The sequence below is a fragment of the Xenopus tropicalis genome, chromosome 3 (assembly GCF_000004195.4).
Source record: "Xenopus tropicalis strain Nigerian chromosome 3, UCB_Xtro_10.0, whole genome shotgun sequence".
Lineage (NCBI taxonomy): Eukaryota > Metazoa > Chordata > Amphibia > Anura > Pipidae > Xenopus > Xenopus tropicalis.
In genome coordinates, this window is record NC_030679.2 from 4,376,281 (window position 1) to 4,447,858 (window position 71,578).

At 49.3% G+C, this 71,578-nt stretch overlaps 4 protein-coding genes across 5 annotated transcripts in view; 2 read left to right on the top strand and 2 right to left on the bottom strand.

The window, feature by feature from the left end:
- Positions 1-1,489: 1,489 nt before the first annotated feature.
- samm50 (SAMM50 sorting and assembly machinery component) lies at positions 1,490-12,353 on the bottom strand. Of its 2 annotated transcripts, NM_203807.1 has the most exons (15): positions 12,194-12,258; positions 11,690-11,797; positions 8,510-8,611; positions 8,339-8,426; positions 7,036-7,142; positions 6,722-6,852; positions 6,205-6,292; positions 4,878-5,006; positions 4,667-4,738; positions 4,383-4,469; positions 4,214-4,284; positions 4,049-4,116; positions 1,965-2,111; positions 1,751-1,892; positions 1,490-1,666 (listed from the first exon to the last, which is right to left on the bottom strand). In NM_203807.1, exons 1-15 carry the CDS (start codon positions 12,212-12,214, stop codon positions 1,621-1,623), a joined length of 1,407 nt encoding a protein of 468 aa, NP_989138.1. In that variant the 5' UTR covers positions 12,215-12,258; the 3' UTR covers positions 1,490-1,620. The 2 variants fall into 2 exon arrangements, with proteins under 2 accessions (NP_989138.1, XP_031753647.1); XM_031897787.1 differs by having other exon boundaries at positions 1,751-2,111; positions 12,194-12,353.
- A 2,914-nt stretch (positions 12,354-15,267) lies between these two features.
- On the bottom strand, positions 15,268-32,049 carry pnpla3 (patatin like phospholipase domain containing 3). The gene is given in 9 exon segments (NM_001015693.1): positions 15,268-16,728; positions 17,809-17,925; positions 18,871-19,003; positions 19,120-19,323; positions 20,894-20,954; positions 21,233-21,445; positions 23,434-23,499; positions 25,141-25,373; positions 31,854-32,049. Coding segments are annotated over 9 exon segments (1,497 nt in total). The 5' UTR covers positions 32,041-32,049; the 3' UTR covers positions 15,268-16,445.
- A 6,081-nt stretch (positions 32,050-38,130) lies between these two features.
- sult4a1 (sulfotransferase family 4A member 1) lies at positions 38,131-49,635 on the top strand. The gene is given in 7 exon segments (NM_001078854.1): positions 38,131-38,496; positions 44,245-44,375; positions 44,865-44,945; positions 45,544-45,670; positions 46,620-46,714; positions 46,817-46,955; positions 49,035-49,635. Coding segments are annotated over 7 exon segments (855 nt in total). The 5' UTR covers positions 38,131-38,327; the 3' UTR covers positions 49,148-49,635.
- Positions 49,636-54,084: 4,449 nt separating this feature from the next.
- Positions 54,085-71,578, top strand: part of efcab6 (EF-hand calcium binding domain 6) — a 76,672-nt gene continuing 59,178 nt past the window's right edge. The window contains exons 1-6 of the mRNA XM_031898098.1: positions 54,085-54,113; positions 54,279-54,381; positions 63,362-63,497; positions 64,205-64,425; positions 65,649-65,749; positions 68,288-68,354. Coding sequence (XP_031753958.1) covers positions 54,085-54,113; positions 54,279-54,381; positions 63,362-63,497; positions 64,205-64,425; positions 65,649-65,749; positions 68,288-68,354 — 657 coding nt within the window. The remainder of the gene's footprint in view (positions 54,114-54,278; positions 54,382-63,361; positions 63,498-64,204; positions 64,426-65,648; positions 65,750-68,287; positions 68,355-71,578) is intronic.

A 71,578-nucleotide genomic window follows, 5' to 3' on the forward strand; every position in this document is an offset into this window, starting at 1 on the left:
CCCTGCCCCAGTGAGCTTACAATCTAAGGTCCCTATCCCATTCCCATCAGTCCCTGCCCCAGTGAGCTTACAATCTAAGGTCCCTATCCCATTCGGATACACATACTGGTTTCTTGTTAAAATAATGTTCAGACCTACATCTCCCAGCATCCTCTCTCGTACCAGAGACCCAAATCTCTGAAGCCCATAACAAGGAGATGCACTTACCTTCTGATTCCCGGCCGGGTACTCTGGGAAGTATCTTGTGCAGATAACGGGACAGGTCTGACCCTCAACAGGACTTTCATCTCATAAGGATTGAACCCCCATATACTACACTTTCAGGTGGGGAAACTAGAGGAAGCAGAACCTATCACTGCTGGGGGGGCTATTATATTTATCTTGGCTCATAACTAGGGGGGCACGTCTGATACTGAATAATGTTAACAGGGGCCCTAGTAAGAAATTAAATTGAATGTAGCAGCGACTGACACCTACAGTGTGACTTGTGGTTATTCCATAGAATGACTGACTCACCCGGGGGCAGAGAGGCCCATTTCTACTGAACAGGAACCCATACTGTACTGTCTGAGGGAAACACTATGGCACCCCCTACCCATATGTATAAATACAAATATACAGAGAAGGAATGTTCTGGGCACACAATAAGCTGTACCCCCATACTGTACTGTCTAAGGGAAACACTATGGCACCCCCTACCCATATGTATAAATACAAATATACAGAGAGGGAATGTTCTGGGCACACAATAAGCTGTACCCCCATACTGTACTGTCTAAGGGAAACACTATGGGCACCTCCTACCCATATGTATAAATACAAATATACAGAGAGGGAATGTTCTGGGCACACAATAAGCTGTACCCCCATACTGTACTGTCTAAGGGAAACACTATGGCACCTCCTACCCATATGTATAAATACAAATATACAGAGAGGGAATGTTCTGGGCACACAATAAGCTGTACCCCCATACTGTACTGTCTAAGGGAAACACTATGGCACCTCCTACCCATATGTATAAATACAAATATACAGAGAGGGAATGTTCTGGGCACACAATAAGCTGTACCCCCATACTGTACTGTCTAAGGGAAACACTATGGCACCTCCTACCCATATGTATAAATACAAATATACAGAGAGGGAATGTTCTGGGCACACAATAAGCTGTACCCCCATACTGTACTGTCTAAGGGAAACACTATGGCACCCCCTACCCATATGTATAAATACAAATATACAGAGAGGGAATGTTCTGGGCACACAATAAGCTGTACCCCCATACTGTACTGTCTAAGGGAAACACTATGGCACCCCCTACCCATATGTATAAATACAAATATACAGAGAAGGAATGTTCTGGGCACACAATAAGCTGTACCCCCATACTGTACTGTCTAAGGGAAACACTATGGCACCCCCTACCCATATGTATAAATACAAATACAGACCCCGTGTGTTTCTCGGTTTAATAAAAACGCCCCTGAACAATACAACAAAACATTTTATTCCGGTGCCTGTGAGACCGAGTGCAGTTTAATTACACAAAGATCATTTGGAAGAAATAAAAACGGTGTTTTGGTAGCGCTGTGGTTCATCCCTGGCGTATTCGTTGGTTTAAAGGAATCGGATTCCCGCGCCGAACTGCACCCCGTCGCAGATTCTGAAATCAAATGACCAATGGGATTAGAGACTTATCGGCAGGAAACTTGGGCGCCCAGGGGGGGGGGGCTTATATGGGACTGACCTGTCTCCGCTCTGGACACCCATAGGGATACAATAGTTCAGTTCCAGTCGTGCAATATTCCCCAGGCGCAGGACTATCCCCGCTCCATAGGACCAGCGGATACATTCGGCCAATCGGCGCAGATGGGCCCTGGGGCCCTCCCCTGTGGGAATAAAAGAAATGCTGAATCCGTTACGGACGCGGTCGGATCGAGATGAACAGAAGCCGCAGTTACCGTAGTTCAGGTTGCACAGGTTCCCGGCGTTGAGGAAGAAGTGGGTTCTGAAAAGGTCCCCGAATCCCCCGCGACCCGGTCGGAAGGGCAGAGGGGTGTATAAGTGCATCCCCCCGGCCCAGTAAGCTTCCCCGCCCAAATAGTCACCTGGGGGGAACGTAAAAACAAAAATATTACTAACTCCCCCCCACACATCCAGGAGATGCCCCCACTGATGGGAATGGGATAGGGACCTTAGATTGTAAGCTCACTGGGGCAGGGACTGATGGGAATGGGATAGGGACCTTAGATTGTAAGCTCACTGGGGCAGGGGCTGATGGGAATGTGATAGGGACCTTAGATTGTAAGCTCACTGGGGCAGGGACTGATGGGAATGGGATAGGGACCTTAGATTGTAAGCTCACTGGGGCAGGGGCTGATGGGAATGGGATAGGGACCTTAGATTGTAAGCTCACTGGGGCAGGGACTGATGGGAATGGGATAGGGACCTTAGATTGTAAGCTCACTGGGGCAGGGGCTGATGGGAATGGGATAGGGACCTTAGATTGTAAGCTCACTGGGGCAGGGGCTGATGGGAATGGGATACGGACCTTAGATTGTAAGCTCACTGGGGCAGGGGCTGATGGGAATGGGATAGGGACCTTAGATTGTAAGCTCACTGGGACAGGGACTGATGGGAATGGGATAGGGACCTTAGATTGTAAGCTCACTGGGACAGGGACTGATGGGAATGGGATAGGGACCTTAGATTGTAAGCTCACTGGGGCAGGGGCTGATGGGAATGGGATAGGGACCTTAGATTGTAAGCTCACTGGGGCAGGGACTGATGGGAATGGGATAGGGACCTTAGATTGTAAGCTCACTGGGGCAGGGGCTGATGGGAATGGGATAGGGGCCTTAGATTGTAAGCTCACTGGGGCAGGGGCTGATGGGAATGGGATAGGGACCTTAGATTGTAAGCTCACTGGGGCAGGGGCTGATGGGAATGGGATACGGACCTTAGATTGTAAGCTCACTGGGGCAGGGGCTGATGGGAATGGGATAGGGGCCTTAGATTGTAAGCTCACTGGGGCAGGGGCTGATGGGAATGGGATAGGGACCTTAGATTGTAAGCTCACTGGGGCAGGGGCTGATGGGAATGGGATACGGACCTTAGATTGTAAGCTCACTGGGGCAGGGACTGATGGGAATGGGATAGGGGCCTTAGATTGTAAGCTCACTGGGGCAGGGGCTGATGGGAATGGGATAGGGGCCTTAGATTGTAATCTCACTGGGGCAGGGGCTGATGGGAATGGGATATGGACCTTAGATTGTAAGCTCACTAGGGCAGGGACTGATGGGAATGGGATAGGGGCCTTAGATTGTAAGCTCACTGGGGCAGGGGCTGATGGGAATGGGATAGGGGCCTTAGATTGTAATCTCACTGGGGCAGGGGCTGATGGGAATGGGATAGGGACCTTAGATTGTAAGCTCACTGGGGCAGGGGCTGATGGGATAGGGACCTTAGATTGTAAGCTCACTGGGGCAGGGGCTGATGGGAATGGGATAGGGACCTTAGATTGTAAGCTCACTGGGGCAGGGACTGATGGGAATGGGATAGGGACCTTAGATTGTAAGCTCACTGGGGCAGGGACTGATGGGAATGGGATAGGGACCTTAGATTGTAAGCTCACTGGGGCAGGGACTGATGGGAATGGGATAGGGACCTTAGATTGTAAGCTCACTGGGGCAGGGACTGATGGGAATGTGATAGGGACCTTAGATTGTAAGCTCACTGGGGCAGGGGCTGATGGGAATGTGATAGGGACCTTAGATTGTAAGCTCACTGGGGCAGGGGCTGATGGGAATGTGATAGGGACCTTAGATTGTAAGCTCACTGGGGCAGGGGCTGATGGGAATGTGATAGGGACCTTAGATTGTAAGCTCACTGGGGCACCACCATGCACAGAACTTTCTCCTTGCAGCCATGATCGGGGGGGAGATGCCCCACCGCTGCAGTTGGTGGAGGGAGCGGCCCAGTCTGACCCTGGGTATATATATATATAATATCCTTTATCCCCCACCCATTAACCCCATATTGTCACCTTCGCTCTGGGGGCCGATGCTGTACATGCTGAATCCTCGCACACTTGTGGGTCCACCCAGATAAAACCTGCAGCGCAGACATAAATCAGCATCTCATGAAGAACTACAGCTCCCACAATCCTCCCTGATACACGCAGTGTCAAAACAGGTTTCCTATTACTCACCGGTCTGCGATACTGGACGGCTTGTCTCCGATGGGCACCAGCATTCCCCCCCATAGAGATGTTGAGAGAACCTGTTAAATATCAGAGCGTTAAACCCAAAAGGGAGCACAGGGTGAATTTCCCCTTTAATCTCAGTTCCGACTCAGTACAACAGGGGAGTAATACTCACGGAGTCCCAGGCGAGCTGCTTGTTCAGCTGCAACTCAAAGTCTTCCTTCAGAAAGCTGACGTCCCCCCCTGTGTATCCGGCCAGTTCCTGGGGGGCCACAAAGCGCAGGTTAAATTCCTTGCAGGTAAAGACTCGGCCAGCAGGTGTCGCTCTAACACCCCCCGCATTAAAACGAAATGAATGAGAGCGATGGTAATGACCCCCATTCAATAGGATAAGAGACATGACATGTAATTGGAGGCAGGATCAGTTGCTAAGGAAATGGTGACTTAGCAACCTCGTACCTGGTTGATTTTCAATAAGGCGCCTCGTTTCGGCAGGATGGACGTATTGCGAGAATCGATCACCATCGTGTGCTGTTGGGAAACACAGATGCGCCACTTTATTGCGTGACTTTCGCTGGGTCAGTTTCCCAATGTGCCTTATATATAAATGTCATTACTAACTGCTGGTTCTGACTCCTGAAACAATGCAGCGAAATAAATAAATAGTTACTGATAATGAAGACTTGAGGGTGTGGCCGCTCTCTTCTCGAATGGCGAAGGACGCGGTTCTGGCCAAACAGCCGAGCTCTCGCCAAACTCCCTCCCATTTCAGGGTGTGGCTGGTTTTCCAGATGGGGAACTGCAACGTAAGGGACATTCAATGGTTCAGCCAATCACGGAGTTTAGTTTGGGCTGGGCTACGGATAGGGTAGGGTAGGGTTAGGGTAGGGTTATTAGGGTTAGGGTAGGGTTATTAGGGTTAGGGTAGGGTTATTAGGGTAGGGTTAGGGTATTAGGGTTGGGTAGGGTTAGGGTATTAGGGTTGGGTATTAGGGTTGGGTATTAGGGTTGGGTATTAGGGTTGGGTATTAGGGTTGGGTATTAGGGTTGGGTATTAGGGTTGGGTATTAGGGTTAGGGTTATTAGGGTTAGGGTTATTAGGGTTGGGTAGGGTTAGGGTAGGGTTATTAGGGTTGGGTATTAGGGTTGGGTAGGGTTAGGGTTAGGGTAGGGGTATTAGGGTTGGGTAGGGTTAGGGTTTAGAGTATTAGGGTTGGGTAGGGTTAGGGTTAGGGTAGGGGTATTAGGGTTGGGTAGGGTTAGGGTTAGAGTATTAGGGTTGGGTAGGGTTAGGGTTAGGGTAGGGGTATTAGGGTTGGGTAGGGTTAGGGTTAGAGTATTAGGGTTGGGAAGGGTTAGGGTATGAGGGTTAGAGTATGAGGGTTTAGGTAGGGGTAGGGTATGAGGGTTAGGGTTATTGGGGTTTAGGTAGGGTATTAGGGTTAGAGTATTAGGGTTGGGTAGGGTTAGGGTTAGGGTAGGGGTATTAGGGTTAGGGTAGGGTTATAGTAGGGTTAGGGCTATTAGGGTTATAGTAGGGTTAGGGCTATTAGGGTTATAGTAGGGTTAGGGCTATTAGGGTTATAGTAGGGTTAGGGCTATTAGGGTTATAGTAGGGTTAGGGCTATTAGGGTTATAGTAGGGTTAGGGCTATTAGGGTTATAGTAGGGTTAGGGTAGGGTTATAGTAGGGTTAGGGTAGGGTTATAGTAGGGTTAGGGCTATTAGGGTTATAGTAGGGTTAGGGCTATTAGGGTTATAGTAGGGTTAGGGCTATTACGGTTATAGTAGGGTTAGGGCTATTAGGGTTATAGTAGGGTTAGGGCTATTAGGGTTATAGTAGGGTTAGGGCTATTAGGGTTATAGTAGGGTTAGGGCTATTAGGGTTATAGTAGGGTTAGGGCTATTAAGGTTATAGTAGGGTTAGGGCTATTAGGGTTATAGTAGGGTTAGGGCTATTAGGGTTATAGTAGGGTTAGGTTTTTGAATGTTTCATACATTGATTTCGGCCGATACCCCCCGGTCCGTCTCGCGCAGTGAGCTCCATGGAAACTGGCCGGTTACTTTGTACAAGTTGACAGAAAAGCTGCAGAACAAAATAAAGAGACTAAAGCCTGATACTGAGTCGGAACAATAGATTTTCCTTGCTGCCGCCCCGCACCCTGAATATTTACAAAATGCCACTTGGTCATCAGGGTCAGTGACCCCCAGGGACCCACAGCAGGTTGGATGTCAGGTTACAGTTGTAATGTTATTAATGTTTTACTATTCATCTTCTATCCATTCTGCCATTTAATTTATTGCCCAGTTGCTAGGGTCGGTGATACCCTAGCAACCAGAAAGCAGTGGCTTGCCATCCTACCCAGCTGCTTCATCATAGTTTTCTCTCAGAAGAGAGAGCTTTCTCTTACATGAAGAAACCCAAGTGAACTGAGCGCCCCCTACAGACCCAATCTATAAGTGTAATGCCCAATTCTAATAAAATAAAATTTTCCCTAAATCCATCACTTCTCACTTTCTTTCAAAGTTCCCGACTTGGGGTTTAAAGAAGGACAGGCCGTAGGATGTCTCCTTGGTTCCGTAGGAAAATTGGAAGGTCATTTTCTCTGCGCGGCCGAACAGGTTGGGGAGTTTCAGCCCAAGAACCTAGAAGGGAAGAAAGTTACGTTACCCAGCAGCACCCAACGTAGCAACCGAAGTAGCACCCAATGCAGCACCCAAGCTCTGTATGGGATTCCCTGCTGCATTAATTAGCTCCCTCTTTCCCTGGTGGGAATAAATGGGATTGATCTGCCCAAGTATTCCCATAACTCGGAGAGTTACACTTACCATACTGCCTTCATTGTTCCCAACCATAGTATTGTAACTGCCTGTGAGTCTCCTTAACTCTGTCACCTCAAACGTCACATCCAGTCCATTGGGCAAAGCATCTTCCCCTGAAAGGCATTAGGTTTCATCAGGTCCCATTAAGCCATAAAGCAGGGCAGGACTGCTGCTTACAATGGGGGGATCAGATAGGATCTGTGCCACTGTGACAGAATGCTCTGTTATACAGATAGCTAGAATCTCAGCCATAAAGCAGGGCAGGACTGCTGCTTACAATGGGGGGGGATCAGATAGGATCTGTGCCACTGTGACAGAATGCTCTGTTATAACAGATAGCTAGAATCTCAGCCATAAAGCAGGGCAGGACTGCTGCTTACAATGGGGGGATCAGATAGGATCTGTGCCACTGTGACAGAATGCTCTGTTATACAGATAGCCTAGAATCTCAGCCATAAAGCAGGGCAGGACTGCTGCTTACAATGGGGGGGGGGGGATCAGATAGGATCTGTACCACTGTGACAGAATGCTCTGTTATACAGATAGCTAGAATCTCAGCCATAAAGCAGGGCAGGACCTGCTGCTTACAATGGGGGGGAATCAGATAGGATCTGTGCCACTGTGAACAGAATGCTCTGTTATACAGATAGCTAGAATCTCAGCCATAAAGCAGGGCAGGACTGCTGCTTACAATGGGGGGATCAGATAGGATCTGTGCCACTGTGACAGAATGCTCTGTTATACAGATAGCTAGAAATCTCAGCCATAAAGCAGGGCAGGACTGCTGCTTACAATGGGGGGGGGGGATCAGATAGGATCTGCTGCCACTGTGACAGAATGCTCTGTTATACAGATAGCTAGAATCTCAGGCCATAAAGCAGGGCAGGACTGCTGCTTACAATGGGGGGGATCAAGATAGGATCTGTGCCACTGTGACAGAATGCTCTGTTATACAGATAGCTAGAATCCTCAGCCATAAAGCAGGGCAGGACTGCTGCTTACAATGGGGGGGATAGGATCTGTTGCCACTGTGACAGAATGCTCTGTTATACAGATAGCTAGAATCTCAGCCATAAAGCAGGGCAGGACTGCTGCTTACAATGGGGGGATCAGATAGGATCTGTGCCACTGTGACAGAATGCTCTGTTATACAGATAGCTAGAATCTCAGCCATAAAGCAGGGCAGGACTGCTGCTTACAATGGGGGGGATAGGATCTGTGCCACTGTGACAGAATGCTCTGTTATACAGATAGCTAGAATCTCAGCCATAAAGCAGGGCAGGACTGCTGCTTACAGACTAGAACTTACCTTCACAGGTATCGATCAAGACTTCCACATTTCTAAATACCCCCAGACGGAGCAGTTTCTCTCGGGCCTCATGAGACTTTCTCATAACCTGGGACAAAACAAATTGCCATGTATATAATTACAGTGTATATCTGAGATATTCTGGTGATATTGTTATAGTTCTTTACTCACTTCAATGAGGTTTTTGGCCTTAAATACTTGGCCGATTTCATGCGCGATGAGATCATCTTTCGTCCTGCCGAGACCCTCGAAATGCACTCGCTGTACCACCACCTGCACAGAACCCAATCACACCAATGGGCAAAGGGGGAGTATCATAGAGCAACTTGTGCCCGGTAACACATAGCAACCAATCAGCAGTTGGGTTTCACTCTAATAGTACAGTTACAAAAATGAAAGACAATATCTAATTGGAGTAAGGCAAACATTAGTCATATTGGGAATGGGATAGGAACCTTAGATTGTAAGCTCACTGGGGCAGGGGCTGATGGGAATGGGATAGGGACCTTAGATTGTAAGCTCACTGGGGCAGGGGCTGATGGGAATGGGATAGGGACCTTAGATTGTAAGCTCACTGGGGCAGGGGCTTATGGGAATGGGATAGGGACCTTAGATTGTAAGTTCACTGGGGCAGGGACTGATGGGAATGGGATAGGGCCCTTAGATTGTAAGCTCACTGGGGCAGGGACTGATGGGAATGGGATAGGGACCTTAGATTGTAAGCTCACTGGGGCAGGGACTGATGGGAATGGGATAGGGACCTTAGATTGTAAGCTCACTGGGGCAGGGGCTGATGGGAATGTGATAGGGACCTTAGATTGTAAGCTCACTGGGGCAAAGACTGATGGGAATGGGATAGGGACCTTAGATTGTAAGCTCACTGGGGCAGGGACTGATGGGATGGGATAGGACCTTAGATTGTAAGCTCACTGGGGCAGGGGCTGATGGGAATGGGATAGGGACCTTAGATTGTAAACTCACTGGGGCAGGGACTGATGGGAATGGGATAGGGACCTTAGATTAGAAGCTCACTGGGGCAGGGACTGATGGGAATGGGATAGGGACCTTAGATTGTAAGCTCACTGGGGCAGGGGCTGATGGGAATGGGATAGGGACCTTAGATTGTAAGCTCACTGGGCAGGGGCTGATGGGAATGGGATAGGGACCTTAGATTGTAAGCTCACTGGGGCAGGGACTGATGGGAATGGGATAGGGACCTTAGATTGTAAGCTCACTGGGGCAGGGGCTGATGGGAATGGGATAGGGACCTTAGATTGTAAGCTCCACTGGGGCAGGGGCTGATGGGAATGTGATAGGGACCTTAGATTGTAAGCTCACTGGGGCAGGGGCTGATGGGAATGGGATAGGGACCTTAGATTGTAAGCTCACTGGGGCAGGGGCTGATGGGAATGGGATAGGGACCTTAGATTGTAAGCTCACTGGGGCAGGGACTGATGGGAATGGGATAGGGACCTTAGATTGTAAGCTCACTGGGCAGGGGCTGATGGGAATGGGATAGGGACCTTAGATTGTAAGCTCCACTGGGGCAGGGGCTGATGGGAATGTGATAGGGACCTTAGATTGTAAGCTCACTGGGGCAGGGGCTGATGGGAATGGGATAGGGACCTTAGATTGTAAGCTCACTGGGGCAGGGGCTGATGGGAATGGGATAGGGACCTTAGATTGTAAGCTCACTGGGGCAGGGCTGATGGGAATGGATAGGGACATTAGATTGTAAGCTCACTGGGGCAGGGGCTGATGGGAATGGGATAGGGACCTTAGATTGTAAGCTCACTGGGGCAGGGACTGATGGGAATGGGATAGGGACCTTAGATTGTAAGCTCACTGGGGCAGGGACTGATGGAAATGGGATAGGGACCTTAGATTGTAAGCTCACTGGGGCAGGGACTGATGGGAATGGGATAGGGACCTTAGATTGTAAGCTCACTGGGACAGGGACTGATGGGAATGGGATAGGGACCTTAGATTGTAAGCTCACTGGGGCAGGGACTGATGGGAATGAGATAGGGACCTTAGATTGTAAGCTCACTGGGACAGGGACTGATGGGAATGGGATAGGGACCTTAGATTGTAAGCTCACTGGGGCAGGGCTGATGGGAATGGGATAGGGACCTTAGATTGTAAGCTCACTGGGGCAGGGACTGATGGGAATGAGATAGGGACCTTAGATTGTAAGCTCACTGGGGCAGGGGCTGATGGGAATGGGATAGGGACCTTAGATTGTAAGCTCACTGGGGGAGGGACTGATGGGAATGGGATAGGGACCTTAGATTGTAAGCTCACTGGGGCAGGGGCTGATGGGAATGAGATAGGGACCTTAGATTGTAAGCTCACTGGGGCAGGGGCTGATGGGAATGGGATAGGGACCTTAGATTGTAAGCTCACTGGGGCAGGGGCTGATGGGAATGGGATAGGGACCTTAGATTGTAAGCTCACTGGGGCAGGGACTGATGGGAATGAGATAGGGACCTTAGATTGTAAGCTCACTGGGGCAGGGGCTGATGGGAATGGGATAGGGACCTTAGATTGTAAGCTCACTGGGGGAGGGACTGATGGGAATGGGATAGGGACCTTAGATTGTAAGCTCACTGGGGCAGGGGCTGATGGGAATGGGATAGGGACCTTAGATTGTAAGCTCACTGGGGCAGGGGCTGATGGGAATGGGATAGGGACCTTAGATTGTAAGCTCACTGGGGCAGGGACTGATGGGAATGGGATAGGGACCTTAGATTGTAAGCTCACTGGGACAGGGACTGATGGGAATGGGATAGGGACCTTAGATTGTAAGCTCACTGGGGCAGGGGCTGATGGGAATGGGATAGGGACCTTAGATTGTAAGCTCACTGGGGCAGGGACTGATGGGAATGGGATAGGGACCTTAGATTGTAAGCTCACTGGGACAGGGACTGATGGGAATGGGATAGGGACCTTAGATTGTAAGCTCACTGGGGCAGGGCTGATGGGAATGGGATAGGGACCTTAGATTGTAAGCTCACTGGGACAGGGACTGATGGGAATGGGATAGGGACCTTAGATTGTAAGCTCACTGGGACAGGGACTGATGGGAATGGGATAGGGACCTTAGATTGTAAGCTCACTGGGGCAGGGACTGATGGGAATGGGATAGGGACCTTAGATTGTAAGCTCACTGGGGCAGGGGCTGATGGGAATGGGATAGGGACCTTAGATTGTAAGCTCACTGGGGCAGGGGCTGATGGGAATGGGATAGGGACCTTAGATTGTAAGCTCACTGGGGCAGGGGCTGATGGGAATGGGATAGGGACATTAGATTGTAAGCTCACTGGGACCATGGGGGGGGGGGGCACGTACATCTTTATTCTCTAGTATCTCCTGTTTCTTCTGAGGTTCCACTTCCACCAGATCAGCATCATCGTGGGATCCGAAGTCCGGTCCGTTCATGGGAAGGGGATCCAGACTCTAAGGGGGGGGGGGGGGAGAGCAGTAAGTGGATTATAAGTACATACTGTATATGGTGTAACCCTCCCGTCGGCCTTCAATTCCATAATATCTACATCACACGGGGGGGGGGGGTTGTTTATACAGAATCAGCCCCATCACTTCCCCCCTCCATTACAGACAATATTCTCCCATAACTGGCAGAGCTTTTACTACATTTCCCAGCATCCCCAGCAGCTTCAATTTGAATCATAATGCCCCCAGCTGCTACCGGACTATCCCAAAGCTCAGGCTTTCCGTTAGCAACCGAAGGGCCGCCACTTGGGCACCCCCACATACACCCCCTGCCCGGCCTCTGACAAGGTCACTGAACCCGGCCCGGCATCCCCGCCCCACCCCCGCTACTCCGGCCATTACCCGGGCATGTACGGTGCCCATGTCGGCGCTACGTGTGAGTGCGGCCCGCCTGCAGCAACCCCAGGGCTCCCTCCGCCAACCAATCTGTCAGGGCGCTGTCAAAGGGTCATGGGCGCCGCCATGACAGTGGGAAAGCCAACCCCGGACGCCTATTGGAGGAGCGCTGAGTAAAGCCACGCCTGCTAAACCCCTATTGGTTTATAGCTTAGTGACGCGTATTGGGTTTAGCTAACCACCGCGCAGGGATTTTAACCTCCTAAGCGCTGATTGGTTGTGTGTTGCAATATCCCCCGCCCCCACTCGCTAATACACTGCTGTATAAAAAGCTAATGCTGCTGGTAATATCGCGATGTTTGGCTTCTGGGAGTTGTTGGAACAATTGGTGGAAGTTTCTCATTTCCGTCATCTCTGTGTCATTTTTTCCCAACTTGAAACTCTGTTTCCCTCACTACAACGGGTTTTTTTGTTTGTTTTTTTTAACCTTTCCAGTAGATCTATGCCCAGTAGGCAACTAATGCCATCTTGTGTAGGGGCAGCTTTATATGAGTGTTTAACCCCAGCTTGTTAGGAACATTTCTCTAGATCAGGGCACAGTGATGGAAAGGAGGGCAGATTCACATTAATACAGGTTATGGGGTGTGAAGAACACACAAAGGGTGTCCCCCTTAATGCCTAATTGTCTGGGCAGGGTCCCTCTGTGTCTCCCCATTCTGTATGTGCCCCTCACCTTCCCCTCTGTCTGGGCAGGGTCCCTCTGTGTCTCCCCATTCTGTATGTGCCCCTCACCTTCCCCTCTGTCTGGGCAGGGTCCCTCTGTGTCTCCCCATTCTGTATGTGCCCCTCACCTTCCCCTCTGTCTGGGCAGGGTCCCTCTGTGTCTCCCCATTCTGTATGTGCCCCTCACCTTCCCCTCTGTCTGGGCAGGGTCCCTCTGTGTCTCCCCATTCTGTATGTGCCCCTCACCTTCCCCTCTGTCTGGGCAGGGTCCCTCTGTGTCTCCCCATTCTGTATGTGCCCCTCACCTTCCCCTCTGTCTGGGCAGGGTCCCTCTGTGTCTCCCCATTCTGTATGTGCCCCTCACCTTCCCCTCTGTCTGGGCAGGGTCCCTCTGTGTCTCCCCATTCTGTATGTGCCCCTCACCTTCCCCTCTGTCTGGGCAGGGTCCCTCTGTGTCCCCCCCATTCTGTATGTGCCCCTCACCTTCCCCTCTGTCTGGGCAGGGTCCCTCTGTGTCTCCCCATTCTGTATGTGCCCCTCACCTTCCCCTCTGTCTGGGCAGGGTCCCTCTGTGTCTCCCCATTCTGTATGTGCCCCCCCCCCCCCTCTGTCTGGGCAGGGTCCCTCTGTGCCTCCCCATTCTGTATGTGCCCCTCACCTTCTCCTCGGTCTGGGCAGGGTCCCTCTGTGTCTCCCCATTCTGTATGTGCCCCTCACCTTCCCCTCTGTCTGGGCAGGGTCCCTCTGTGTCTCCCCATTCTGTATGTGCCCCTCACCTTCCCCTCTGTCTGGGCAGGGTCCCTCTGTGTCTCCCCATTCTGTATGTGCCCCTCACCTTCCCCTCTGTCTGGGCAGGGTCCCTCTGTGTCTCCCCATTCTGTATGTGCCCCTCACCTTCCCCTCTGTCTGGGCAGGGTCCCTCTGTGTCTCCCCATTCTGTATGTGCCCCTCACCTTCCCCTCTGTCTGGGCAGGGTCCCTCTGTGTCTCCCCATTCTGTATGTGCCCCCCCCCTCTGTCTGGGCAGGGTCCCTCTGTGTCTCCCCATTCTGTATGTGCCCCCCCCCCTCTGTCTGGGCAGGGTCCCTCTGTGTCTCCCCATTCTGTATGTGCCCCCCCCCTCTGTCTGGGCAGGGTCCCTCTGTGGCTCCCCATTCTGTATGTGCCCCTCACCTTCCCCTCTGTCTGGGCAGGGTCCCTCTGTGTCTCCCCATTCTGTATGTGCCCCTCACCTTCCCCTCTGTCTGGGCAGGGTCCCTCTGTGTCTCCCCATTCTGTATGTGCCCCCCTCTGTCTGGGCAGGGTCCCTCTGTGTCTCCCCATTCTGTATGTGCCCCTCACCTTCCCCTCTGTCTGGGCAGGGTCCCTCTGTGTCTCCCCATTCTGTATGTGCCCCCCTCTGTCTGGGCAGGGTCCCTCTGTGTCTCCCCATTCTGTATGTGCCCCTCACCTTCCCCTCTGTGTGGGCAGGGTCCCTCTGTGTCTCCCCATTCTGTATGTGCCCCTCACCTTCCCCTCTGTGTGGGCAGGGTCCCTCTGTGTCTCCCCATTCTGTATGTGCCCCTCACCTTCCCCTCTGTCTGGGCAGGGTCCCTCTGTGTCTCCCCATTCTGTATGTGCCCCTCACCTTCCCCTCTGTCTGGGCAGGGTCCCTCTGTGTCTCCCCATTCTGTATGTGCCCCTCACCTTCCCCTCTGTCTGGGCAGGGTCCCTCTGTGTCTCCCCATTCTGTATGTGCCCCTCACCTTCCCCTCTGTCTGGGCAGGGTCCCTTCTGTGTCTCCCCATTCTGTATGTGCCCCTCACCTTCCCCTCTGTCTGGGCAGGGTCCCTCTGTGTCTCCCCATTCTGTATGTGCCCCTCACCTTCCCCTCTGTCTGGGCAGGGTCCCTCTGTGTCTCCCCATTCTGTATGTGCCCCTCACCTTCCACTCTGTCTGGGCAGGGTCCCTCTGTGTCTCCCCATTCTGTATGTGCCCCTCACCTTCCACTCTGTCTGGGCAGGCCCTGTGTCCCCTCTGTGTGCCCTCCCTCCCCTCTGGGCAGGTCCTGTTCCCCATTGTATGTGCCCCTCACCTTCCCCTCTGTCTGGGCAGGGTCCCTCTGTGTCTCCCCATTCTGTATGTGCCCCTCACCTTCCCCTCTGTCTGGGCAGGGTCCCTCTGTGGCTCCCCATTCTGTATGTGCCCCTCACCTTCCCCTCTGTATACACTACAAAAAATGAAGACCAATTGAAAAGTTGCTAAGAATTGGCCATTCTGTAAGCAGTGAACCTTTTAGTCTGTAGATACTTTGCCTCAGTTTAACGGTTTAACCCCTTCACTCCACGCGTGGGGAAGACAAATGCACAAACCAGTTGATCCTAAACAAGATATAATATTTATTTTCATTTATGTACATTTCACAGATTGTTTTTTTATTAACCTTTTATTAAGTCTCGGTAAGTGACAAAGCGCGGTGGATTCTCTGGCAGCAAAGGGTTAATCTTTATTGAAAAAGACTAAAGTACTAAAAAAAGGGTCCCATTCACCCAAAGTGCTCGATCGGGTCATAAAGCTTTGGAATTCTCAATAAAACTCACTGTACATATAAAACTCTCTTTTAAAATTTCACAAAATTGTATTTCTTTGTTATAGATCATTTAAAGCTGGAAGCACCAAACACGATGTGCCTTTAGGAGAAGAAGGGGTTAAACCTCAGGAGGTGAAATGGGGCAAATAAGAACCCGTGGTGCTTAACCGTCTAAGTGCCAGAGGGCTGAGAGCATTGCAACCAACGCTTAGTAAGTAGATCAAACGGACGCAGAGATTAAATTAATGCTGGTTGGGGGTCCCCCAAAGACATGTTTGGGGGTACCCGATATACCTGATATTGGAAGGGTTATGTCAGACCAATAACGTCGCGAAAAAATCCCCCCAAATCTGCTATATATGATAGATAGATAGATAGATATAAAGATAAATAGATAGATAGATAGAGAGAGAGAGAGAGAGAGGCTATAAAGATAGATAGAGAGAGAGATAGATAGATAGGCTATAAAGATAGATATAGAGATGATTGACAGATATAGATAGATACATATATAGATAGACAGAGATAGATATAGAGATGATTGACATAGAGATAGATAGATATAGAGATAGATAGAATTTTTGGGGGACATTATTGGTTTGACACTTCCAAAAGTCCAATTTATCATTGTTATTTACTCCAGAACTTGGAGTCGTCTTATCCAGGGTCAGACTGGCCCCCCCCAAGACAAATCCCACTGGGCCCAACAGAACCAGGCCAACTGCTGTCTCGGGTGAGCGCCGGGTTGGTGGTGCTGGGCCCCAGTAACCCAGTCCGACGCTGGTCCCATCAACTTTTTTAGTTTCACGACAAAATGAAAACCGAGGTCCAATTTGCTCCCCCATTAAAACCCCAAAAACTTAATTCTGAATCAATCGGGGTTCTCCGGATCATTAGGGACCTTCCTTTATAACCTGAGGATCCAGATCTGAAGGGAGTAATGAGAATTTCCAGTAAAACCCAGAAATTACAGTTCCGAAGCCGAATCTTCCGGATCGGTGGAGAAGTTCACGTCTACCCCTGAGTCTTCCAAGCTGAAAATGCACTTGGGTTGGGCGTCGGAATCCAGTTCTAATTGGGGATCGTTGGGGTCCTGGTGGTCCCGGAGGAGTGAGGGACAGGAGAAGTCGAAGACCCAGCCCTCGAGGTCCATGGCGGAGGAGAAGTTGTTGGGGGAGAGGTAGGAAGAGGCACGATGGAGGTGGGGGGGGAGGCTCAGGCATTTCCGTAGGGTGCCGTGACCCGATGATCTGCAACAAATCAGCCTTGTTATGGGTTTATAGAGAACCCAAGAACCAACCTAGAACCCTACATGTGTGCCCACAACCCTTCTGTGGGGTCTACATCCTTCACTCCACAAGAGTAAGGAGGATTGTTTATGTGGGTGGGCAGGGCCACTGTCAGGGGGGACAGTTGTCCCGGGCCCGGACGATGGTCACTTTAAAGGGGGCCCGGCCGTGATACAGTTTTTTTTAGCTCGGGCCCCCTTTAAAGAACTACGGGCCCTGCCACTGGTGGTCAGCGTGAAATTTGATTGGTTGCGCAACCTTATAAAATCTGCTGATGTTGCGGGGGGCCGACACATATCAAGAAGATGCAGATGGTGGCAGTCGCTGTTGGAGGAGCCGGAGGAAGCCACAGGGGTGCCGGAGGTAGTCACCGGGGTGGGGGGAAGCTGAGGGGAACCGAAGGAAGTTGCTGGGAGGGGGGGGAGCTGGAGGAAGTCGCTGGAGTGGGGGGGAAGCTGAGGGGTGCCGGAGGAAGCCGCTGGGGGGGGTCTGGAAGAAGTTGCTGGAGCTGGAGGATGCTGGGGGAGCCACAGGAGGACGATGGGGGTGAGCTGTGCAGATGCAGTGGGGAGCCACAGGAAGTTGCTGGGGGGGGGAGCTGGAGGATTCTGGTGGGGAGCCGGAGGATGCTGGGAAGGACTCTGGGGGGGAGCTGGAGTATGCTGTGGTGGGGGTGGAGTTGGAGGATGCTGGGGGGCCCTGGCTACCAATGTTTAAGGGGGCCCTGGCTACCAATGTTTAAGGGGGCCCTGGCTACCAATGTCTGTGTGTCCTTTGTACTAATGGGAGGGAGCATGGCTGGGCTGGGCAGGGCAAGGGAGGAGGGGGGCCCAGAAAATTTGGTTGTGAGGACCCCCGTGATTTCTGATGGCAGCCCTGTGGGTCGGGGGGGGGGGGGGGGGGCAAAAGAGTTATTGCTTATACCAGAAGGACTCAAAGCCTTGGCTGGACTACAGGGTTCTGGCCAAATGTTGGACCTGGGTCCAAATAAGTCTGAAGTCCAGTGGCTTATAGGGTTCAAATGATATGTATAATATGTACCTGACTGATGGGAGGAGCCTCTTCTTTGCCTGGGAATATACAGCACCGGCGACGGAGCGGACCTGTTCCTGCATCCAGCGCATATCTTCCGGCATGTCCGGGAACCAATCCACCAGCCTGCAGGGGGCGCCAGAACAAAAAGAAACATTTAAGCTGCTCAAATAGACAAGTTCAATAAGCAGAATTGCATTATTATTATTAACATTTATTTATAAAGCGCCAACATATTCTGCAACGCTGTACAATAACTGCATGTCAAATAGGAAATAAACTACAGGTATGGGATCCGTTATCCGGAAACCCGCTATCCAGAAAGCTCCGAATTATGGACAGCCTGTTTCCCATAGACTCCATTTTAATCAAATCATTCAGAATTTTAAAACTGATTCCCTTTTCTCTGTAATAATAAAACAGTACCTGTACTTGATCCCAACTAAGATATAATTACCCCTTATTGGGGGCAGAACAGCCCTATTGGGTTTATTTAATGGTTAAATGATTCCCTTTTCTCTGTAATAATAAAACAGTACCTGTACTTGATCCCAACTAAGATATAATTACCCCTTATTGGGGCAGAACAGCCCTATTGGGTTTATTTAATGGTTAAATGATTCCCTTTTCTCTGTAATAATAAAACAGTACCTGTACTTGATCCCAACTAAGATATAATTACCCCTTATTGGGGCAGAACAGCCCTATTGGGTTTATTTCATGGTTAAATGATTCCCTTTTCTCTGTAATAATAAAACAGTACCTGTACTTGATCCCAACTAAGATATAATTACCCCTTATTGGGGCAGAACAGCCCTATTGGGTTTATTTAATATTTTATTGATTCTTTAGTAGACTTAAGGTATGGAAATCCAAATTATAGAAAGACCCCTTATCCGGAATACCCTTGGTCCCAAGCATTCTGGATAAGGGGTCCTATACCTGTACTGCCAGTCTGGGGGCTTATTCTATTGAGCTTTGGGGGTTCTGTGGAAGCTTTTTCAATTATAAAAGCTTTATCGACAGGCATTCATAGAACACGAGGGGGAACCCCAAAGCCTAGAACCCTACCTTAAAGCAACGGAAACCACCGACTCCACGGGCAGGGTATAGGGCATCACCATGTAGGATGCCACCCGCATGGGCAAGAGGCTGGAGATCTGATGGTACAGCCCGTTCTTCTCTCTGCACGCTTCCTGCAGGACTGCGATGAATGGAGAAAGGTGGGATTAGTGGTACATAAACTAAAAGGCTAAGTCCCACCCCCGAGGAGCATCTCCACTTGCTCCATAGTAACAGTAGCATGGGTGGGGCTCTTACCATAACACAAGCTGGGCGGCAGCCTCTCCATGATTCGTTTATCCAGGGACCAGGGCGTCGGCCCCTCCAGCACTTTGCGCTTCAGATCCTCCTCTTCCCGCTTACTCTTCACGCAACAGTCGCAGGTCAGGTGGTGGGAAAGGGGAGTGGCTTTGGGAAAAGCCAAACACAGGTCAGCGGCAGGAGATGGCAAGCTCAGCAGGTCTGAGGGGAACAAACATGTAAGTACTAATACTGCTTTCCTGCCCTGCTTTATGGCTGAGATTCTAGCTATCTGTATAACAGAGCATTCTGTCACAGTGGCACAGATCCTATCTGATCCCCCCATTGTAAGCAGCAGTCCTGCCCTGCTTTATGGCTGAGATTCTAGCTATCTGTATAACAGAGCATTCTGTCACAGTGGCACAGATCCTATCTGATCCCCCCATTGTAAGCAGCAGTCCTGCCCTGCTTTATGGCTGAGATTCTAGCTATCTGTATAACAGAGCATTCTGTCACAGTGGCACAGATCCTATCTGATTCCCCCATTGTAAGCAGCAGTCCTGCCCTGCTTTATGGCTGAGATTCTAGCTATCTGTATAACAGAGCATTCTGTCACAGTGGCACAGATCCTATCTGATCCCCCCATTGTAAGCAGCAGTCCTGCCCTGCTTTATGGCTGAGATTCTAGCTATCTGTATAACAGAGCATTCTGTCACAGTGGCACAGATCCCATCTGATCCCCCATTGTAAGCAGCAGTCCTGCCCTGCTTTATGGCTGAGATTCTAGCTATCTGTATAACAGAGCATTCTGTCACAGTGGCACAGATCCTATCTGACCCCCCCCATTGTAAGCAGCAGTCCTGCCCTGCTTTATGGCTGAGATTCTAGCTATCTGTATAACAGAGCATTCTGTCACAGTGGCACAGATCCTATCTGATCCCCCCCCATTGTAAGCAGCAGTCCTGCCCTGCTTTATGGCTGAGATTCTAGCTATCTGTATAACAGAGCATTCTGTCACAGTGGCACAGATCCTATCTGACCCCCCCATTGTAAGCAGCAGTCCTGCCCTGCTTTATGGCTGAGATTCTAGCTATCTGTATAACAGAGCATTCTGTCACAGTGGCACAGATCCTATCTGACCCCCCCATTGTAAGCAGCAGTCCTGCCCTGCTTTATGGCTGAGATTCTAGCTATCTGTATAACAGAGCATTCTGTCACAGTGGCACAGATCCTATCTGATCCCCCCATTGTAAGCAGCAGTCCTGCCCTGCTTTATGGCTGAGATTCTAGCTATCTGTATAACAGAGCATTCTGTCACAGTGGCACAGATCCTATCTGATCCCCCCATTGTAAGCAGCAGTCCTGCCCTGCTTTATGGCTGAGATTCTAGCTATCTGTATAACAGAGCATTCTGTCACAGTGACACAGATCCTATCTGATCCCCCCATTGTAAGCAGCAGTCCTGCCCTGCTTTATGGCTGAGATTCTAGCTATCTGTATAACAGAGCATTCTGTCACAGTGGCACAGATCCTATCTGATCCCCCCATTGTAAGCAGCAGTCCTGCCCTGCTTTATGGCTGAGATTCTAGCTATCTGTATAACAGAGCATTCTGTCACAGTGGCACAGATCCTATCTGATCCCCCCATTGTAAGCAGCAGTCCTGCCCTGCTTTATGGCTGAGATTCTAGCTATCTGTATAACAGAGCATTCTGTCAAGGTGGCACAGATCCTATCTGATCCCCCCCCCCCATTGTCACAGAGATAAGGAAATAAGGAAAAGCTGAACTTACTGTTGTCCTTAAGGAATCGCAGTGCATCATTGTATCCCTGCTGGCACATCTCTCCCAGAACCTGTGGAAGCAATGACACGGCCCATAAAATTATCCAATGGGCTTACTGGAGAAATGGGATCAAGCAGTGGGTGGGACTAGAACACTCTGATGGAAACTTACAGGGGGAGGGGCAGGGAGTCTGTGACTCAAGAAGTGGGTGGGACTAGAACACTAATGGCAGCCTTGGTCACATTGCTTGAGTCTTAAACCTTGAACTTCATTAAGAACTTCATTAGGAAAATCTCGTTAATCCTCAATGAGCCGTTCAATCCCTCCGACCGGCTCTGTGGGACTTACCGTGGGTTCGGGCGGGAACAGCGCACGTGTCAGCCGATACAGGTTCCCCAGGCTGAACTGGATGCTGGTGTTGGTTACGCGCAGCTCGTGGAAGTTTGTGGAGTTCGAGTCCCTCGGGCAGATATCCGACTCCCCCGAGAACGGAGAGACGGTGATTGTGTTTTTCAGGTCGTATTCAGGTAGGTTGTTGCTTATTCCCCCATCAACGTACCGCTGCCATGGAAACAGAAACAATTTATATATTTATTTATACAGGGGAATCCCTATGTGCCATAGTTTTATGGTATCTCTCTGTACAGGCTATGGGCAAACTTAGGGGGCTGTTCCTGCTGAATTGTGCTTAGTACAGGGGAATCCCTATGTGCCATAGTTTTATGGTATCTCTCTGTACAGGCTATGGGCAAACTTAGGGGGCTGTTCCTGCTGAATTGTGCTTAGTACAGGGGAATCCCTATGTGCCATAGTTTTATGGTATCTCTCTGTACAGGCTATGGGCAAACTTAGGGGGCTGTTCCTGCTGGATTGTGCTTAGTACAGGGGAATCCCTATGTGCCATAGTTTTATGGTATCTCTCTGTACAGGCTATGGGCAAACTTAGGGGGCTGTTCCTGCTGGATTGTGCTTAGTACAGGGGAATCCCTATGTGCCATAGTTTTATGGTATCTCTCTGTACAGGCTATGAGCAAACTTAGGGGGCTGTTCCTGCTGGATTGTGCTTAGTACAGGGGAATCCCTATGTGCCATAGTTTTATGGTATCTCTCTGTACAGGCTATGAGCAAACTTAGGGGGCTGTTCCTGCTGAATTGTGCTTAGTACAGGGGAATCCCTATGTGCCATAGTTTTATGGTATCTCTCTGTACAGGCTATGGGCAAACTTAGGGGGCTGTTCCTGCTGAATTGTGCTTAGTACAGGGAAATCTCTTTGCTGCCATAGTTTTATGGTATCTCTCTGTACAGGCTATGGGCAAACTTAGGGGGCTGTTCCTGCTGAATTGTGCTTAGTACAGGGGAATCCCTATGTGCCATAGTTTTATGGTATCTCTCTGTACAGGCTATGAGCAAACTTAGGGGGCTGTTCCTGCTGAATTGTGCTTAGTACAGGGGAATCCCTATGTGCCATAGTTTTATGGTATCTCTCTGTACAGGCTATGGGCAAACTTAGGGGGCTGTTCCTGCTGAATTGTGCTTAGTACAGGGGAATCCCTATGCTGCCCAACAAGGGCATCTTCTCCTAAATGAGTAAGGCCCCACCCCCCACAGGGCAAAACACAGTCTTTAGGACAAACAAAAAAATCTATAAATCAATGGGTTTTACTGTCTGGGCAAAGTCAATTTTCAAGTCCAGGGTCCACTTAAAGTAAATATTTAGGACGGCGGCTCCCAAATGGTGGGTCTCTCTGGGGCTGGGCTGCCTATTGAATTCAAATCCTGCATGGCTGCTCATAAACCAGTTCAGTCTGCAGCACGCATCTGCTAATATCTACTAAAAACCCATTTAAAGGGGTAGGTTCACCTTTGAGTTAACTCTTAGTATGTTATAGAATGGCCAATGCTAAGCAACCTTTCAACTGGTCTTCATTATTTTTCATAGTTTTTGAGTTATTTCCCCTCTTTGCAGCTTTCAAATGGGGGTCACTGACCCCGGCAGCCAAACCCTATTGCTCTGTGAGGCTCCAGTTTTATTGTTATTGTTACTTTTTATTCCTTATCTTTCTATTCAGCCCCTCCCCTATTCATTTTCCAGTCTCTCATCCACACCACTGCCTGGTTGCTAAGGTAACTTGGACCCTAGCAACCAAAAACCTATTGCTCTGTGAGGCTCCAGTGTTATTGTTATTGTTACTTTTTATTCCTTATCTTTCTATTCAGCCCCTCCTCTATTCATATTCCTGTCTCTCACTCAGGTCATTCCCTGGTTACTAAGGTAATTAGAACCCTAGCAACCAGATAACTTGAAATGCCAAACTGGAAAATCACAACAAAAAGTGAAATTATTAAAAAACAAGACGACCAATAGCAAATTCCCTCTCTACATCATAGTTAATTTGCTCAGTCTGTGGCCCAAACCAGAATGGGGCACAGTTCTACAGGAGCCCTATGGGGGGGGGGGGGGGGGGGTAAGGGATCAGCAGAGCTTATAGCTCCTGTAATCAGTAATTGCTGTTATTTTTATAGGGAAATAGGCAAAAAAACAACTTACCACTCCTCTGAAGGAAGGCGGGATGAGGCCACAGTAAATGGGCACAAAGGCGCTGCATATTAAAGCCTGCGGGAAGAGATTGTACTTGTGAGTGGAATTGCTTCTCTATACAGGTAGCTTAGCCACGCCCTTAACCCACCTAGCCACACCCTTAAGCAACTGACCATGCCCTTCACCCACCTAGCCACACCCTTAAGCCACTGACCATGCCCTTCACCCACCTAGCCACACCCTTAAGCCACTGACCATGCCCTTCACCCACCTAGCCACACCCTTAAGCAACTGACCATGCCCTTCACCCACCTAGCCACACCCTTAAGCCACTGACCATGCCCTTCACCCACCTAGCCACACCCTTAAGCAACTGACCACGCCCTTCAACCACCTAGCCTCACCCTTAAGCAACTGAGCATGCCCTTCACCCACCTAGCCACACCCTTAAGCAACTGACCACGCCCTTCAACCACCTAGCCTCACCCTTAAGCAACTGACCATGCCCTTCACCCACCTAGCCACACCCTTAAGCAACTGACCATGCCCTTCACCCACCTAGCCACACCCTTAAGCCACTGACCATGCCCTTCACCCACCTAGCCACACCCTTAAGCAACTGACCATGCCCTTCACCCACCTAGCCACACCCTTAAGCCACTGACCATGCCCTTCACCCACCTAGCCACACCCTTAAGCAACTGACCACGCCCTTCAACCACCTAGCCTCACCCTTAAGCAACTGAGCACGCCCTTCACCCACCTAGCCACACCCTTAAGCAACTGACCATGCCCTTCACCCACCTAGCCACACCCTTAAGCAACTGACCACACACTTAAACCACCTAGCCACGCCCTTAAACCACTGTCCACACACTTAAACCACCTAGCCACACCATTAGGCAACTGACCACACCCTTAAACCACCTAGCCACGCCCCATACATGCCCTGGGCCCATTAAAACTCTGCTCATTTCCATCACAAACCCCCATTGTTGGGCTCAAATTGGACCATCCAGTCCGTCGAGGGTCTCTCCTTCCATGGGGGACCCTTAAAGAGGTAGGTTCACTTTTATTTAACCTTTAGTTATAGGAAGGCCAATTCTAAGCAACTTTTCAATTGGTCTATTATATATTTTTTTTTTTATAGTTTTTGAATTATTTCCCTTCTTCTTCTGACTCTTTGCAGCTTTCAAATGGGGGTCACTGACCCCGGCAGCCAAACCCTATTGCTCTGTGAGGCTCCAGTTTTATTGTTATTGTTACTTTTTATTCCTTATCTTTCTATTCAGCCCCTCCCCTATTCATATTCCTGTCTCTCATTCACACCACTCCCTGGTTGCTAAGGTAATTTGAGCCCTAGCAACAGGATAACTGACCCCGGCAGCCAAAACCTATTGCTCTGTGAGGCTCCAGTTTTATTGTTATTGTTACTTTTTATTCCTTATCTTTCTATTCAGCCCCTCCCCTATTCATATTCCTGTCTCTCATCCAAACCACTCCCTGGTTGCTAAGGTAATTTGTACCCTAGCAACCAAATAGCTGCTGAAACTCCAAGCTTCCGAATGAAAACTGAAATAATAAAAAATGAAGACCAATTGCAAATTGTTTCAGAATATGACTCTCTACGTTATACTAAAAGTTAACCCCCTTAACAGGGCCCCAACCTTTTACCCCCACAATGGTGACAAGCCGGGGCCCCCCCATATCCGGTACCTGGATCAGTTCTTCTTTGGAGTTAAATTCCGACACCAGAACGTTCTCGCCGTCCGACACTCGGGTCAGGGAGATGCAGAGCTTCCCGCTCGCCAGCTCGTGGGCGTTTTCGGGGAGATTACGGTACAGCCCCTTCTTCAGGATCTTCACCAGGTTGAAGGAAGGGTGTAAGGGCCCCAGATTCCTCTTCCGGGCTTCCTTGGCCACCCCCAATACATCTGAGCAGCACTGGGCTGAAATGGGTTAATACAGATCAGTATAATACAGATATACAGGTTATGAATAAATACAATCAATATATCTCCATCAATGAAAGAGCCCCCTCTAGTGGCAAAAACTGCCAATTTCAATTGCCTTATGCATCTGTGGCTCTGATAAGGTCTGGTAATCACAGCAAATGCAATGCATTGTGGGTACTGGCTATAGGCGGAGCTATATTGTCTCACTGGTACATGTAGTCAGGACCGACAGTGCAGAGAACAGCAATTACATTTATAAAGGGGAACTGCAATCAAAAACCGTTTGAGCGAGTAGGTTTATTTACCCTTTAATCTGTGCTAATCTACCAGCTCATTGATTGATTATCCCTGACAGAGAACCGGACTGATCCCTAAATAAAGACATTACATAATCACTTGCTGGATGTTTATACGGACTTTGATAGCCGCGTCGCCATCCGCCATTCCTGGTAATTGCCCCCGATCAGGTGGTGACGTGTTTACCCCATTGGCCAGAACACCGTCGACTTGATCCGATCCAATGTTAAAGAGGGGGTACCAGGTGAAGCTGGATGGCTGTGGCCCCCAAGAAGAAGTAGAAAATAAAATGTGCCAACTTGCTGCTCCTGGAGCCCTAATGTGAGGCTACTGTAAGATACAGATGGTTGGGGGCTCACGTTAGGGTCAGACTGGGCCGGTGGTCCGACCAGGACCTGATTCCGACACTCCCCCACTGATCTCCCCTCAAATGAGCTGAAGATAAGTATAATATACACGTGCGCTCAGGGGTAGGTGGCAGGGGTCCCTAGGGGCCACAGCTGGGGGCCCCTAGGACGGCAGCCCTGGTGGGCCCCACTCACCCCAGTACGTTGGCCCTGCACACTCCAGTCCGACCCCAGTGCGGGTGTTAGGGAAGGGGATTTGATTTAAGCCCATAAAACTCCATGACCTAGTTTAAAGGGGAAGTAAAACAGGCCACTAATAAAAATTAAAAAATTCTATTCTATAATAATAAAATATATATATATATTTATATATTTGGTTATAAGAGGTGAGAGGTTGTTTATCTGCCGGCAACTACATATCTACATTCCATTCTAATGAATGGGGAGTAAAAAAAACAAAAATATCATGTTGCTAGGCAACACGCAGTCAAGGGGTTAATGGCGGTCACATTAGAAACAAGTGTTTATAATAAGGACAGGGGCAAAGTTTGTAAGAGTATCGGAAACCCCCGGCAACCAATCAGCGGGCTGCTCTGCGTCTGGTGTTTGAATGCCGGCACGTGATTGGCTCCTGCGTGGTTACCAGACCCGGTGCAAACTTTGTGCTGTAATTACATTAAACCCAAAGTGCAAAATGAGATTTCCTGACTTAATCGGCGAATGGGATTAGGCCTGAGCCGGATTAGCCCTGCCCCACTGGAACTGTCCCAGGGGAAAGATCATGTGATGTAACGCAGGTCAGCCCACGCCATACGGCAGCCAATCAGAAGTGAGGACGACCCTGGGGCGTAGGGGGCGGCACCCACCAGTGGGGGCAACAGTGAGTGCTCATAGTGGGAGCCCTTGGACTGGGGTGTCACTAGATGTTACTGGGCCCCCCAGCAAATTCAATTTAGCCCCCCAAAACATTAGTAAATTGACCCCCACTGCATGTACTTGCCACCTAATTGCCCCTAGCTGAGGGGTATAGGTACGACTATGCCCCATAGGAGGCAAACAGCCAGTGGCTTTGGATATCTGGCAGATTTCATTTGGGCAATAAGGTTGAACTTGATGGAACGAGTGTCTTTTTTCGGCCTGAGCGGCTGCGTTACTAGGCAGCCATAATAGAGCAGCCTATACAATGGGTTTATCTCTGTTTGCTTACAGTACAGTAGGAAGGGGGGCCATAAATGGCTGCCGGGCAGATAAGGGAGAAGTCACGGGCCTGTGGTGTGTAACTGTAACCAGCAACTACTCTGCCCCAGCAGCAAATAAACTGCCCCGTCTGCCTATGGCTGCTCCCTGTAGGGTGGCTGGAAAGTGCCAAATGGCTACTGGGTCTGAACTGGGATTGTGGCATCTTACAGCCCCCCTGGCATTCCCAGAACCCACACATTGCCAGTCCGGGCCTTTCCAGTACCCACAGATTGCCAGTCCGGGCCTTTCCAGAACCCACACATTGCCAGTCCGGGCCTTTCCAGGACCCTCACATTGACAGTCCGGGCCTTTCCAGAACCCACACATTGCCAGTCCGGGCCTTTCCAGAACCCACACATTGCCAGTCCGGGCCTTTCCAGAACCCACACATTGCCAGTCCGGGCCTTTCCAGAACCCACACATTGCCAGTCCGGGCCTTTCCAGAACCCACAGATTGCCAGTCCGGGCCTTTCCAGGACCCACACATTGCCAGTCCGGGCCTTTCCAGGACCCACACATTGCCAGTCCGGGCCTTTCCAGCACCCACACATTGCCAGTCCGGGCCTTTCCAGCACCCACAGATTGCCAGTCCGGGCCTTTCCAGAACCCACACATTGCCAGTCCGGGCCTTTCCAGGACCCACACATTGCCAGTCCGGGCCTTTCCAGAACCCACACATTGCCAGTCCGGGCCTTTCCAGCACCCACACATTGCCAGTCCGGGCCTTTCCAGGACCCACACATTGCCAGTCCGGGCCTTTCCAGAACCCACACATTGCCAGTCCGGGCCTTTCCAGGACCCACACATTGCCAGTCCGGGCCTTTCCAGGACCCACACATTGCCAGTCCGGGCCTTTCCAGCACCCACACATTGCCAGTCCGGGCCTTTCCAGCACCCACAGATTGCCAGTCCGGGCCTTTCCAGAACCCACAGATTGCCAGTCCGGGCCTTTCCAGAACCCACACATTGCCAGTCCGGGCCTTTCCAGGACCCACACATTGCCAGTCCGGGCCTTTCCAGAACCCACAGATTGCCAGTCTGGCCTTTCCAGGACCCACACATTGCCAGTCTGGGCCTTTCCAGAACCCTCAGATTGCCAGTCCGGGCCTTTCCAGAACCCTCAGATTGCCAGTCCGGGCCTTTCCAGAACCCTCAGATTGCCAGTCCGGGCCTTTCCAGAACCCTCAGATTGCCAGTCTGGGCCTTTCCAGAACCCTAGTTGCTAGGGTCCAAATTACCTTAGCAACCAGGGAGTGATTTGAATGAGAGACATATACAGGAGTAGGAAAGGGGCTGAATAGAAAGATAAGGAATAAAAAGTAACAATAACAATAAAACTGGAGCCTCACAGAGCAATAGGGTTTGGCTGCCGGGGTCAGTGACCCCCATTTGAAACCAGAATAAGGTGGCAAAAAACTCAAAAACAATAAAAATGAAGACCAAGTAAAAAGTTGCTTAGAACTGGGCCCTGCCCCCCGCCAGTCCGACCCCGGGTGCATCTGCCCAACTTTAACCCCTGTATTTTGGGTCTCACGTTGGTGCCAAAACACATTTGTGCACTTAGTAAATCCGCTCCTGTGTGTATGTACATACGGGCTATAGTCTGGCTCTGACCTGCAATAACCCCCTCCCGTGACACATCACCCTTAGCACACAGGCACGCAGGTCACTGCCCCATAATAACCCTCGGCGAGGGGGGGATTGGTGTAAATACACACCCACAAGTCAGCTCACTGTCCTCCTCCAATCACAGAGCGGCTCCAGCAGATGGCTAGTATAGTGCTAATTAGGGCTTTCAAAAAGGGGGATGTTTACTGCCCAGTTATCATGCCCCGCCCACCCGAAAAGTGACCAAGAGAAACCTGCTGGGGCAATTATATGGGGCTACTGTATCTGCCTATATCAGCACAAACACTGCAATAAATAGATTGCAAGCTCTACGGAATAGCAATTCTAAGTATGTTTTATATATATATATCCTTATTTTTGCTACATTGTTGCACGAGTCGGACCTAGACAGTGCAATGAAGCCTCTGCCAGCCGTAGCCCTACCAGGTTATGACTGGGCAGCTTAATGCCCCCATAAAACTGGGGGGAACCCCCAGAAATGAGTCAGGAACCCCAACTGTTAGGAACAAAAATGCCAGGAGAAGGTGCAGGGGGCTCAGCAAGGGGTGGGATTTGGGAACACAGGCTTGACTGCTGCTGCCCTTCAGCTGTGGAACTACAACACTCAACATTAGCACACAAACTCAAGTTTATTTTATAGGGTATAAAGGAACAATTGCACCCAATGTATTAAATCTGGAGGCAATAATGTCACACAATTGTCTTTATATTCACAGAAATGTCATTTTTTTTAATCAATATTGTACCCCAGGGAACTTCTGTTTGGGGTAACGGGCTCTTTTATAGGCAATAAGGGATTAAGTTGTTTTTTTCCTTTGTGCCTGAAAAATCCCCTTTAAACCGGAACCAGGCTGTCACTGTGCAGAGAGCGGCCCGGGATGAACCAGAGATCCCACAGTCTGTTTATGGCAGGAACTCACTGGGGGGTTATTCACAAACGCCCTGTTCCTGTACTCTGGGACCCAAACTGCCCCACCCAAACCTGCCCCGTGCAGCTGGCACCCACATCTGCCCCTTGCAGCTGGCACCCAAACCTGCCCCATGCAGCTGGCACCCAAACCTGCCCCATGCAGCTGGCACCCACATCTGCCCCATGCAGCTGGCACCCACACCTGCCCCATGCAGCTGGCACCCACATCTGCCCCATGCAGCTGGCACCCAAACCTGCCCCATGCAGCTGGCACCCAAACCTGCCCCATGCAGCTGGCACCCAAACCTGCCCCATGCAGCTGGCACCCAAACCTGCCCCATACAGCTGGCACCCAAACCTGCCCCATACAGCTGGCACCCACACCTGCCCCATACAGCTGGCACCCACACCTGCCCCATACAGCTGGCACCCAAACCTGCCCCATGCAGCTGGCACCCACACCTGCCCCATGCAGCTGGCACCCACACCTGCCCCGTGCAGCTGGCACCCAAACCTGCCCCGTGCAGCTGGCACCCACACCTGCCCCATACAGCTGGCACCCACACCTGCCCCATACAGCTGGCACCCAAACCTGCCCCATACAGCTGGCACCCAAACCTGCCCCATGCAGCTGGCACCCAAACCTACCCCATACAGCTGGCACCCACACCATGCCGCTGGCACCCAAACCTGCCCCACGCAGCTGGCACCCACACCATGCCGCTGGCACCCAAACAGCTGGCACCCACACCAAGCCGCTGGCACCCAAACCTGCACCATGCCTCTGGCACTCACACCTGCACCATGCCGCTGGCACCCACACCTGCACCATGCCGCTGGCACCCACACCATGACCGCTGGCACCCAAACCTGCCCCACACAGCTGGCACCCAAACCTGCCCCATACAGCTGGCACCTACACCATGCCGCTGGCACCCAAACCTGCCCTGCGCAGCTGGGACCAACACCACGCAGCCGGCACCCACACCTTCCCCACGCAGCTGGCACCTTACACCTTCAAAATTCTTTCAGTACAAGGGCAATACAAAAAACAGTTTATTTGGGTTCCCAGCCTAGCAAGTCCCAGTACAGCTGTACCCCTCTCTCTATTTGGGGTTTTTTTCTCCAACAAGGTATAACAGGGGGGGCAATAATCTCAGTATAGTCAGTATGACCCCCTATCATTCATGGAGAGGGAGCATATAACCACAGATCAGTATAAAGGATAAAAGTATTACCCTTGACCAGTATATTGGGAGGGAGTATATATATATATAGCCACAGGAAAGTATATGGGACCCCCAGGTCAGATTAAGGGGGGTGTGTATGTATGTATGTATGTATGTATATCTTTATTTATAAAGCACTACTTATGTACCCAGCGCTGTACAGTAGAATACATTGATACAAACAGGGGGTTATTAAGATAATAATAGATATATAGAAAGTATAACAATAAATACAAGGTACAGCTGCAATAAGAGTCAAAGACACAAGAGGATGGAGGCCCCTGCCCCGTAGAGCTTACAGTCTATATGGTTTGACTAATGGTCGGTATATAAGGAGATGGTATAACCCCACATCAGTGTATAGTTGGTGGTTGGGGGGTATAAAGGCAGGGTTCACAGAGCTGTATAACCCCAGGTCAGATTAAGGGGGGGGGGGTCAGGGGTAAGAATAGTGGTTGGTATATAAGGAGATGGTATAGCCCCAGGTCAGACTAAGGGGGGGGGGGGGGGTCAGGGGTATGACTAGGGGTCGGTATATAAGGAGATGGTATAGCCCCAGGTCAGATTGGGGGGGGGGGTATATAAGGATATGGCATAGCCCCAGGTCAGATTGGGGGGGGGGTATATAAGGATATGGCATAGCCCCAGGTCAGATTGGGGGGGGGGTATATAAGGATATGGCATAGCCCTAGATGGGGGGGGTATAATAGTCACACAGCAGCATGAGAGAGTTATACAGGGGTACCCCAATATCAGAGTAAAGGCAAGACCTGTAACCCCCAGCTCACAACATGAAGGAGAATTGCCCCCAGCTCTCACTCACCCAGGCTGCAGCCACACACCAGCGCCGCCGCGTTCAGAGCCCCCGCCGAGGCCCCATAGATCTTATTGGCCTGAGTGATGAGCCGGGGGGCCCGCTCCTGCAGGCAGCTGGACACCCCGACATGATACACCCCCAGGAACCCGCAGCCGCAGAACGACAAGTTCCAACCCCGCTCCAGGTCAAACATGGCGGCTCCGGTGTGGGGGGGGGACTAGGGGGGGTCACAGCGCCCGAACTCCGGTACCGAGCGGCACAGAAGGAAAAACCGGCCGGCAACAGGGATTTAAAGCGATCGCAACGCCACGCCCACTGGGGCGGGGTCACTGTCTCAATGTAGCCAATCAGAGTGCGGCTGCTGAGTCCGGCCTCCAGCCCGGTGACGTCGCTTGTTGGATCTGTGGGGTCGTTGCTGGGGACTACAACTCCCAGCATGCCCTTGCCAGTCGGTTTTGTATATGGATTAAACTAAAAACATTTTGTGTAGGAATGTTCATATGAATTGCTGTACTACATTTCCCAGCAGCCCCTGACAATCAAGCCTACCCTGAGCCCTCCAGCTGCTTCTCACCCATAGGGAACTCAAACATTTAAGTAAATATCCAGCCTGCTTCTGGTGTAAAACTACATCTCCCAGCATTCCCTGCCGTCTGCTACATTATTTCAAAAGTCACAACCAAACGAGTGTATCTTCTCCCGATATGCCCACCTGAGGCCGGACTGGGGGGTACAGGGGCCCCACACCCCGCAAGGTGTCCAAGGTGTCTGGCCACACCCCCTAACCCCCCTCTGGGGCCCCCTTTCCAACGTCCTCCCCTGGGGGGCGCATAAGTAAGATGCATCTGGGGAGGACACCGGCAGCGGGGGAGCGGTAAAAGGGATTGGGTCTGGGCCACTGGGGCCAACCTGGTTTTTTCACCGTGTCCCGGGGGCCCAGTCCGACCCTGGCGAAATTGGGCCCATTTGGTGGGTAAAGGCGCCGTCGGGCCAAGGACCACATCAACAAGCCAACGCGGTCCCTGATTCGACAGGAAAATCAAACCTGCCCAATACAGATCTAGCCAATTGTAGGCCAGATATCGGCCAGGTAGGCCCGTTAGGGGTGCCCTTACACGGGCAGATGAAGCAGCTGCAATCTGCCCGTGTAAGGCCGCATTTAAAGCGCCATCCTGACAACCCTATTTAGAGTCTATAGGGCCCAGGGGACCAGTTGGCTAATTATTGGGGCCCTGGTACCTTAGTTTGGGTTTAGGGGGGCCCCATGATTCCTGATGTGTTTATGTGGGCAAACCAACCAATAAGCATAAGCCAAAGATTTAACTGTTGCTGAATTGAATATACAACTCCCAGCGCCCCAAAGAGGCTTCTGGGAAACTGCGACTTGTAGCCCAACAACATGGCCACCAAGGGCTGCACATCCCCGACTGTCCCAAACCCCCTGTCTGTTCATGTTCATGTCCCCCCCCCACCCCCCCAACACCACTTGGTTCTGGAATTGTAATTGGAGAAGCGCGTAGTCGGGTCGTGTTACCCTCGGCCTGAGACAGTCTGACTCTGTCAGGAACAGCCCGACCCGGCGAGGACACGACACGAATATGGACACTGGATATGGTTTAAAGGGAAAAGCATATTCTAAGTTTGCAGTTGGTCTTTTTTTATTTGAAATGGATGTGGTTGTACTATATCTGCCTGGGGCAGAACCATAAAGAAGGCGCTGGGCTACTGGGGGCCCCAGAGCTATAGGGTAAATATCCACTGGTATTAATCATTGCATTCACATAAGGGAAATTGTATATGTTCCACTACCTGGCAACACAAGTGTTAATTGATTCCATTGGACCCACTGGGTCAGTACCTATGGGAGCGGATATTATTGCTAAACACAGGAAACAATTAGTCTCGATCAATATTTGTCTGGGTTCAGTGTTGCTGTCCAGTCCCAGGGGTATAGAACCGCAGGATAGAATGGTATGAATTAACCCTTTCATTACTGGGCACAGTATCAGGAGTCAGAACCAGCAGTGCAGGGAAGGGAAAGGGACAGACACAGTGACAGTTACACATAACTATAAACCCAGTGAGAATGAGGAATGAATGGATATTGGGGAGTTGTATCAGGAGTCAGAACCAGCAGTGCAGGGAAGGGAAAGGGACAGACACAGTGACAGTTACACATAACTATAAACCCAGTGAGAATGAGGAATGAATGGGTATTGGGGAGTTGTATCAGGAGTCAGAACCAGCAGTGCAGGGAAGGGAAAGGGACAGACACAGTGACAGTTACACATAACTATAAACCCAGTGAGAATGAGGAATGAATGGATATTGGGGAGTTGTATCAGGAGTCAGAACCAGCAGTGCAGGGAAGGGAAAGTGACAGACAGACCCAATAGTGCAAGTTATCTGTAAAATTACCCAAGAGCCTGTGCCTCGGGCAGCAGCTTTATACACACAGAGAGGGTTCTGTATATATTTGGGAAGCTCCCGTGGTTATTTAGCGCTCAGTGCAGTCTTTAAATGTAAGTGAAGGGGTAGTATTACCGGTCAGGCCACTGTGCATCCGCCTCTCTCATGGGGTAAGGTGCTATACACAGTGACTATTTATTGGGCTGGGGGGGCTGTTTGTGCCTCTGGGTACTGGGAATGCCAGGGGGGCTGTAAGGTGCTATACACAGTGACTATTTATTGGGCTGGGGGGGCTGTTTGTGCCTCTGGGTACTGGGAATGCCAGGGGGGCTGTAAGGTGCCACAGACAGTCACTATTTATTGGGCTGGGGGGGCTGTTTGTGCCTCTGGGTACTGGGAATGCCAGGGGGGCTGTAAGGTGCCACAGACAGTCACTATTTATTGGGCTGGGGGGCTGTTTGTGCCTCTGGGTACTGGGAATGCCAGGGGGGCTGTAAGGTGCCACAGACAGTCACTATTTATTGGGGCTGGGGGGGCTGTTTGTGCCTCTGGGTACTGGGAATGCCAGGGGGGCTGTAAGGTGCCACAGACAGTCACTATTTATTGGGCTGGGGGGGGGCTGTTTGTGCCTCTCGGTACTGGGAATGCCAGGGGGGCTGTAAGGTGCCACAGACAGTCACTATTTATTGGGCTGGGGGGGGGCTGTTTGTGCCTCTGGGTACTGGGAATGCCAGGGGGGCTGTAAGGTGCCACAGACAGTCACTATTTATTGGGCTGGGGGGGGCTGTTTGTGCCTCTGGGTACTGGGAATGCCAGGGGGGCTGTAAGGTGCCACAGACAGTCACTATTTATTGGGCTGGGGGGGGGGCTGTTTGTGCCTCTGGGTACTGGGAATGCCAGGGGGGCTGTAAGGTGCCACAGACAGTCACTATTTATTGGGCTGGGGGGGCTGTTTGTGCCTCTGGGTACTGGGAATGCCAGGGGGGCTGTAAGGTGCCACAGACAGTCACTATTTATTGGGCTGGGGGGGCTGTTTGTGCCTCTGGGTACTGGGAATGCCAGGGGGGGGCTGTAAGGTGCCACAGTCACTATTTATTGGGCTGGGGGGGGGCTGTTTGTGCCTCTGGGTACTGGGAATGCCAGGGGGGCTGTAAGGTGCCACAGACAGTCACTATTTATTGGGCTGGGGGGCTGTTTGTGCCTCTGGGTACTGGGAATGCCAGGGGGGCTGTAAGGTGCCACAGACAGTCACTATTTATTGGGCTGGGGGGGCTGTTTGTGCCTCTGGGTACTGGGAATGCCAGGGGGGCTGTAAGGTGCCACAGACAGTCACTATTTATTGGGCTGGGGGGCTGTTTGTGCCTCTGGGTACTGGGAATGCCAGGGGGGCTGTAAGGTGCCACAGACAGTCACTATTTATTGGGCTGGGGGGCTGTTTGTGCCTCTGGGTACTGGGAATGCCAGGGGGGCTGTAAGGTGCCACAGACAGTCACTATTTATTGGGAGGGTTATGTCTCCTTTAATTCCCCATTAAGATAAAGCTCTCGAGTGTAGATTCCTTCCTATCAGAGTTTGTGTCTCTGGGGGAACAAAGGGCATCAGACAGTGGCATAAGGGCAGGCGTTGGCACGGGGCTAATCAGCGAGGGCACAATTCCATCCAGACTGTGTGTTACAGAGTTCACTGGGGCAAAAAGTCCTGGAGAGGTTCTGCTTGTGCCAAGACTAATACAGTGCATATATTGGTCTTCATTTGTTATTTTTAATAGTTTTTTAATTATTTGCCTTGATCTTTCCAGCTTTCAAATGGGGGTCACTGACCCCGGCAGCCAAACCCTATTGCTCTGTGAGGCTCCAGTTTTATTGTTATTGTTACTTTTTATTCCTTATCTTTCTATTCAGCCCCTCCCCTATTCATATCCCTGTCTCTCTTTTAAACCACTGCCTGGTTGCTAGGTTAAACTGGACCCTAGCAACCAGATAGCGGAAAAAATTCCAAACCGGAGAGTTGCTGAACAAAAAGCAAATAATAAAAAATGAAGACCAATTGCAAATTGTCTCTACATCATACTAAAAGCTAAGAAAATGTCCTGTTGGCACTTTTATTGCTTAATTACACCAGGTTATTAGTCAGCTCGTTACCAATGAAATCATTGATCTGGGGCACAAATAGACAACAGCCTGGCACTATAGCCAACTGTGTACAGAGGGGACGGGCACAGGTCCAAGTACTCAGTATATTTATCCTTAGTCTTAGAATGTGTAACAGGGTCATAGAACAGCATGTTCCTTAAACCTGGGATTTGGGCTAGCTAGCTGGTTGCTAGGGTCCAAATTACCTTAGCAACCAGGGAGTGATGTGAATGAGAGACTGGTATATGAATAGGGGAGGGGCTGAATAGAAAGATAAGGAATAAAAAGTAACAATAACAATAAAACTGGAGCCTCACAGAGCAACAGGGTTTGGCTGCCGGGGTCAGTGACCCCCATTTGAAGGCAAATAATGAAAAACTATAAGGAATAAATAATGAAGACCAATTGAAAAGTGGCTTAGAATTGTTAATTCTATAATATACTAAAAGTTACAGTAAAGGTGAACCTAAAAGGAAGTGATGCCCTTAGGCACAATGAAGGGTTAAATGGACCCAGTGGGGTTGCAACCTGGCTACTGGCCTCCACAGTAACATTCTTCATGAAATAAAGGGTTAAAGACTGCACCAACTGATGCCCTTCTGCCCCAGTAATGCCCTCCTCCCACAAACTACCCCTCTTTATCTACACGGTGAGTTGTGACTGCCCAGATCTGGGCAATTCGGACATTCACTCTCTGTCCCGATGTAGCGATCTCCCAGCGTTACTGATGGGAAGGGAGGAAGGATAGACTGCGCATGCGCGCCCCCTGCTGGTACCCAGTGTGTGTAGGTGAGAGCGACTGCTGCATCCCAACAATCGCATTACATCACCCTCTTCCCTGCCTGTCTCCTCCTCTATACTCGGCTCTCTAGCACTCTCTCTGCTCCTCTGCCCACCGAAGCCTGCACTCTCTCCTCCTGTGCCAGGGATTTACAGCACTCTCTCTCTACTGCCAATCCTGCACTCTCTCTTCCTGTGCCAGGGATTTACAGCACTCTCTCCTTCTGTGCCAGGGATTTACAGCACTCTCATCTCCTGTGCCAGGGATTTACAGCACTCTCATCTCCTGTGCCAGGGATTTACAGCACTCTCATCTCCTGTGCCAGGGATTTACAGCACTCTCATCTCCTGTGCCAGGGATTTACAGCACTCTCATCTCCTGTGCCAGGGATTTACAGCACTCTCTCTACTCCTGTGCCCACATAAGCCTGCACTCTCTCTTCCTGTGCCAGGGATTTACAGCACTCTCTTTCCACTGGCAATCCTGCACTCTCTCCTCCTGTGCCAGGGATTTACAGCACTCTCTCCTCCTGTGCCAGGGATTTACAACACTCTCTCTTCACTGGACTCTCTCTCCACTGGCAATCCTGCACTCTCATCTCCTGTGCCAGGGATTTACAGCACTCTCTCTGCACTCTCATCTCCTGAGCCAAAGGTCTACAGCACTCTGCCTCTTCATCTACCCAAGCTCTGCTGCTGTCTCTATTTGTATGAGAGAGCATTGCTTCCGCAGTCAGCAGTCTCAGGGCTCTAAGGAGGTCTCTCCACCTGTACCCATCAGCCCCCCCAGAGTACCCATCAGCCCCCCCAGGGTACCCATCAGCCCCCCCAGAGTACCCATCAGCCCCCCCTTACATTCTGGGAGCCAATCATTTCTCTGCTCTGCCAGCCCAACTTTATAGACAGCCGCCCCTCTCTCTTTGCTTTCCAGTTTCCCCAACAGGCGGCTGTCACTTTGCACAGTTGCCAGCCCACTTGCCCAGCCATCCCCCCTGCGAGCCCACTCTCACCCACTCTCACCCAGCCAGCCCAGGCACAGGCCAGTGGCCCCACTGATACCCAAGCCCACAGCTGTAACAGCCTAGCCACCCCTACAGCACACTGGCCCTCCCCCTGCTAGCCAACCCCTGCAGCCACTTGCCCCCCAGGAGCCCCGAGCATGGCGGAGAGTGAAGCGGAGACCCCCAGCACCCCCTGTGAATTTGAGAGCAAGTACTTTGAGTACAATGGGATCCGGTTGCCTCCCTTCTGCCGGGGAAAAATGGAGGAAATATCAGATTTCCCTGTCAGGAAGAATGATATCTGGATTGTCACCTACCCCAAATCAGGTAACAGCATCCTTAGCATGAACTGGGGGGGCTGCATTGGGGGGTCAGGAAGCTCTAGGAATACAAATACATGATGCAGAAGGGGAAAGCCCCCCTGATCTGGGGGTGTATTTACACTGTCTTGGTGGTATTAAGGGTATTTATGGAGCCTGGGGGGGGGGTATTGATTGTATAATGTATGAGCAAGTGATGATCCCCCAGACAATGACATCATGTACAGGGGGGGGGGCCCTGAGAATGAGCTCAGCGTCAGCACATTAACCCTTCCTCTGACCATCTGCCTTGACTTACAGGGCCCTCTGCCTGAATATCTGCGTTGTACTTGACCTTTAAAGTTCCATAAATCCGTCTGCGTCTCTCTATTCCCATATTCCCATGCCAATTCCGCAGGCTGGTTACGGGCGCTGCCAGTATTTATTTATAATTTTGCATTATTAATCACGCGCTGCAGTGCTGGGCTCAGTAGGACCAACAGGAATATTCTGTAATATATATATATATATATATACTGTATATATAATATAAAGGGGAAGTTCACCTTCAGATTGAGTTTGAATAACTGGTTAATGGCACAGAAAATGGCCCTGTGACATATTCCATTGGGCTTTACTTTATATTCTTTGTTTTTTTAATTATTTAACTGCATCATCTTCCCACATGGAAGGCAAACTGTCTGGTCGTTAGGGTCCCATTTACCGTAGCAACTGGGCAGCAGTTTAAATGAATGAATCCACAGGCCAACAATTGGATTACAGCCTATCAGGGGTTGGTCACCTTTGAGTTAACTTTTAGTATCATGTATAGAGTGATATTCTAAGACAATTTGCAATTGGTCTTCGTTTTTTATTATTTTTTTACTGATTTCCCTTTTTATTCAGCAGCTCTCCAGTTTGGAGTTTCAGCAGCTATCTTGTTGCTAGGGTCAAAGTTACCTTAGTAACCAGGGAGTGGTATGAATGAGAGACGGATATATAAATAGGGGAGGGGCTGAATAGAAAGATAAGGAATAAAAAGTAACAATAACAATAAAACTGGAGCCTCACAGAGCAATAGGTTTTTGGTTGCTGGGGTCCAAGTTACCTTAGCAACCAGGGAGTGGTTTGGATGAGAGACAGGAATATGAATAGGGGAGGGGCTGAATAGAAAGATAAGGAATAAAAAGTAACAATAACAATAAAACTGGAGCCTCACAGAGCAATAGGGTTTTGGTTGCTGGGGTCCAAGTTACCTTAGCAACCAGGCAGTGGTTTGGATGAGAGACAGGAATATGAATAGGGGAGGGGCTGAATAGAAAGATAAGGAATAAAAAGTAACAATAACAATAAAACTGGAGCCTCACAGAGCAATCGGGTTTGGCTGCCGGGGTCAGTGACCCCCATTTGAAAGCTGCAAAGAGTCAGAAGAAGAAGGGAAATAATTTAAAAACTGTAAAAAGTAAGTTAATGAAGACCAATTGAAAGGTTGTTTAGAATTAAGGCCCTTATATATCATACTAAAAGTTAACTTTAAGGCAATCCACCCCTTTAACACTGTTTTTCAACTGCAATTTCCTTGGTTATTGCTTGACTACAAATCCCAACATATTTTACCGTATTGTCAAGGGTTAAAGCTTGCTGGGAGCCGTAGTCCAGCTACACCTGGGTTGTATTTATAAAGAAATATTGCTCAGCAAGAAGTTTCCCCCCACTCTCCAGAGCCAGTGACCCCACTGATATACAAAGGTATCCCCCAATGGGAATTCTCTGATTCCAGATGCTGGGAGGTGTAGTTCAGCAACACTAGGGTTGTGTGCTAAAAGCAATATTGCACAATAAGAGTCTAGAGTACCAGTGACCCAATTATTATGCAAATGAATCATCCAATGAGAATCCTTCTAATATCCTTATCATTTACAGTAGGGGGTACATTATCCCTTATAATACATGAGTGATACTCAGAGTTCCCTGTATAACTCAGCCTGCAGCCTTGTGCCTTTATATGGGGGGCACAGAGCCCCTCAGTGACTGCTAATATCCTTATCATTTACAGTAGGGGGTACATTATCCCTTATAATACATGAGTGATACTCAGAGTTCCCTGTATAACTCAGCCTGCAGCCTTGTGCCTTTATATGGGGGGCACAGAACCCCTCAGTGACTGCTAATATCCTTATCATTTACAGTAGGGGGTACATTATCCCTTATAATACATGAGTGATACTCAGAGTTCCCTGTATAACTCAGCCTGCAGCCTTGTGCCTTTATATGGGGGGCACAGAACCCCTCAGTGACTGCTAATATCCTTATCATTTACAGTAGGGGGTACATTATCCCTTATAATACATGAGTGATACTCAGAGTTCCCTGTATAACTCAGCCTGCAGCCTTGTGCCTTTATATGGGGGGCACAGAACCCCTCAGTGACTGCTAATATCCTTATCATTTACAGTAGGGGGTACATTATCCCTTATAATACATGAGTGATACTCAGAGTTCCCTGTATAACTCAGCCTGCAGCCTTGTGCCTTTATATGGGGGGCACAGAACCCCTCAGTGACTGCTAATATCCTTATCATTTACAGTAGGGGGTACATTATCCCTTATAATACATGAGTGATACTCAGAGTTCCCTGTATAACTCAGCCTGCAGCCTTGTGCCTTTATATGGGGGGCACAGAACCCCTCAGTGACTGCTAATATCCTTATCATTTACAGTAGGGGGTACATTATCCCTTATAATACATGAGTGATACTCAGAGTTCCCTGTATAACTCAGCCTGCAGCCTTGTGCCTTTATATGGGGGGCACAGAACCCTCAGTGACTGCTAATATCCTTATCATTTACAGTAGGGGGTACATTATCCCTTATAATACATGAGTGATACTCAGAGTTCCCTGTATAACTCAGCCTGCAGCCTTGTGCCTTTATATGGGCACAGAACCCCTCAGTGACTGCTAATATCCTTATCATTTACAGTAGGGGGTACATGATCCCTTATAATACATGAGTGATACTCAGAGTTCCCTGTATAACTCAGCCTGCAGCCTTGTGCCTTTATATGGGGGGCACAGAACCCCTCAGTGACTGCTAATATCCTTATCATTTACAGTAGGGGGTACATTATCCCTTATAATACATGAGTGATACTCAGAGTTCCCTGTATAACTCAGCCTGCAGCCTTGTGCCTTTATATGGGCACAGAACCCCTCAGTGGTTTCCATTCTGTCTATAAACAACCTTTCCATCACTCCCTGTTATTATTTGCCATCTCCATGACGCACTTAGAATTCTCTTCCTGTAGAACAGAAAGAAAAATCAATGCTGTGATTAATGCTCTGCTCTCTGTGACCAGCCGTTCCTTGCCGGTAAGGATACTCATTTAGAAGCACTGAGAGCTCTCGGCTAAATATCCATCAATACAAACACGGAGCAATCTCCAAGCACCGTCACTATCCGGTTAGGATGTAATAACATGGGATGTTTTCTCTAGTGATTGGGTTGTGATGAGGATACAGGGATCGGGTTTCCCTAAGCAGAACCTTTGGGTTGGGAGTATAAATGCTTTCTTGTCAATGGTGTTAACACTGCTGCTCATGGGTTTCATGTAATATCATGAACCCAAAAATATACAAAATAATCTCCCTATGTAAAAAAGCAGCATAAGAAGCATTCTCATTGGTGAATTCTCATGAATCTGTAATTAAGTTGAAGCTATCTACTTTGCCAAGGTTTGGGGTTAGTTTTATAAGTGTTAACTCTTTACCAATGGAAGCGGAAGGTCCAGTATGAAACCAGTCTAAAAGCACTACATCAGCCATCTTGCTGCTATCTAGCATAGGGAGACGACAGTATAATCAAACAACAGAAGAAGGGACTAGAGGTTTGGTGCTAAAATAAGTTGTGGTGAGGTTAGATATAGTTTGAGAATGTGAGTGGGACACATTGAGTCCAGATGTTGAAGCTATATAAAAATATAATAAAAGGCTGAATTCTCATTGGCCCATGCTCTTGCATCTATAATTAAGTGTAAGATGCTTGCTTTAGAAAGCTGATTAATGCAATGAGAATGGAAGCAGAAGGTCCAGCGTGAAACCAGTCTAAAAGCACTACACTAGCCATCTTGCTGCCATCTAGCATAGGGAGACTACAGTATAATCAGACAACAGAAGAAAGAACTAGGTGTTTGGTGCTAAAATATGTTGTGGTGAGGTTTAATATAGTTTGAGAATGTGAGTGGGACACATTGAGTCCAGGTGTTGAAGCTATATAAACAATATAATAATAGGCTGAATTCTCATTGGCCCATGCTCTTGCATTTATAATGAAATGAATTTAGAAGCTTTTACTGGGACGTATTCACTAGTAGAGGGCAGTTGGAAGGATCTCTTAATGTATTTCTGCTTCTGGTCTCACCAGAATTCCTACTCCCGGATTCCTGGCATAGCAACTGAGGTTCTGTAGGAACGCCAGGCCTTTATTAGATTACGTGAGATAATTTAATGTTCTCAGCAAGAGTCCTGGCTTTGTCCAATTAGCTGGCCTGTGACAGAATTCAATTACAGGTGGCTTGGGCTCTGCATTGTTTCACTGAGATATATTTACTGACTATGTAGTTAATTTAAGCCCAGGCATCTTTACTTTCCCTCATAAAAACATACTTTGTGTAGGACTGTCCAGCCGGCAGCAATACAACTTGTACTTCAACAGCAGCTAAAGGGCCACAGGTTGGGCAACACTGATACAAAGTGGCACTGCGGCCATCTTGCCCTTGTTGCCCTCATCTTGTCCTTCTTTTGGTCTCTTCCATTGCTCTCAACATCTATTATTATTTTCACCATCTCACCCTACACTTCCAGTGTTGCCCTACTGTCTCTATCTGGTCCAACTCTCTCCATCTTGCCCTACTGTCTCCATCTTGCCCTATTGTTATTGTCTTGTGCTTTATTCTCTATCTTGTGCTACTGTGTCTGTCTTCTATCTGCTGTCACCATTTTGCCTAACTGTCACTATGTTCCCCAACTGTCTCTATCTTGTTCTACTTTCTTCATCTTGTCCTACTGTCTCAATCTTTTTCTACTGTCTCCATCTTACTATACTGTCTCCATCTTGCCCCACTGTCTCCATCTTGCCATACTGTCTCCATCCTACCCTACTCTCTGTCTTGTCTTATTTTTGCCCTACTGTAGCCATCTTGCACAAATGTCTCCATCTTGCCCTCTTGTCTTCATCTTGTTCTATTTTCTCCATCTTGTCCTACTATTTTCATCTTGCCCTACTGTCTCCATCTTGTCCTGCTTTCTCCGTCGTGCCCTACTGTCTCTATCTTACCCTACTGTCTCCATCTTGTCCTACTGTCTCAATCTTGTCCTGCTTTCTTCATCTTGTCCCTACTGTCTCCATCTTGTCCTACTGTCTCAATCTTGTCCTGCTTTCTTCATCTTGTCCCTACTGTCTCCATCTTGTCTTGCTTTCTTTATCTTGCCCTACTGTCCCCATCTTGCCCTACTGTCTCCATCTTGCCCTACTGTCCCCATCTTGCCCTACTGTCCCCATCTTGCCCTACTGTCTCCATCTTGCCCTACTGTCCCCATCTTGCCCTACTGTCTCCATCTTGCCCTACTGTCTCCATCTTGTCTTACTATCTCCATGTTGCCCTACTGTCTCCATCTTGTCCTACTGTTTTCATCTTACCCTACTGTCTCAATCTAAGACCCCAATGCAAGCCACTTCCCAGAATGCCTTACAGTACAGCATGGAACTGTCTTGTAGGTACCAGTTTACTGCAAGAGGTGGTGTATCTGGTGAGCCAGGGAGCCGACCCGGATGAAATTGGACTTATGAATATCGATGAACAGCTTCCCGTTCTAGAGTATCCTCAGCCGGGCCTCGACATCATTAAGGTACATTTTAATTAAATCCATCCAAGTTAATTTTCCAGCACTACAGTCACATTGCACACTCTCCAGATGTTCATATCAATGGTATGTCCTACAGCAGCTCATGGGACAACTTGTGCCCCCCCATATATCTTTCCTACCATTAATGTGATAATGTTTTGGTTATGTATTTCTTATCTATGGGTAATGTATTTACTGTATGATATGTGACTGCTACAACTTCCTGTAAAATAACAGCAGCACTGCCATGCTTTATGGCTGGGAATTAATAAAGAGCAATAGTCCTACAAGTAGAGGCTCCACCCTTTCTGCCTTCCCACCTCTGTTTATATTTTCCCTATGAATAACATTGGCACGGAGTTCAGCTTTAGGGTTTGATGGCCATTGAAGGGGAAGGCTTATTATCAGCAGTCTCCTTTCTGGTTGGCATATCTGTATCACGGCATAGTACTAATGGGCATTGTATATACTGACAGTGGGACTTTTTTGTAGGAACTGACATCTCCTCGTCTTATCAAGAGTCACCTCCCTTACCGATTTCTCCCATCAGATTTACATAATGGTAACTCCAAGGTAAGTGGGCATGGCTTGCTGGCAGTTTCCATGAAAATCCTACATATTGCTCCCCATTAATGTTTAATAAAAATAGGTTTGGACATACTCTTTTTTGTTGAAGACCAAAATCGTTCAAAAGTGAAAAACGCAGGGGCACCAAGTTTTTGAGATCTCATTAAAAAGGGGCTCCTTTATCTCCAACCCTTTAGCCAAAAGGACTGTGAGAAGAAGAACCTTCAGACATAAAGTTGCGGATGGTCAGAAGGCCAGAAGGCCTAGGGCTCCCTTTACATACAAAAGTCCAAGGTAGGGACGGCCTGAGATAGAGTTGCCACCTTCTCCCTTGTCAGAGACTGGACAGGGGATGGGCCAACGACCGCAGTGGGTGGGGTTATGTGACCAAGTTCCACCCCTTGGATATAGGAGGAATCTCACACCTAGATTTATAATGCTTTATATGCATATATTACGGGATAAAGGAGATATAATGGCTAATGGGGTAAAGTCCATGGCTACCCTGCAGTTCTTTGGCCATTACTAAGCAATGTAGCTAGGAACAGCCATTGGCTTTAATGTTGTAGAGGAAGGCTTACGCACTTTTGTTCTTTATTTGAAGGTTATATATATGGCTCGTAACCCTAAAGACCTCGTAGTGTCCTACTATCAGTTCCACCGCTCATTAAGGACCATGAGCTACCGAGGCACATTCCAGGAATTCTGCAGGAGATTTATGAATGACAAGTGTAAGAATTTTACCTTTCGCTCTGTATTGGGTTTTGGGAAAGGAGGGAGGTTCTGTAGAAATTTCTAGCAAATACACAAAACTAAAAATGCCCCCTCCTTAAGGGAAATTAAGCTTTACAGAAGGTGAGGTTCTATGGGGATGACTGGGTTAAGAGGTTTAGTTCTACAAACAGCTGGATAAGAGGTGATTGGACAAACATCTCCTAATGCAGTCAATGGGCTGAGGCCTTCAAGAAAGGTTGGGCAAGAGGTACAGTCATGAAATGCTTGTCCAGGGGGTTGAGCTCCCGCAGAAGGTAATTGGACAGGGAGTAGACCCATCCCAGGGACCTATAGACACACCCCATGCACCCCTGATTGCTTGATCCAATCACATTGAAAGGAGGAAAGATGAATGCTCTTGGTGCAGGAAAGGTAGGAAGACACCAAGCTGGAACTCAATGACAATTCCACCCACTGGTGTTTCTCTTGGTGCCATTGGGTACCAGTCCATTCATAGCCAAGAAACCCACTTGGCACACAGAAAAAATATACTTAATCCAAAGGCCCCACCCAGGGAGCTTCATTCTGCAATACAATGGGGCTCCCAGGGCCCTGGTGTAATCACACCCCATTTTGTGCAAGAAGGGTAGGAAGACACCAAGCTGGAACTCAATGACAATTCCACCCACTGGTGGTTCTCTTGGTGCCATTGGGTACCAGTCCATTCATAGCCCAGAAACCCACTTGGCACACAGAAAAAATATACTTAATCCAAAGGCCCCACCCAGGGAGCTTCATTCTGCAATACAGTGGGGCTCCCAGGGCCCTGGTGTAGTCACACCCCATTTTACACCATAGAAAAGAAAGGATGGTTGTCACCCAGCACCACCGAGTGGTTCACTAACCAAAAGTGGGTTCAATATCTGTTCATGAAAATACATCTGGGGGTTTCTTTCTCTTCGGCAGTGGGGTACGGTTCATGGTTTGATCACGTGCAAGAGTTTTGGGACCATCGCCTGGATTCCAATGTCCTGTTCCTCAAGTATGAAGACATGCACAAGGTAGGTCCTGGGGTCTGGTCCTGGAGTTATTATTCACCATTATGGAATATGTGTAGAAACTGACTCTCTTCTTCTTCTCGGCCTATATCTGCCTCCTTACAGGACCTAGGAACAATGGTGGAGCAGCTCGTCAGGTTTCTGGGGGTGTCGTACGATAAAGCCCAGTTAGAGTCCACGATCGAGCACTGCCATCTTCTCATTGACCAGTGTTGCAACGCCGAGGCCCTGCCCATAGGCAGAGGTACATTCCCAAAGGGGTCCATCTATAGGTGACATTTGAGGGCAGATTTCAATTGTTTCCCCCCATATCAAAGTGGTGAGAAGCTTTGATGCCAACGTAGAGCAAATGATTTCCCCTATAGGCAGGTCATTTCCTTCTTTTAGTATTATGCAGAGAATACTATTCTGAGACAATTTGCAATTGGTCTTTACCTTTTATTATGTGTGGTTTTTGAATTACTTTGTTTTTATGTTCAGCAGCTCTCCAGTTTGGACTTTCAGCAGCTATCTGGTTGCTAGGGGCAACATTACCCTAGCAACCGGGAAGTGGTGTGAATGGGAGGCTGGAATCTAAATAGGAGAACGATAAGGAATAAAAAGTAACAATAACAATAAAACTGGAGCCTCACAGAGCAATAGGGTTTGGCTGCCGGGGTCACTGACCCCCATTTGAGTCAGAAGAAGGAAAATAATTTAAAAACTATAAAAAATTAAGATATAAAGACCAATTGAAAAGTTGCTAAGCTATAACATACCAATGTAAAGGGGAACTCTCATTTCATCTAATATTTTATCGTATCGTGCCATGATCAGCCAGCGCCATGTTTCTTCCTTTTTAGTTCTTTCTCGTTAATTTGGCTTTAACATTTTTCTTCATTTTGTTTGTTTATTTTTCAGTTCTGTCTTTTTTTTTTTAGCTCATTCTTTGTGTTTATACTGAAGATCTAACACAGGTGTGAGAGCAGGCAGTTAGCTTGTAATACTATGTTAGAAGAACGCGGCACGTACAAGGTGGGTATTAACCGGACCACTCGATACCATTATTAAAGGGAATATATACCTTCCATAGCAGTGGAGCTCCATCCAGATGTTGATGGACAGACTAGGCCGGTGAGACACTGGGAAAAAGGACAGTGGGCCTAGGAACACTATATGGACAAATATATCTGGGAACCATTTTGTCCCCAATCCAAGGGGATGAATATGAAGTTGCCCCTCCCATTGCTGCTATAACTGCCCCTGCCTTTCGGAGAAGGTCCCCACTAGATGTTGCTGGGAGTTGCTGCCATTCAGTCAGAGGTTGGGCAGTGATGTTGGGGATCAGGCTCACAGTCGAGGTTCCATCCCACAGGGGTTCAGTTGGGTTGCCCCTCCCTTTGCTGCTATAACTGCCCCTGCCCTTCTGGGAAGGTCCCCACTAGATGTTGCTGGGAGTTGCTTCCATTCAGCCACAAGGGCATTAGTGAGGTTGGGCACTGATGTTGGGGATCAGGCTCACAGTCGGGGTTCCATCCCATAGGGGTTCAGTTGGGTTGCCCCTCCCTTTGCTGCTATAACTGCCCCTGCCCTTCTGGGAAGGTCCCCACTAGATGTTGCTGGGAGTTGCTTCCATTCAGTCAGAGGTTGGGCAGTGATGTTGGGGATCAGGCTCACAGTCGAGGTTCCATCCCACAGGGGTTCAGTTGGGTTGCCCCTCCCTTTGCTGCTATAACTGCCCCTGCCCTTCTGGGAAGGTCCCCACTAGATGTTGCTGGGAGTTGCTGCCATTCAGTCAGAGATTGGGCAGTGATGTTGGGGATCAGGCTCACAGTCAGGGTTCCAGTTCATTTCACAGGGGTTCAGTTGGGTTGAGGTCAGGGCTCTGTGCAGCCAGGTTCTTCCCATCTCAGCAAACCCATTCTGTACAAACCTGGTTCTGTGCATGGGGGGCATTATTGTGCTGAAAGACAAAAGAGCCCCCCGAAACTGTTCTATGGAATTGCCAGAAATGCCATTGTACCCTGTAGCCTTGAGGTTTCACTGGAACCATGGAAACAGCCCCAGTCCATTATTCCTCCTCCACCCTTGGCATTATGCATCCAGGTAGGTAGAGTTCCTTTGGCAACTGCCCAATACAGACTGGCAGATGGTAAAATGCCATTTATGAGTCCAATGGTGGTGCCTTTACACCTCTCCAGCTAACAACTGGCATTACACAAGGGTTTGCCCATAAATAATAATACCCCTATGGATAGAGTTCTCAGCATCCGGATACTTTAGGCCATATGGTGTATGAAGTTACTAATAAACACTACCGTACCCCCTTTCTATATTTCCGTAGGGCGGGTCGGCCTGTGGAAGGACATTTTCACCGTATCGATGAATGAGAAATTCGACCTGGTGTACAAGCAGCGGATGGGAAAGTCGGACCTCACCTTTGAATTCAGCTTATAGACTAATAACATGCATGCCTATATATATATTCCTATACTGAGTAAAGCAACATACCTTTCTGCACAATAGGAAATAGTCTGTGTTCTACCGGCGCCAAAGGCCGGGCCCAGCAAACTGCTGTATTTACGTATATAATCGCTGTTAACCCCTGCAGTGCCTGAGCAGTCTAGAACCTTCCGGGCCGCCCCGGCGCTGACATATTCCACTAACCCTCATTTTCTGGAGAGGCCTGCAAGCACATGAGTCAGTCGGCAAGAACGTGATTGGTTGCTATAAATTCGCTGTCAATGGCTTTGTGACGCAGTTCTCGGGGTGATGTCCTGTACGTTATTTTTTAGCGCTTTTCAATTTAGATAGAAAGAATCTTTGATATTCCGTGGGGGGGCGGAATGTGGGGGGGGGGGGCTGCGTTTAGATCTCAGGGCTTTGTGGTTGTGTTGGTTTGTTTGGTCTTGTCATGTTTGAAATAAAAAAAATATCATCTTAAATACCAATATTTTCTGTGTGGGTGATAAAATATGTTAAAATGGGGGAAACAGAATATTAGGGGTGGGTCGGAGCAGGGTCCGACTGGGGGTGTGTGGGACTGCTGTGCCAGGGGCCCCACCGTCCACAAATGCTCCCCGTGGGGGCCCCGTCCCTCCCCCTGAATATATATATATATATAAGTAGAAGCAATATGGAGGCCAGCTTGGATCAGGTCCGGGCTGGTGGGGCCAACGGGGGGCCGGCAGGGATCTTTACTGTGGCCCACTTGGAGATGCTCTGGGGTTCTGGGAGTCCAGTCCAAATATAATTCTTAAAACACAGTCCAATACTTAATGTCAAATCCCTTGGCACAGCTTAAGGGGTGGTTCAACCTTTATATTAACTTTTAGTCTAATGTAGAGAGCGATATTCTGAGACAATTTGCAATTGGTCTTCATTTTTTTATTATTTGTAGTTTTTCAGTTATTTAGCTTTTTGTTTAGCGACTCTCCAGTTTGGAATTTTAAGCAGTTATCTGGTCGCTAGGGTCCAAATTACCTTAGCAACCAGGGAGTGGTGTGAATGAGAGACGGGTATATGAATAGGGGAGGGCCTGAATAGAAAGATAAGGAATAAAAAGTAACAATAACAATAAAACTGGAGCCTCACAGAGCAATAGGTTTTTGGTTGCTAGAGTCCAAGTTACCTTAGCAACCAGGGAGTGGGTTGGATGAGAGACAGGAATATGAATAGGAGAGGGGCTGAATAGAAAGATAAGGAATAAAAAGTAACAATAAAACTGGAGCCTCACAGAGCAATAGGTTTTTGGTTGCTAGAGTCCAAGTTACCTTAGCAACCAGGGAGTGGTTGGACTGAGAGACAGGAATATGAATAGGAGAGGTGCTGAATAGAAAGATAAGGAATAAAAAGTAACAATAACAATAAAACTGGAGCCTCACAGAGCAATAGGGTTTGGCTGCCGGGGTCAGTGACCCCCATTTGAAAGCTGCAAAGAGTCAGAAGAAAGCAGCAAATAATTCAAAAACTAGAGAAAATAAATAATGAAGACCAATTGAAAAAGTGCTTAGAATTGTCTATTCTATATCTGTCAGTAATCAGAGTATTACAATATTTACCAAGTCCACAATGAACAGCAGCAGTCAGGAGAATTTCTTCAGTAATAAAAGGCCATTATTACATTTCGGCCAATTTCAGGACAGTTTGAGCAACGTTTCAGGTCCAACAAGGCTTTTTTCAAGGGTGAAGACACACAGAGCTACTAGTAGCAGCTACTTGTCGCGGCTACTAACATAGACAATGCTCATTTACTGATAATTGTCTCTACGTGTGTTTTAGCAAAGGCAATTCTCATTATTGTCTATGGCAGGGGATTTTCTGGCATTTAGTAGCCGTGACAAGAAGCTGCTACTAAGTAGCCCAGTGTGTCTTCACCCTAACATGTTAATTATACTTCCTTTATATATATAACAGTGCCATCTTCCTGAAGGGTTAACTGAAAGTAAACCACCCCTTTTAGGTGGACATACATTATAAGATTCGCTCATTTGGCCAAACGAGCAGCTCTTTCGCTGTTTTGGCCACCTAAGATGGCCAATATCAGGCTAATTCATTCATTTGGCCCTGGGGCCAAACGATCAAATAATAATGAGGGAGACAGAAGTGGTCAGAGCGAGAAACAAACAAAATTCGCTCCAACTGGATGCAACAATATTGCGTGGCCTAGGGTGGCAAATGGATGATGCCCTATCCCTGGCCTGGCCATGGGAAGGAGAGCAGCCCACGTACAGAGTAAGGGCTCTATTACACTCTATGTGCTTCCAAAGGATGCCGGGCAGTAAAAAAAGAGGACAAAAGGACCCAAACTGCAATCATTTGAGTGCGGCTTCGGTTTTTTGTGCCAATTTTAAACGTGGCACCAGTGTGTGCAATTAGAATGCATTAGAGCGATTGATCCGAAGGCTGAATCTTCCTGAGAACGACTCCCATGGGTGGCGCTCGTATGATATTCATAAACAATAGAGGCCCATCTATATTGACTTTCTGGATGTGAAATAAAGCTTTAGGATATATTTGTTTTTTGACCTTGAAATATTATGTAGTAAGTCTGAGACATGGGCCATTAATCTCTACATTAACTTTTAGTATGTTGTGGAGAGTGCTATTCTGAAACAATATGCAATTGGTTCATTTTTTTTATTATTATTTAGCTTTTTATTCAGCAACTCTCCAGCTTGGTATTTTAGCAGCTATATGGTTGCTAAGGTCCAAATTACCCTAGCAACCAGGCAGTGGTTCAAATGAGAAGCTGAACTATGAAAAGGAGTGGGTCTAAAAAGAAAGATAAGCTATGAAAAGTAATGATAACAATGAACAACAATAAATGACTGTGACAGAATGCTCTGTTATACAGATAGCTAGAATCTCAGCCATAAAGCAGGGCAGGACTGCTGCTTACAATGGGGGGGATCAGATAGGATCTGTGCCACTGTGACAGAATGCTCTGTTATACAGATAGCTAGAATCTTCCAGCCATAAATCAGGGCAGGACTGCTGCTTACAATGGGGGGGGGGGGGATCAGATAGGATCTGTGCCACTGTGACAGAATGCTCTGTTATACAGATAGCTAGAATCTCAGCCATAAAGCAGGGCAGGACTGCTGCTTACAATGGGGGGGATCAGATAGGATCTGTGCCACTGTGACAGAATGCTCTGTTATACAGATAGCTAGAATCTCAGCCATAAAGCAGGGCAGGACTGCTGCTTACAATGGGGGGATCAGATAGGATTTGTGCCACTGTGACAGAATGCTCTGTTATACAGATAGCTAGAATCTCAGCCATAAAGCAGGGCAGGACTGCTGCTTACAATGGGGGGATCAGATAGGATCTGTGCCACTGTGACAGAATGCTCTGTTATACAGATAGCTAGAATCTCAGCCATAAAGCAGGGCAGGACTGCTGCTTACAATGGGGGATCAGATAGGATCTGTGCCACTGTGACAGAATGCTCTGTTATACAGATAGCTAGAATCTCAGCCATAAAGCAGGGCAGGACTGCTGCTTACAATGGGGGGGATCAGATAGGATCTGTGCCACTGTGACAGAATGCTCTGTTATACAGATAGCTAGAATCTCAGCCATAAAGCAGGGCAGGACTGCTGCTTACAATGGGGGGATCAGATAGGATCTGTGTCACTGTGACAGAATGCTCTGTTATACAGATAGCTAGAATCTCAGCCATAAAGCAGGGCAGGACTGCTGCTTACAATGGGGGGATCAGATAGGATCTGTGCCACTGTGACAGAATGCTCTGTTATACAGATAGCTAGAATCTCAGCCATAAAGCAGGGCAGGACTGCTGCTTACAATGGGGGGATCAGATAGGATCTGTGCCACTGTGACAGAATGCTCTGTTATACAGATAGCTAGAATCTCAGCCATAAAGCAGGGCAGGACTGCTGCTTACAATGGGGGGGGGGGGGATCAGATAGGATCTGTGCCACTGTGACAGAATGCTCTGTTATACAGATAGCTAGAATCTCAGCCATAAAGCAGGGCAGGACTGCTGCTTACAATGGGGGGATCAGATAGGATCTGTGCCACTGTGACAGAATGCTCTGTTATACAGATAGCTAGAATCTCAGCCATAAAGCAGGGCAGGACTGCTGCTTACAATGGGGGGATCAGATAGGATTTGTGCCACTGTGACAGAATGCTCTGTTATACAGATAGCTAGAATCTCAGCCATAAAGCAGGGCAGGACTGCTGCTTACAATGGGGGGATCAGATAGGATCTGTGCCACTGTGACAGAATGCTCTGTTATACAGATAGCTAGAATCTCAGCCATAAAGCAGGGCAGGACTGCTGCTTACAATGGGGGGATCAGATAGGATCTGTGCCACTGTGACAGAATGCTCTGTTATACAGATAGCTAGAATCTCAGCCATAAAGCAGGGCAGGACTGCTGCTTACAATGGGGGGATCAGATAGGATCTGTGCCACTGTGACAGAATGCTCTGTTATACAGATAGCTAGAATCTCAGCCATAAAGCAGGGCAGGACTGCTGCTTACAATGGGGGGATCAGATAGGATCTGTGCCACTGTGACAGAATGCTCTGTTATACAGATAGCTAGAATCTCAGCCATAAAGCAGGGCAGGACTGCTGCTTACAATGGGGGGATCAGATAGGATCTGTGCCACTGTGACAGAATGCTCTGTTATACAGATAGCTAGAATCTCAGCCATAAAGCAGGGCAGGACTGCTGCTTACAATGGGATCAGAGTGCTTTGTTACCCAGACTACAATCCTGTTAGGACATTAGGGAGAGTCTGGATACACACAGTGTATATATGAGGGCTCACAAGCCGTGCCTATAAGAGTATAAATCACACACACAGTTACCATGTGAGTCTATTTGCTAAGGGAGACATAATACAGGGGCAATATGCGGGGCATATCCCAAGCACTGAGTGAGTACGGAATCTAATAACACTCACACTCAGCTCCCCCTCACACTCACACTCACAGTCTCCCCCTCACTCCCGCCTTACTCCGGGCAGTCATTGTGTGACAGAATCCTTACTTTGAAGACGGAAGTCTCCGCCAATCGCTTTCATCCCGGTACATCATGTGATCTAGCGAGCCAATCACATCCCTCCACTTGTTACTAGGACAACAGCGTCTGTGGAACAAGTTCGTAGCGGGACAGCGGGGAGCAGGGAAGGAATTGCCCCCGGGACAGGTACCAGCATGTCCCCCCCCCTAAACCCACTCCCCAATACTTCCATTCTACTCCCCCAAACCCACTGCCCCATTACCTCCCTTTTACCCCCCCCACAAACCCACTGCCCCATTACTCCCTTTTACCCCCCCACAACCCACTGCCCCATTACCTCCCTTTTACTCCCCCCACAAACCCACTGCCCCATTACCTCCCTTTACCCCCCCACAAACCCACTTGCCCATTACCTCCCTTTTACTCCCCCCACAAACCCACTGCCCCATTACCCACCCTTTTACTCCCCCCCCACAAAACGCCACGCCCATTACCCCTTTTTACTCCCCCCCACAAACCCACTGCCCCATTACCACCCCCTTTACCCCCCCCAAAACCCACTGCCCCATACCTCCTTTCTCCCCCCCACAGAACCCACTGCCCCCACCCCCCTTTTACTCCCCCACCACAACCCACTGCCCCATTACCCCCCTTTACTCCCCCCCCCCACAAACCCACTGCCCCATTACCCCCTTTTACTCCCCCCCCACAAACCACTGCCCCATTACCCCTTTACTCCCCCCCACAAACCCACTGCCCCATTACCCCCCCTTTTACTCCCCCCCCCACAAACCCACTGCCCCTTACCCCCTTTTACTCCCCCCACAAACCCACTGCCCCATTACCCCTTTTACTCCCCCCACATACCCCACTGCCCCATTACCCTCCCTTTACCCCCCCACAAACCCACTGCCCCATTACCTCCCTTTTACTCCCCCCCACAAACCCCTGCCCCATTACCCCCCTTTTACTCCCCCCCCACAACCACTGCCCATTAACCCCCCTTTTACTCCCCTCCCCCCCACAAACCCACTCCCATTACCCCCATTTACCCCCCCCACAAACCCACTGCCCCATTACCATGCCCTACCCCTTTTACTCCCCCCCCCCAAACCCACTGCCCCATTACCCTCCCTTTACCCCCCCACAAACCCACTGCCCATTACCTCCCTTTACTCCCCCCCACAAACCCACTGCCCCATTACCTCCCTTTTACCCCCCCAACAAACCCACTGCCCCATTAGCCCCTTTTACTCCCCCCCACAAACCCACTGCCCATTACCCCCCTTTAATCCCCCCCCACAAACCCACTGCCCCATTACCTCCCTTACCCCCCCCAAACCCACTGCCCATTACCTCCTTTTACCCCCCACAAACCCACTGCCTCCATTACCTCCCTTTTACTCCCCCCACCCACAAACCCACTGCCCCATACTCCCTTTTACTCCCCCCCAAACCTGCCTCATTAACTCCCTTTTACTTCCCTCCACAAAACCCACTGCCGCCATTACCTCCCTTTTACCCCCCCACAAACCCACTGCCCCATTACCTCCCCTTTACTCCCCCCCCCAAACAAACCCACGCCCCTTACCCCTTTTCTCCCCCCACAAACCCACTGCCCCATTACCCCTTTTTACGCCCCCCCACAAACCCACGCCCTCATTACTCCCTTTACCCCCCCCCACAAACCCACTGCCCCATACCTCCCTTTTACTCCCCCCACAAAACCCACTGCCCCATTACCCCTTTTAACCCCCCACAAACCCACTGCCCATTACTCCCTTTAAACCCCCCCCACAAACCCCTGCCCATACCCCCCTTACCACCCCCCCAACAAACACCACTGCCCCATACCCCCTTTTACCTCACAAACCCACGCCCATTACCTCCCTTACCCCCCCCCAACAAACCCACTGCCCCATTAGACCTCCTTTTACTCCCCCAACAAACCCACTGCCCCATTACCTCCCTTTTACCCCCCCACAAACCCACCTGCCCCATTATCCCCCTTTTACTCCCCCCCACACCCCACTGCCCCATACCTCCCTTTTACCCCCCCACAAACCCACTGCCCATTCCCTTTTACTCCCCCCCCCAAACCCACTGCCCATTACCCCTTTTACTTCCCCCCACAAAACCCACTGCCCCATTAACCTTCCCTTTTACTCCCCCCCCACAACCCACTGCCCCATACTCCCCTTACTCCCCCAACAACCCACTCCCCATTACTCCCTTTATACCCCCCCCCACAAACTCCCACTGCCCCATTACGCTCTCCTTTTACCCCCCCCCACAAACCCACTGCCCCATTACCCCCTTTTACCCCCCCAAACCCACCATTACCCCCCTTTTACCCCCCCCAAACCCACTGCCCATTACCTCCCTTTTTTCCCCCCCCACCAAACCCCACTGCCCATTACCTCCTTTTACTCCCCCAAACAAACCACTGCCCCATTACCTCCCTTTTACCCCCACAAACCCACTGCCCCATTACCTCCTACCCCCCCCACAAAACCCACTGCCCCATTACTCCCATTACCCCCCTTTACTCCCCCCCCACAAAACCCACTGCCCCATACCCCCCTTTTACTCCCCCCCCCCCACAAACCCACTGCCCCATTACCTCCCTTTTTACCCCGCAAACCCACTGCCCCATTACTCCCTTTTACCCCTCCACAAACCCACTGCCCATTACCCCTTTTACTTCCCCCCCCACAACCCACTGCCCATTACCTCCTTTTACCCCCACAAACCCACTGCCCCATTACCTCCTTTTATTCCCCCACAAACCCAACTGCCTCATTACTCCCTTTTACCCCCCCCACAAACCCACTGCCCCATTACCACCTTTTACTCCCCCCCCACAAACCCACTGCCCCATTACTCCCTTTTACTCCCCCCAACAAACCCACTGCCCCATTACCTCCCTTTTACTTCCCCAACAAACCACTGCCCATACCTCCTTTTACCCCCCCACAACCCACTGCCCCATTACCCCCTTTACCCCCCCCACAAACCCACTGCCCCATTACCCCCCTTTTACCCCCCCCCACAAACCCACTGCCCCATTACCCCCCCTTTTACTTCCCCCCCCACACCCACTGCCCCATTACCTCCCTTTACTCCCCCACACCCACTGCCCCATTACCTCCCTTACTCCCCCCAACAAACCCACTGCCCCATACCTCCCTTTACCCCCCCACAAACCCACTGCCCCATTACCCCTCCCTTTACTCCCCCCACAAACCCACTGCCCATTAAAACAAACCACTGCCCCATTACCCCTTTTACCCCACAAACCCACTCCATACCTCCCTTTTACTCCCCCCCCAAACCCACTGCCCCATTACCTCCCTTTAACCCCCCCACAAAACCCACTGCCCATTACCTCCCCTTTTACTCCCCCACAAACCCCACTGCCCATTACCTCCCTTTACTCCCCCCACAAACCCACTGCCCCATTACCTCCCTTTTACCCCCCCCACAACAACCACTGCCCCATTACCTCCCTTTTCCCCCCCCACAAACCCACTGCCCCATTACCCCCCTTTTACTCCCCCACAAACCCACTGCCCCATACCTCCCTTTACCCCCCCACAAACCCACTGCCCCATTACCCCCTTTTATCCCCCCACAAACCCACTGCCCATTACCTCCTTTTACCCCCCACAAACCCACTGCCCCATTACCTCCCTTTTTTACTCCCTCCCCCACAAACCCACTGCCCCATTACCTCCCTTTTCCCCCCCACAAACCCCCATTACCCCCTTTACCCCCACAAACCCACTGCCCCATTACCCTCCCTTTACCCCCCCACAAACCCACTGCCCCATTACCTCCCTTTTACTCCCCCCCCACAAACCCACTGCCCATTCCTCCCTTTTTACCTCCCTTTTACTCCCCCCCACAAACCCACTGCCCCCATTACCTCCCTTTTACTCCCCCCCCACAAACCCACTGCCCCATTACCTCCCTTTTACCCCCCCACAAACCCACTGCCCCATTACCTCCCTTTACTCCCCCCACAAACCCACTGCCCCATTACCTCCCTTTTACCCCCCCACAAACCCACTGCCCCATTACCTCCCTTTACTCCCCCCCACAAACCCACTGCCCCTTACCTCCCTTTTACCCCCACAAACCCACTGCCCCATTACCTCCCTTTTACTCCCCCACAAACCCACTGCCCCATTACCTCCCTTTTACTCCCCCCCCCACAAAACCCACTGCCCCATTACCTCCCTTTTACTCCCTCCCCACAAACCCACTGCCCATTACCTCCCTTTTACTCCCCCCCCACAAACCACTGCCCCATTACCTCCCTTTTACCCCCCCACAAACCCACTGCCCCATTACCTCCCTTTTACTCCTACCCCACAAAACCCACTGCCCCATACCTCCCTTTTACTCCCCCCCACACACCCACTGCCCCATTACCTCCCTTTTACCCCCCACAACCCACTGCCCCATACCTCCCTTTACTCCCCCACAAACCCACTGCCCCATTACCTCCCTTTTACTCCCCCACAAACCCACTGCCCCATTACCCCCCTTTTACTCCCCCCCCCACAAACCCACTGCCCCATTACCTCCCTTTTACCCCCCCCAAACCCACTGCCCCATTACCCCCCTTTTACCTCCCCCCCAAAACCCACTGCCCCATTACCTCCCTTCCCCCCCACAAACCCACTGCCCCATTACCCCCCTTTTACTCCCCCCCACAAAACCCACTGCCCCATTACCTCCCTTTTACCCCCCCACAAACCCACTGCCCCATTACCCCCTTTACTCCCCCCCCACAAACCCACTGCCCCATTACCTCCCTTTTACTCCCCCCCACAAACCCACTGCCCCATTACCCCCCTTTACTCCCCCCCACAAACCCACTGCCCCATTACCTCCCTTTTACTCCCCCCCCCACTGCCCCATTACCCCCCTTTTACTCCCCCCCCACAAACCACTGCCCCATTACCTCCCTTTTACTCCCCCCACAAACCCACTGCCCCATTACCTCCCTTTTAACCCACTGCCCCATACCTCCCTTTACCCCCCACAAACCCACTGCCCCATTACCTCCCTTTTACTCCCCCCCCACAAACCCACTGCCCCATTACCCCCCTTTACTCCCCCCCCACAAACACATTCCCCCATTACCTCCCTTTACTCCCCCCCACAAACCCACTGCCCCATTACCTCCCTTTTACTCCCCCCCCCACAAACCCACTGCCCCATTACCTCCCTTTTACCCCCCCCACAAACCCACTGCCCCATTACCTCCCTTTTACCCCCCACAAAACCCACTGCCCCATTACCTCCCTTTTACTCCCCCCCACAAACCCACTGCCCCCATTACCTCCCTTTTACCCCCCCACAAACCGACTGCCCCATTACCTCCCTTTTACTCCCCCCCACAAACCCACTGCCCCATTACCTCCTTTTACCCCCCCACAAACCCACTGCCCCATTACCTCCCTTTACTCCCCCCCCCACAAACCCACTGCCCCATTACCTCCCTTTTACTCCCCCCACAAACCCACTGCCCCATTACCCCCCTTTTACTCCCCCCCACAAACCCACTGCCCCATTACCTCCCTTTTACCCCCCCACAAACCCACTGCCCCATTACCTCCCTTTTACTCCCCCCCCACAAATCCACTGCCCCATTACCTCCCTTTTACTCCCCCCACAAACCCACTGCCCCATTACCTCCCTTTTACTCCCCCCCCACAAACCCACTGCCCCATTACCTCCCTTTTACCCCCCCACAAACCCACTGCCCCATTACCTCCCTTTTACTCCCCCCCCACAAACCCACTGCCCCATTACCTCCCTTTTACTCCCCCCACAAACCCACTGCCCCATTACCTCCCTTTTACTCCCCCCCCACAAACCCACTGCCCCATTACCTCCCTTTTACCCCCCCCACAAATCCACTGCCCCATTACCTCCCTTTTCCCCCCCCACAAACCCACTGCCCCATTACCTCCCTTTTACCCCCTCACAAACCCACTGCCCCATTACCCCCCTTTTACTCCCCCCACAAACCCACTGCCCCATTACCTCCCTTTTACTCCCCCCCCACAAACCCACTGCCCCATTACCTCCCTTTTACTCCCCCCCCACAAACCCACTGCCCCATTACCTCCCTTTTACTCCCCCCCCACAAACCCACTGCCCCATTACCTCCCTTTTACCCCCCCACAAACCCACTGCCCCATTACCTCCCTTTTACTCCCCCCCACAAACCCACTGCCCCATTACCTCCCTTTTACTCCCCCCCCACAAACCCACTGCCCCATTACCTCCCTTTTACCCCCCCAAAACCCACTGCCCCATTACCTCCATTTTACTTCCCCACAAACCCACTGCCCCATTACCTCCCTTTTACTCCCCCCACAAACCCACTGCCCCATTACCCCCCTTTTACTCCCCCCACAAACCCACTGCCCCATTACCTCCCTTTTACTCCCCCCCCCACAAACCCACTGCCCCATTACCTCCCTTTTACTCCCCCCACAAACCCACTGCCCCATTACCTCCCTTTTACTCCCCCCCCCACAAACCCACTGCCCCATTACCTCCCTTTTACTCCCCCCCACAAACCCACTGCCCCATTACCTCCCTTTTACTCCCCCACAAACCCACTGCCCCATTACCTCCCTTTTACCCCCCCCACAAACCCACTGCCCCATTACCTCCCTTTTACTCCCCCCACAAACCCACTGCCCCATTACCTCCCTTTACCCCCCCACAAACCCACTGCCCCATTACCCCCCTTTTACTCCCCCCCCACAAACCCACTGCCCCATTACCTCCCTTTTACTCCCCCCCCACAAACCCACTGCCCCATTACCTCCCTTTTACTCCCCCCCCACAAACCCACTGCCCCATTACCTCCCTTTTACCCCCCCACAAACCCACTGCCCCATTACCTCCCTTTTACTCCCCCCCCACAAACCCACTGCCCCATTACCTCCCTTTTACTCCCCCCCACAAACCCACTGCCCCATTACCTCCCTTTTACTCCCCCCCCAAACCCACTGCCCCATTACCTCCCTTTTACTCCCCCCCCAAACCCACTGCCCATTACCTCCCTTTTACCCCCCCACAAACCCACTGCCCCCTTATTTCCATTCTACCCCCCCACAAACCCACTGCCCCATTACCTCCCTTTTACTCCCCCCACAAACCCACTGCCCCATTACCTCCCTTTTACTCCCCCCACAAACCCACTGCCCCATTACCTCCCTTTTAGTAGGCCCAGACTTGCAATCTGGGTTTGGGCAAAAGCCAGGGGGGCTGTTTGTGCCTCTGGGTACTGGGAATGCCAGGGGGGCTGTAAGGTGCCACAGACAGTCACTATTTATTGGGCTGGGGGGGCTGTTTGTGCCTCTGGGTACTGGGAATGCCAGGGGGCTGTAAGGTGCCACAGACAGTCACTATTTATTGGGCTGGGGGGCTGTTTGTGCCTCTGGGTACTGGGAATGCCAGGGGGCTGTAAGGTGCCACAGACACTCACTATTTATTGGGCTGGGGGGGGGCTGTTTGTGCCTCTGGGTACTGGGAATGCCAGGGGGGCTGTAAGGTGCCACAGACAGTCACTATTTATTGGGCTGGGGGGCTGTTTGTGCCTCTGGGTACTGGGAATGCCAGGGGGGCTGTAAGGTGCCACAGACAGTCACTATTTATTGGGCTGGGGGGGCTGTTTGTGCCTCTGGGTACTGGGAATGCCAGGGGGGCTGTAAGGTGCCACAGACAGTCACTATTTATTGGGCTGGGGGGCTGTTTGTGCCTCTGGGTACTGGGAATGCCAGGGGGGCTGTAAGGTGCCACAGACAGTCACTATTTATTGGGCTGGGGGGCTGTTTGTGCCTCTGGGTACTGGGAATGCCAGGGGGCTGTAAGGTGCCACAGACAGTCACTATTTATTGGGCTGGGGGGGCTGTTTGTGCCTCTGGGTACTGGGAATGCCAGGGGGGCTGTAAGGTGCCACAGACAGTCACTATTTATTGGGCTGGGGGGGCTGTTTGTGCCTCTGGGTACTGGGAATGCCAGGGGGGCTGTAAGGTGCCACAGACAGTCACTATTTATTGGGCTGGGGGGGCTGTTTGTGCCTCTGGGTACTGGGAATGCCAGGGGGGCTGTAAGGTGCCACAGACAGTCACTATTTATTGGGCTGGGGGGGGGCTGTTTGTGCCTCTGGGTACTGGGAATGCCAGGGGGGCTGTAAGGTGCCACAGACAGTCACTATTTATTGGGCTGGGGGGCTGTTTGTGCCTCTGGGTATTGGGAATGCCAGGGGGGCTGTAAGGTGCCACAGACAGTCACTATTTATTGGGCTGGGGGCTGTTTGTGCCTCTGGGGTACTGGGAATGCCAGGGGGGCTGTAAGGTGCCACAGACAGTCACTATTTATTGGGCTGGGGGGGCTGTTTGTGCCTCTGGGTACTGGGAATGCCAGGGGCTTATTTTTTTTTTTTTTTGCTCAAAAAAATTTTGTTTTTATTGAACATTATGCAAGGTACATACAATAAGAAGTTAAACACATCAAGTGTACAAGCATGCAAGTTACTGAAGATTACATTTTAGTTATCTAGTACAGAGGGTTTTAACCCTTGGCCGGTGTTGAACCATACTATATTGTTGTTGGGCTAGATTGGGCTGAAGTATCTGTGGTGTGGAAGAGGTTAGGGTGGAGATATAATTTTATACAGAGTCTACCCAGTGCAGGGGCTTATTTTTAATTTCAGTCTTAACCCTGGGGCAGTGCACGTTCTATTCCAGCAAAACTATAGGTTACATTACATTGCCCTGTCCCATTAGACACTCTCAGAGTCCCCAGGCTTTAAAATAGTCACTCAAAACTCCCCTTTTCATTTAAGCCTATAGCCGAAGCCCTCAGCAGATTACCCACTAAACCCCCCTACTCTTTGCTCAAACGCTTACTAACTGCTGGGATGCACCTCTTACTCTGCACTTACTATCGCTTTACAAACCAACAGGAATTCAGTAGCTCTCAATGGCCCAAATGTACCTGAATAATTTTTAGGGAAATGTCTGTATATGTTAAATGTTTGGTTTTGTATTTGTAACCCTTTGCTCTGTAAGTCCTGCATGAATTTGTGGCACTATATAAATAATAATAAAAATAAATTACATTTTGACAGGATAGGATCATGTCTTCTTCAAGCTTCAGGGATTTGCGCCCCCAAACCCGGGGGATCACCTTTGCCGGACGACCGCAATCTGCCTTGAGCCGATCCTTGTCAAGGAGCAGCCGCTCATCAGTCCAATCTTCTCTTGGTAAGACTTGTGCATTAAAGAGTTAACTTTCAGTATGATGTAGAGAGTAATATTCTCAGACAATTTGCAATTGGTCTTCATTTTTTATTATTTTAGTTTTTGTTTCAGCAGCTATCTGGTTGCTAGGGTCCAAATTATCTTAGCAACCAGTGAGTGGTTTGAATAAGAGACAGGAATAGGGGAGGGGCTAAATAGAAAGATAAGGAATAAAAAGTAACAATAACAATAAAACTGGAGCCTCACAGAGCAATAGGGTTTAGTTGCCGGGGTCAGTGACCCCCATTTGAAAACTACAAGGAGTTGGAAGAAGAAGGTAAATTATTCACAAAACTATAAAAAATAAATAATGAAGACCAATTGAAAAGTTGATTAGAATTGCCCATTCTATAACATACTAAAAGTTAACCTACCCCTTTAAAGGGGAACTCTTCCTATGTTTTTTTTTCTTATGTAATCCAAAGCAAATCCTCAATACCCATTCGTTCCCCAATTACCTAGTGGTTAAGTATATACATAAAATAACGGGTGTTTTTGTCAGGCCTTTAGCTACCCCTGACAGGGGGCAAGGGTAAAATAAATAATACCGAGGGGTGTAAAGTACCCCTTGCTAAAAATGTCACTATAAAAAGAACCATCTACAATCACATTGGAAATGCTATTTGTTCTAAGATTTTTCTGTCTTTTTTTATCCATTTATCCTTGCGAAGTCTCCTCGGTGAAGTCGGTCCGAGACCCCACCCTCACCCCCCTTGAAATAGAGGGGATCATCTACCGGAGGGTTAATGAGAACGAAGAGGATGTGACGAATGCTTTCCTGACGCTGGACACGGAGCAGAACTTCACCGTTACACGAGGGGAATTCTACAGGGTGCTTCAGAATTTCATCCTACCCCTGACAGAGTCCCAGTTTAATGAGTTATTAGAAAAGGTAAGGGCCATACACTTTAAGTTACCCTTTTATAGTTTAGAAAGGGATACATTTGGGGGTATATTTATCATGCTGTGTAAAAAGTGGAGTGAAGCATTACCGGTGATGTTGCCCAGGGCAACCAATCAGCAATTAGATTTCAACAGTTAGAAAACCAAAGCAAAGCATCTGATTGGCTGCTATGAGCAACATCACCAGTAATGTTTTACTCCACTTTTTACACAGCATGATAAATATACCCCTTAGGCATTAGCTGTGAGTAGGTGAATTTAGTGTTTCCTTTAACAGGTACAGAGTTCAGGTTGGCTCCTTCTGGGCTGCTCTCTTTCCAATGGCCATGTAGGTGGGCAAGGCAGAGAAGGCACTCAAGGAATCTTCCTATTAAACTAAAGGTGGCCATACACGGGCCGATTGTAGCTGCCGATATCGGTCCCTTGGACCCAATCAGCAGCGATCCGTGTATGGGAAACAACAACTGGCCTCCCTGACCGATATCTGGCCTGAAATCGTCCAGATATTGATCGGGCAGGTTAAAAAATTCAGTCAGATCAGGGACCGCATCGGCTCGTTGAGCAGTCCCCAAACCGACTGTGCCTATTTCCGTCGTTATAATTTGATCATTTGGCCCCAGGGCTAAACGACTGAATTAGCCTAAATTCCCCCGATATGGCCCGCCCGTAGGTGGGGATACTGGGAGAAAATCTGCTAGTTTGGCGACCGGAACTTTACGTGTATGGCCACCTTAAAACTGTATAGCTGGTTGATGGCCACCAGAGGGTGCTCTTACTCCATCAAACCGTTTGGTACTGGTTTAGATACTAATGTAATTGTAAGCCCATCTCTCCAGCCTGACCATGGGAAAGAGAGCAGCCCGGATGCAAGAGGTACAAATAATCGGTGTAAGTATATGGGGTTGGGTTTTGGGGGGATCCTGTTAGGGAAGCACCGAATCCACTATTTTAGGATCAGGCCGAACACGGAATCCTTCGTGAAATATTTGTCAGAATACCAAACTGAATCCTAATATGGATATGTAATTTAGGATAAGGAAGGGTTAAAGAATCTTGAACCGAATCCTATATGGGCTTATGCAGCTGCCCCGTATGAGGGTATAGTTTACCGTGTGCTTCCATCTCTGTATATTTGTTTCCTACCTATGAGTGGGGAGTTGCCATATTGGTTCCTGGAATTCTCCATATGGTTATTTTCAACATTTTCTGCAGATTCCCGTCAATAACAACGGCACAATCCCGTATCTGGATTTCCTGGCAAAGTTCCTGAGGACTTCTAGCAGCGCCACCTGTGCGAGGAGCGTAAAGAGGAGGTAAGGGCATCCCGACGGTTAGATAATTAATTCTGCCCATCTCGTCAAAGAGAAAAAGGTGAAATACCCACAGTACCAGCCAATCAGGTGAATGCCTCGCTCATACCAAGAATAAAATTAACATTTAGTATGGAGCAGTGCTGTTCTGAGACAATAAAAAATAAAACCCAATTGCAAATTATTTGTGGTTTTTCAGTTATTTAGCTTTTTGCTCAGCAGAACTTCCATTTGGAATATTAGCAACTGGTTGCTAGGGTTTTGTTTACCTTAGCAACCAGGCAGTGGTTTGAATGAGAGAATAGGAGTAATATAAATAGAAGAGGGACGGAATAGAAAGATAAGTAATACACAGTGGCCATTCTGGTACCCCGTCATAGTCTATGGAAGTGGAAGACTATTATTTTCATTCAACCAGGTCATGTTATATCTAATATAAGTAAGTCTAAAGAGACTGGACTTGCTCAGAAATTACTAACAACTAACTATACAAATTACTAACTAACTATACAAAGATATCCAGAACCAAAATAAGAAAGGGTTTACAATAACTAAAGTGAGGAATCTGATTTTTACTTCCCCTTTAATGCCTTGGTTTCAGTTGCCAGAAGGTTAAATGATTCATGTAGATGGGACATTCCTCATTGTGATGAAAGGAATTAGTAGCTAAGAGCAAGTTTAATTACCAGTGTGACTTACTAACAATCACAGCCATAGAAACAGTGTAAATACACGGGTTCCTTTATACTCTACCAAACAGCGTCAGGGGGTAAGTCAATAGGTTCCATTCATTAGCGGTATCATGCATTAGCCGGAAATGCTTATATTACTCTGATTATGAGTTACAGGGCTAATGGCTAGGGCAGGGCTAATGGCTAGGGCAGGGCTAATGGCTAGGGCAGGGCTAATGGCTAGGGCAGGGCTAATGAAAAGGGAATAATAATACAATGTAGCTACAAGTTAGTGTAAGTCTCCTGTATCCATGATTTTCCTTTTTATCATGCAGCCATTATTCTTCCCAGTAGGGGGAGCCGCTGCTCCATCACAATGCTCACACCTTTAGCAATAGAAAAATGCAGGTCCAGCCTAGCATAGTACTGCCCCCTCTCCTGGCTATGGCTAAGGTGGCCGTACACAGGCCGATTTTAGCTGCCGATTGAGTCCTTTAGACCGATTCAGCAGCTTCTCTGCCCGTGTATGGGCACCTCGCCCAATTTTCCATCATATTGGGGACTGCATCGGCTCATTGATGTGGTGCTCAGTTTGACGGCGCCTATGCCTGCCGCTTTAATTTGATCATTTGGCCCTAGGGATAGAAATAGATATAGATAGATAAAGATAGAGAGATAGTTAGATATAAAGATTGGTTGACAGACAGATAGATATAAAGATAGATAGATAGATAGATGGGCATATTGGGAGAAGATCTGAGGGAGACTTAGATAGAGATAGGGAGAGCTAGAAATATATATATAGAGAGAGAGAGACACACACATAGAGAGAGAGAGAGATGATAAAGATAGATAAATAGAGAGAGATACATATAGATAGATGATAAATATAGATAGAGAGTGATAGATAAGTATAGATATATGAGACAGATTATAAATAGAGATAGATAGATAGATACAGTAGATAGATAGATAGATAAATAGAGAGAGATACATATAGATAGATGATAAATATAGAGAGTGATAGATAAGTATCGATAGATGAGACAGATAGATGATAAATAGAGATAGATAGATAGATGGGCATATTGGGAGAAGATCTGAGCGAGACTTAGATAGAGATAAGGAGAGCTAGAAATATATATATATATATAGAGAGAGAGAGACATTTGGGTGTGACTGTTGGAACTTTGTAGCAGAAGGCAGCTGATTACCTGCAGTAGGACTGGCTGCTGCTACACTGTTCCCAGACACAGGGCCCCAATGGGGACACACACAGCTGTCACAGCCAATCAGCATTCCCCATTACCTGCAAATTCAAGGTGCTTTTCTTGCCTTCGACTCCCTACTGCCTCCTCGGGGGGGGGGGACAAGCGGAAGATAAATCCTGCCTATAAAGTGGGGATGATTTCCCTGTAAGGATCACATTGTAAATAATTTGCTGAGTCCTTTTATTCGCCGCGTAAATTCTTCCCACTTTCTCTATGTGCTTTATGGCTCGTTCCCCCAATCCGGATACTCAAGGTGAATTCATACCGATGATTTACATCTTCATTTTTTATTTCAGTTATTTCTTTTTTTTTAGCAGCTTTCTAGTTTGGAATTTCAGCAGCTATCTGGTTGCTAGGGTCTTGTAATCCTTAGCAACCAGGCAGTGGCGTGAATGAGACGCTGGTATATGAACAGGGGAGGGACTAAATAGAAAGATAAGGAATAAAAAGTAACAATAACAATAAGACTGGAGCCTCACAGAGCAATAGGGTTTGGCTTCTTAAAGGTGAAATTAGGAATGACTGTGTTTCTGTGAGTCTGAGATGGATCTAGTAGATCACAGCCTGCTCAGCCTAGTAATCATTTTATCTACTTCCAGTTGGAGCTGCTCCCAAGCCAATCAGGTGCTGAGTCTGAATGAACTGGAGATCCGTTTGAAAAACACGGTAGGAAAAAGACTGGGCACCGAACAGTGCTGGCTCACAGCACCCCATTATTGGCAGCCAAACTCCTATTATATGCACTTTCATATAGGGGAACCCCACCCAAAAATTGTTCTGTCTTTCCCTTCTCTGCACTGCTGGTTCTGACTCCTGATACAACTCCCCAATATCCATTCATTCCTCATTCTCACTGGGTTTATAGTTCTGTGTAACTGTCACTGTGTCTGTCCCTTTCCCTTCCCTGCACTGCTGGTTCTGACTCCTGATACAACTCCCCAATATCCATTCATCCCTCATTCTCACTGGGTTTATAGTTATGTGTAACTGTCACTGTGTCTGTCCCTTTCCCTTCCCTGCACTGCTGGTTCTGACTCCTGATACAACTCCCCAATATCCATTCATTCCTCATTCTCACTGGGTTTATAGTTCTGTGTAACTGTCACTGTGTCTGTCCCTTTCCCTTCCCTGCACTGCTGGTTCTGACTCCTGATACAACTCCCCAATATCCATTCATCCCTCATTCTCACTGGGTTTATAGTTATGTGTAACTGTCACTGTGTCTGTCCCTTTCCCTTCCCTGCACTGCTGGTTCTGACTCCTGATACAACTCCCCAATATCCATTCATTCCTCATTCTCACTGGGTTTATAGTTCTGTGTAACTGTCACTGTGTCTGTCCCTTTCCCTTCCCTGCACTGCTGGTTCTGACTCCTGATACAACTCCCCAATATCCATTCATCCCTCATTCTCACTGGGTTTATAGTTATGTGTAACTGTCACTGTGTCTGTCCCTTTCCCTTCCTTGCACTGCTGGTTCTGACTCCTGATACAACTCCCCAATATCCATTCATTCCTCATTCTCACTGGGTTTATAGTTCTGTGTAACTCTCACTGTGTCTGTCCCTTTCCCTTCCCTGCACTGCTGGTTCTGACTCCTGATACAACTCCCCAATACCCATTCATTCCTCATTCTCACTGGGTTTATAGTTATGTGTAACTGTCACTGTGTCTGTCCCTTTCCCTTCCTTGCACTGCTGGTTCTGACTCCTGATACAACTCCCCAATATCCATTCATTCCTCATTCTCACTGGGTTTATAGTTATGTGTAACTGTCACTGTGTCTGTCCCTTTCCCTTCCCTGCACTGCTGGTTCTGACTCCTGATACAACTGCCCAATATCCATTCATCCCTCATTCTCACTGGGTTTATAGTTATGTGTAACTGTCACTGTGTCTGTCCCTTTCCCTTCCCTGCACTGCTGGTTCTGACTCCTGATACAACTCCCCAATATCCATTCATTCCTCATTCTCACTGGGTTTATAGTTATGTGTAACTGTCACTGTGTCTGTCCCTTTCCCTTCCCTGCACTGCTGGTTCTGACTCCTGATACAACTCCCCAATATCCATTCATCCCTCATTCTCACTGGGTTTATAGTTATGTGTAACTGTCACTGTGTCTGTCCCTTTCCCTTCTCTGCACTGCTGGTTCTGACTGCTGATACAACTCCCCAATATCCATTCATTCCTCATTCTCACTGGGTTTATAGTTATGTGTAACTGTCACTGTGTCTGTCCCTTTCCCTTCCCTGCACTGCTGGTTCTGACTCCTGATACAACTCCCCAATATCCATTCATTCCTCATTCTCACTGGGTTTATAGTTATGTGTAACTGTCACTGTGTCTGTCCCTTTCCCTTCCCTGCACTGCTGGTTCTGACTTCTGATACAACTCCCCAATACCCATTCATTCCTCATTCTCACTGGGTTTATAGTTATGTGTAACTGTCACTGTGTCTGTCTGTCAGGGTTGCATTGCTGCAATGGATCTCTCTGTTGTCCAATAGAAACCAACCCCAGTCTAGGCACTATAGATAATGTCAGGAGTCATTTCTATCCCAATTGGTTCTGGATTTTTCCCATAATGCCTAAGAATAAGCAATAGCTTTACATCAATTGGTGGAAGCCCTTCGGGTAACAAGGATTGATTATATTAATTGTAATTACGGCCTTATAGCATGATCTCGCCTAATAATAAACGCACAAACGCGCAGTCGCCGAGGCCACAGGTGAGACATTGCACCTCATAATGGTGGGAAGTGCGTCTGTCATACCCGGCACCTATTGCGACACACGGAGCGCTATCACGCGACACTCTAACACCTCAGGTGTCTAATTGATATGGCAGCGCTCTGCTGATTAAATCACATTGTGAAGGTGCGAACGCTCGCCGGTAGCTGTTGGGCCTCTGCCCGCTTCTTTATTAACGTGCGTTTCCAGATCAGCGGAGATCGAAGGCTTGAAAAATGATATCGTTCCATTTTATTCTTCTGGCCTAACCCTTTTAGGTGTTTAAAGGGGAACTAAAGCTCAACAAAAAATGCGGCTGCGGTGGACCCTTTGTTCTGGGCTTCTGTACCCACCTATGGCCACCACTGCCCTTTAGCCGGGAAGAAGGTCTGTGCCCCCGAATTGCCCCCAGTAGCTTTGCATCTTTATTTCTTGTAATTTTCAGCACATGTATATACTGTATACACAGTGTACAGTATATATACAATATAACAGTCGTATTACATAGCAGCATAGAAACTAGTGCAGTCTGCATCAGAATTGATTCATAATCAGCCCCAGGGTCAGACTGGCCCACTGCGGCGGCCCAGACCCGACCCTTGCCGGCACTCCCTCTGCCCGACTGTTCCTCCCCTGATGCGTTAAGGGGAGGACGTTGGGTAGGGGACCCTAACAGCCCCCAGTGGGCCCTGCACCCCCCAGTCCGACCCTGATCAGCCCTGTGGCGTCACCCTCTATGACAAACCACCTCACATTCTCTTTGATGATTTCCCATTCCCCCTAAGCTTAGCTTCGCATCAGCAGCAGCCCAGAGCCCACTGAGCACGTGCAGTGCCGCTGACACACAAAAGATGGCCGAACAAGAGCCAAGATGGGCAGCTGGATGGGGCTGAAGTTGCCTGAGACTGATTTAGCTAGGTGAGTGAATTTAAAGCTGAGCTAAAGACCCTGTTAGGCGTCTATATAACTGCCCGAAGTCTCAGCTTCTATGTGGGATTGGCTGCAGAGCTATGGCATTTAACTTTGGTTCTGAATATAAAGAATAAAAGCCCATAGACCCTGTTATTTGCCCCCCCCCCCTCCAGCAGCTGCCTGTACTAGCAGATAGCCCCCCCCCCCCCCGGAGCCTCTCGTACCCGTATAAATCCCAGCCACCCATATA

Bases quoted from the DNA above. Each gene is read 5' to 3' on its own strand.
- samm50 (XM_031897787.1), bottom strand. From the start codon at position 12,214: ATGGGCACCGTACATGCCCGG. The intron at 11,798-12,193 runs GTAATGGCCGGA...CCCCCCCCTTAG, and splicing joins TGGGCACCGTACATGCCCGG to AGTCTGGATCCCCTTCCCAT. The intron at 2,112-4,048 runs GTGACAATATGG...CGTTCCCCCCAG, and splicing joins CATCGGCCCCCAGAGCGAAG to GTGACTATTTGGGCGGGGAA.